Below are 72,089 nucleotides of genomic sequence, written 5' to 3'. Positions count from 1 at the left end.
ACTAGTCTAGCCAGTCAGTGAGCTCTAGGTTCAATTAGAGATCTTGTTTCAACAAATAGGGTGTAAAATAATAGAAGAAAATACTGATGTGCACCTCTGGCCTCCATATGCATGATCACATACACATGTGCACCTGCACACACTTGTTTACACACACACACACACACACACACACACACACACACAAATATAACACAGGGCCACATTGTAGAGATTTGGATGGGGTTCCCCCATCGACTGTTATTTGAACACACAATTCTCAGTTTGTGGCACTGTTTGGAGAGATTTAGAAAGTATGGCCTTATTGGAGGAAGTGTGTCACTGGGGTGGGCGCTGAGTGCTTAAGGCCTCTCCCTCATTGAAGTTTGTTCTCTCTGCTTTGTACTTGAAGTTCAGGATGTGAGCTCCGCATCCTGCTCCAGCCACTATGCCCACCTGCTGCCTTTGCTCTACCATTACAGACTCTAACCTGAAAGCCAGAACTGGGAGCCAAAATGAACTCTGTCCTCTATAAGCTGCCTTGATCGTGGTGTTTTATCCGGGAAACAGAGGCAGGAGGATCTCTGAGTTCAAGGCCAGCCTGATCTACAAAGCGAGTTCCAGGACAGCCAAGTTACACAGAGAAACTCTGTCTCAGGAAAACCCAGCCAATCAACAACAACAGCAAGTGAGAAGCATAAAGCTTTTTGACCCTGACTGATGATGTGTAGGACCTGATTTCCAACAGCCAGTAAAACCCGACCATTAAGTCTTCAGGAGCTTGTAAAGCCAGTTGTTACACTATTGGTTGTTTAAAATTACTCACTAGAGGAAGATTTGCAAACTGGATCTGTAAACATGGTAAACCAGGACTTTTGTCTTCAGACTTGATTTTCTAGCATGGTCTACATACCCTACCTACACACCCACACTCTTCAAATCTAGAAAATATGCCAACGTGATGACATAATAACATGGGTGATTTTCATTTCCAACCATGTCCTTTGTCCTTATATTTGTTCAGAATTTCTTAAAGATTGTTTTTTAATTTTATAATTAAAAAAATCCACTCGAAAGTGGTGGTTTTTTCCTTCATGGCGACACTATGTCAATCCTTATAGCCAGCCTTCTCTCTCTCTTTAAAGTGTCAATAGAGCACAAAGGACCAGGGATCTCAAAGTGCTGTCTAAGGAAATGTTTCAACATCCTGACCAGTTCTAATTTCACAGCCCTGAGCTCGCACAGGCAATCCAGGGTTGGATGTGATTATTTCAGAGAGAACGGTGCAGGCTGCAGCTGGGGCATCCCAGGGAAAGGGCAGTTGGCCCTATAAGCCTATGGGTCAGCACTCAAGGATGCTTTCAAACATCACACAGATCTTCAGAGCTGAGGCAACAGGAGCAACTCACAAAAGGACAAAATAGAACTTTCTAGATAAGGTCCATCTCTTGTCTCCAAGTCTCTCTAGTTGGGAAAGCCTGAGAGCTGTACATATAAGGTGAAACCAGAACCCTTCTGGAAGGCAGGGTGTTAACCAAAGGCTCCAAAGTCAGTCTTTGGGTGCTGCCTTTACCTGTTTTCCATGGCTGTAACAAGATAGCCAAGATCAGGGAACTTAAGAAGAGAGGTTTGGTGCATAGTTATAGAGGCTGGGAAACATAAGCATGGGTGCAGCATCTGCTCAGCACCTAGTGAGGGCACCATGCTGAATGACGGGTGACCTCACATAGTGAGACAGCGAGCTGGAGAAACTCGGTGTTACAACAACCCCTCCTGCAACAACCCACAAACCCTCTATCCACCAATGGCAACTCTGCCTGTGAAGACAGAGTCCTGTGAGAGACTCAAATCAGCACTGATGCTCTGGGCACCGGTTCCCCAGTACTTAAAATTTGGGGAAGACATTTAAACCAAAGCAGTTTCTGCTGCCAACTGTCCTCGGGAGCGAGGAGGGAAAGTTGTGACTTGGGTGATCGGAGTGTCCCACATGCATGTCCTCCAGCATTTATAATAGCCCACATGTGTTCTAGTGAATAAAGATGGCCAAAGTCCCAAATGCCTCTGAGAAAGGAGACAAATGGTCTTATTTCTTTTTTTATTTATTTATTTTTTTTCCGGAGCTGGGGACCGAACCCAGGGTCTTGTGCTTGCTAGGCAAGCGCTCTACCACTGAGCTAAATCCCCAACCCCGGTCTTATTTCTTACACACATCAGTTTAAATGCTGAGCTCTGGCATGCACAAGACTTGGAAGCATCAAGAGCCATCAGGAAGAACACTAAAGGCTTTAGAACTCATGGAATGGTGGCCACCAGTTAGCACGATCATGATGGGTGTGCCTCTGAGAGTTTTTCACCAGACTTTCAAGGCCCCCAAAGGAATTCTTCATCGGTCCCCTAGGGAGCATTCTTGACAGCCCTAGACAATCACTGACGCTATGCCCTGCCTCAGTTTACCCTGGATGTCAAAGCTGGTCATTGACATGGAAGTCAGCAGGGAGGATTGCTTATTTTAGGGGCCAAGGGTGGAAGCCAGGGCCTCATGCATGCTCCAAAAGCACTTGACCAGCCTTGTTGTTTGCATGATCAAGACAAACATGACTCAGAGCCCAAAGGAGTGAGGTGAGTTGCCAGGGCCCAGTATCACTGAGTTTGGTCTGTCAGGCCCTGGTTTTGAGGACCAGGGAGGTAAATAAACTGTCAAGAGAGGGGGGCATCAAAGGATTCAAAAGAGGTAACCTGCAGAGCCCCTTATAGAACCTTTGCAGGAGGAGGGGAGCTGGGAGAGGTAGGGCCTCCTTGGGAAGAGATCACATGCAGGTGATGCTCAATCAATTCCTCCCTATGCAACTCTGAGCCCCCAGCCTAAGAAGCCAGAGGTGAGCTCAGGGATTGCTGTGTGGCCACACCGTGGAGTCTCTAATGCACTGTCTGTTTGCTCTTCTAAGATTTCAAATCAATTTGACTTTCTATTCTGACTACCTCATCTTTCATCCAAATGCTGGAGAATATGAAATGATGGGCCCCCGGAGAGACCTTGTTTCCCATGCCAAACCACAAAGGCTGTTATAGGGCTAGATGCAAGTAGCAGTTTTAATCTGGAGACAGCCATCAGAGATACATGCGGTCAAGTACCTATTAAACCCCACAGTGCCAGGACATCATTTCAAGCCTCAGTCAGATTTGATGCATCTCCCTGCAGGGAGTTCCCAAGGCTCCTGCTGAGCTGTGGGCCTCATTAACACCAACAAGAACAGTTCGTAGTCTCCCGACCTTTGCCGTGCACCACTTGCTGTTCCTTATACATCGTACATTTATGATTATGATTCAGTCCTTATTATAACTCCATAAAGTTGTTAATATCACCATTACGCGTGAAGAAAGTGATGCGCGGAAGGGCTGGCGACGTACGCAGCATTTGTGGAAGTAGAGCTGACATGCAGGCTCAAGCATTCTGTCACCCAGCTGGTGTATTCTGATACACAATTTATAGTTATTACAATTAAGGCACCTTTAAACATATATTAGGAAGTAACAGTATTGCTGATGATCTAAGGTAATAATTTTAATAGTTAACTGTGGGAATTTCTGTTCTTTGAGTCTTTTTTAAAATTAATAATTGGTTTTTAGCTTTGTGTTTGTTGCCTGTATGACACTTTTGCCTCGATGAAGGGCAAAACGAAGTAGAATGAGTCAGAACAAAGAATCTTGGTTTGGCTTCTGAGGGGAACCCATTTGAGGAAAGGGGAATAGTTTGGAGGCACGCAGACTGAGGGAGCTGGATCGGACTAAGGAGCAGTGGTTACAGGTAGGAGATAGGAAGAGGCCAGTGTTTCCAAAAGTGCAGCCTGCTTTTGTTCCCATGTCTGGCCAGGATTGATGTGACAAAAACCCAGCAGGTTCACTAACACTACAAGGAGAACAGCGAGATGGCACAACAGGTCAAGATGCTTGCCGCCAAGCCTGATAACCTGAGGTCAGTTTCCAGGACCCATATGACAGAACAAAAGAACCGGCTCCCGCTAGCTGTTCTCTGACCTCAGCACACGGGCCGTAACATCTGTGCTGCTTGCACACGCACACAGCGCACAAAACAGATAAACAGACAAAAGTGGAATCTACGACCTGAGAAGGACGAGTCCAAACTGGAACAATCGAGTGAACTAGTCAAGCGTGTGTCACCTTCAGGAGTCAAAAGGCAGGAAAGAACCTGGTGGGCAGAGGTAGCTCTAAGGCCAGGGACAAGAATCCAAGCCAAGAAAGGTCCCTTTATACAAGGACCCACCCCAGTCCTGCGGCAGAACCACAGAAGAAGCTGGAAGAGCACAGGCCTGACTGGGAGAGCTGCCACACAGCACGGGCTAGGACTCAGGGCAGAAAAGTCACAGAAAACAACGTCGCTCTCTTCTTTTCTCCCTTTACACCCTACGATTTGTGTCCTGTGCCCACTTGGCGCAGCCTGATTTTGAAAATATGAAATATATTGCTCCCAGGCCAGGGAAGAGGTGACTATGCCATCGTGGGCAGAGCCTGTGATCCCAGCAAAGGTGGGGGCAGAAGGATCAGGAATTTGAGAACATCTTCAGCTTTATACAAAATCTGAGGTGAGCCTGGGCTACACGAGAGCCTGTCTTTAAAAAGGAAGAATGCTAACCGATGTCTGTAAATTCCCAGAAACTTGGCTAAAACTAATTGCCCTTTAGAGTCTGTCCTCAGTGTGCTCTTGTTTCTTCCCCCACAACAGACCATCTCCTAACCAGGGTTCACCTTGTGGAGTCCCCTCTGCCACTATTCCCGTGTCTTAATTAATGCTTCTGTCGCTGTGATGAAATACCGTGACCAAACCAAGTTTGGGAGGGAGGGGTTTATTTGTCTTACACTTCCACATTATTGTTCATCATCAAAGGAAGTCAGGACAGGAGCTCAAACCGGTCAGGATCCTGGAGGCAGGAGCTGATGCAGAGGAGTGCTGCTTACTGGCTTGCTCTGCATGACTTGCTTGGCCTGCTTTCTTATAGAACTCAGGACCACTGGACCAGGATGATACCACCTACAGTGGGCTGGGCCCGTGCCCATCCATCACTAAGAAAATGCCCTACATGTTTGCCTACAGTGGATCTTATGGAGGCATTTTCTCAATTGAGGCTCCTTCCTCTCCTTCCTCTCTAGCTGTGTCAAGTTGATATAAGACTAGCCAGCACTTGGCTTCAGAGGTCCGCATCCATCATGCATCTTTGAAGGTCCAGGGCTTAAACTATTTCCGGGAGCCCAATGGAGCTGGTACTTCTATACCGACCCCAACCCCATTCCTTCCACAAGGCCTTCCTCAACCATGATTCCATGGAAAGTAGCTACAGGGTTGTTTCTAGGGCCTTTACCCTACCAAGAAGCCTCTGTATTGATCCTCCAACTTGCAAGGCAGTTGCAAGGCAGGGGCCCAGTTCTCCCATCTAGAGGGAGTCAGTACAGAAATGATGAGGAAACAGATCTGTGTTAAACACACGCCATAAAGTTCAAGGCTTCCAACTGCAAACACGGGATGTGAAATTTAAAAAGTCAGTTTAAAAAGACAACTATGTATCCTCTCTCAAGCCCTCTCTCATCTTCTTGTATTCTAGCAATTATCTTGTAATTTTGTGTAAGGCTTTTGTGTCCATCAAAAGAAGACAGACTGTGAGAACTGGAAGTTGGTTACAAGGGAGCTGTAGGCTGGGACCTGGATGCCTCCTGAACTGAGAGCATCAGGGAAAAGCCTAGAGGAGTCAGGAGCCAGCTGCTAAAGCTTTAATGCCTTGAAAGTCAATCCACTGACCTATATTACTGCCCAAGTCCAGGAAAGATCTGAAGGAGAGAACTTCACCAAAGAGAAGTCTGTAATAAAAGCCAAGCCAATGTGTGGGAATTTGGTTGGTTAGTTGGTTGGTTGGTTGGTTTGATTCCGTTTGGTGTTTGAGACAGGCTAGCTTAGAATATATAGCCCAGGCTGGCCTTGGACTCACAACAATCCTCCTATCTGTTATGCACACACACGTGCAGGCACACACACACACAGGCATGCACACATGCATACATGCACACATACATGCACATGCACACAAAGAACTACACCTTCATAAATCTGTCTCTTTTGAAGGCCTGAGTCCAGATTAGTTTTCTTTTGATAAAAGAACTATAACTCATCTTCTTACTCTTCCTAGAACCTAACAGACACCTTTGGATCCTTCTTTGTTTTCTCTTTTTTTGTTTCTATCTATCTATCTATCTATCTATCTATCTATCTATCTATCTATCTATATATCTATCTATCTATCTATCTATATCTTATCTATGTATGTATTTATCCATCACCTATCAATTTATGTATCTATCATCTATGTATCTATCATCTATGTTTATCTATCTTTCCATCTATCTATCATCTGTCTTTCTATCCTTTGATCAATCATCTATTTATCCTTCCATCTTTCTTTCTTCCTACCTACCTACCTACCTACCTTCCTACCTACCTTCCTACCCACCTACCTACTTACCTACCTTCCTACCTACAGTGCTGGAGATTGAACCTGAGGACTTGGACTTGCTAGCAAGCAGCACTCTATCACTAACTTGTATCCTCATCACACCTTTTACTTTTTTTTTCTAAGCCCAAGCTCTTATTAACTCTCCCAGCCTAGATTTGAACTTTCTATCATTCTACTTTAGTATCCTTGACTTGCTAGGATTACAGGCATGTGCTCTGACTACATGTTTGAAAATTCTCATGGAATCATGGGAAGCACCGTTGGCCATTACAGAGGGGTTGATGCTTTGGCACGTGCTTCGGGAAGCAGATTTGGAGTAAGGTAACGACTCTGCTAGAAGGGCCATCCACAGGAGAGGGGAGACCTGCTGCTACTGGAGGCCGGGGATGAAGGGCAGTAGCAATGGGGTAAAAGCATTGAGTCAGCATCAGATGGGCACAAAGGAAGTGTAAATGGAACCAGCCTGTGTTCAGTGAGTGTCTAGGTTGATCAACAAATTCCCTTCTTGATCATGGAATCAGCGTACTTGAGGACTGGAGGTAAGAAGGTTGCATTGTGTGTGTGCTATTGGGCATACAGGAGAAGGGGAGAAAGGTTAGGGACAGAGAGTAAACAGTGTTCATCATCTGTGTTCTACGTCTTCTGTGTTCTACATCATGATACCCTGTATAACAAGATTCCCTCAAATTCAATCACTTGCATCCTGAGTTCTTTGCTTCCTTTCACATGCTTGTAGGTCCACTGGAGATTGGCTGATCCTGACCCATTTCTTCCACATAATTTTTGTCGCATCTTCAGATAAACAGGCTCTGAGGATGAATCCTTCCTGTAAAAATGAGAGAGTATAAGAGGGCAGGTTCAGACCCACAAGCATACGTCGAGCCTTGGCTAACCTCCATTGTCCAAAGAAAAATCACACAAGTGAGGCCAGTGTGGTCAGGCAAGAGGAGAGGAGGAAGTGTTGTAATTGCCAAACAACAATCAAGTCAGGGGTAAGCAAGCCACAGTCTAAACCAAATCCAGGATGTTAACTCTATTTTAAATGACGTCCCATTGGATTCCAGACATGGCCACTGTTTATGCTGCCTATGGCTGCTCTCCTGTTAAAGCAGCAGAACTGAATATTCAGGATAGGCATCAGGACTTCTGAAAATGAAAGTGTTTACAGTCTGACCCTTCGCTGAAAAGGTTCCCTGACTCCAGTTCTGGTATAACATGCCCAAGAACAGCCCTGAATCTCTTCAGGGTCTCTGAGAGCATTTGGTGACACAGCTCTCCCACTTTTCCTCTTATGAGATTTTTTTCTTAAGTGTCAGTGAAGAACATAGTGAGGTCTGAACAGAAAGAAAAGGGACCATGCAGTCAGATGGCCTGAAGACCCTGACTCTGTTCCACAGGTGGCCTTGCTTCACCCAAGGCTGGCGCAGGTGGGGAACCCACGAGAGGATTGAACCTATGGCTTTGGGTATGGTAGATGAGCATTCCGACTGAGCTACTCCTGATGGTGCATTTCTTATTAATACCATCTATCACTGCTCAGGGATTGAACGATAACCTTGAGTAGCATTGGCTAAACAACTGTGGTCTCCCACCAGCATCAGTGCCCAGATTTGAGGATGGGAAGGACATATTCTCAGATGTCAGAGGGCCTTTGAGAGAATGCACTGTGACAAGGAGTACAAGATGATTCTAAGGCTCCTCTAACCCAATGCCAACCAGGAAGCAAACAGTTCTTAAAATCAGCCAGGAGCTCAAGGTGGAAATTTACTCTGGGTGTTGAACATCAACCACTGGGAAAGAGGCCTCCGACTGTATCTTCTCCTAGGACCTGGCCCTGAGGTTGCTGAGGTCATGCACTATGCAGATCCCACTGTCTCCACAAGCTGCTGCTGAACAAGCCAGCCTGGCCCTGTGCTGTACCTGTGAACATATATTTATTGAGGACCTACTATGGGCTAAATTCTAAACTAGGCATTAGTCACAAAGCAGTGGACAAAACGAACAAAGACATTTGTCCTCCTGGTCTCTGACGCAGTGTGTGCAGGTAGAGGAGCCCAGGGGAGACGAACAAAGAAGAGGGAACGGGCCAGGTGTGATTATAGGCAATGGAGAGAAACACAGGAAGAGAGAGGGAATGCCTGTGTGGTGAATGGACTGCAGGCGTAACACACAGAGAGTGCGTAACACACAGAGAGTGCGCTGAGAACGTCCCGGAAGAACAGGGGTGTCTAGGGTGAGGGAGTGAAGCGCGCATTTGCTCAGTGAGAAAATGATCTCAGAAGAGGAGCCAGCAGGTGCAGGTTCTGAAGTGGTGTTAAGAGACAGATTCATATCCCCAGAATCTAGCCCTAGCCAGACCAGTTTTTAAACCAGACTGAGTACACAGAGCTGTTTTTGCTTTATTTTTAATTGTTCTCTTCTAGTGATTTGCTTTCCTTATAGATTCCAAAACAATTTGTTTTTAATCGACATCTGTATTATTTCCTTATTTGTTCTGTTTCAAGTATCTAATAACATGAATAAGTTCGACTGACATACGTCCATGTGGGAATCGAACGCAGTTGATTCTCACTCACGGCCAACAACAACAAAATCACATGAAAGCCGGATGATGAGATACTTCTATAATCCTAGCACTCAGGAAGCTGAGGCAGGGGGATTTAAAATTCAAGGTCAGCCTAGGTTACAGAGCATGACCTGACCTCAGAAGCCAAGGGCTGGAGATGTATCATGGGGTACAGTACTTGCCTAGTATGTGTAAAGCCCTGAGTTACATCTACAGTGGGATGGGGAGAGAGAAGAGACAGATAGGGGGTGGGGATCTAGGAGAATCGAGGGAAGGAGGGAGGGAGAGGGGGAGGGAGGGAGGGAGGGAGAGAGGGAGGGAGGGAGGGAGGGAGAGAGGGAGGGAGGAGAGAGAGAGAATGATGCAGTGCATAGACCTATTAAAGAGTAATGCTGAGAGTTTCAGATCCAGGTCATTGGAGCCTCAGTATATGTTTTAGAAGGAGTGAGACAATCGTAAATGTCACTGGTGTGCTGTAAGGGTTTCCTTATGACTGGCCCAACAGCAGCCCACCTCCAGTGCCCTGTCTTGGCTTCTTTACTCATTGCTGTGACAATATACCAGACAAAAGCCGCCTGCGACAAGTTCATATGAAGTCACACTTTGAGGGCACAGCACAGTGTGGCAAGGAAGTCACAACATCAGAAATGTCAGGTGGCTGGTCACACCGAGTCCACACTCGGGAAGCACTGGTGCCTCAGCTCCCGTTTCTCCTTTGTATTCAGCCCAGGACCTCAGCACACAGGATGGTATCACTTACATTTCCCACTTCGATTGACCCAACCTGGAGCCTGCCTCCTTCACACACATACTCAGCGGTTGGTCTGCTGGGTGGTTTTAGGTCCTGTAAACCTGAAGGCAAGAGTAGCCGTCACTTACCGATGCTGCATCTATCAGTGCGTCCCTATTCCTGGTTCCTGCTGTCCCTGGGGTTCCAGCTCCTTGATCACTGAGTGCATCACTCTCAGGACCTTCAATATAACCTATTCGTCATATGAGGTGCATTGTTTGAATGCTTTCTAAGAATTGGCAGCATGGTGACACTGGACATCCCAACTCTCCCTGTTTAAAAAGCCAGGTTTCCAAGCCTTCTTCCTTGGCCTTATTGTCCTTCGATTGGGCTTCTAAAGGCAAACTACGGTCTAAGTTCTGAAGCCTAGCAGTAAAGCCAAGAAGTTGTTTGTAATGAGCAGTTCCCTTCTTCAGACTGATGGCCTTCCCATGGCTGGCTGGCTGTATGTCATGGAGCAGCTTCCTTCTTATCCTAAGTCCACGCCATCCATGCTGGCCAGAGTCCCCTGCCCGTACTTCCACTAGTGGAAGCCACTGCTCTGGGAGGATCCTCGCTTCGGCCTGAGTTGAACCCAATGACATTGTTTTGGGTAATGCTCACACCAGAACCCAGGCCCCAACCCAGATGCCAGTAAGCACCACAAAAGATAGGATTCCAGTTCCAATAGTCATCTGGCCACCCGACACCATATACCCTCTATTTATCGCCAGCCTTTGAAGCCTCAGCCCGAACCAGTTAGGGTGACTTTGGGAAGGGATCTAGCCTGTGAAGATAGGTCTTGCTTCCTGCCATGGTTAATACTGACTGTCAAATTTACAGGCTCTGGAATCACCTAGAAACACTCTTTGGAGGATCGCTGTGGAGGACGTTCTAGAGCAAACCAACTGAAGTAGAAAGATCTAAATTGCCTGTGGGTAGTTACCATCTCAAGGGCTTTGGACTAGACCAAAAGGAAAAGCAAGCTGAGTATCGCATCCATGTCTCTGTGCTCCTTGCTGGGGTATATGATATGACCAGCTGCCTCTAGGTCCTGCCACCAAGCCTTCCTCACCATAATAGACTGTAGCCTCAAAATGGAAGCCAGAATAAATCCTTTCTTCCTTCCTTAACTCATTTCTGTTGGGTATTCTGTCCTAGCAACAGGATGAGTAACTAATGCACTAACATACTTCCAATCTCCCCTGCTCACCCCTCATCCTTCCCAAGCCTGCCTCACACCCATCCTCCGCGAAGCCTCTTCCCAGTCACAGGGACTGCTCGCTCACTGTTTGAATGGATATAACAGCTCCTCTCACTCCTAAAAGTAGGTGCTATGCCTATCAGACTTCTGTCACCTGAGTCTGTTTCTCCGCTAAACAAGAGGCTGCTAGAGACACGACTTGGACTTGCCTCAGCCTCCCCACTGTGCCCAGAACAGGTTGCTGCATGGCAGTGCAGCTCAACAAAGGTTTATGTATTGCGCTGAGGATGCTCAGGGTGAGAAGTGGCCTAAGCATGTCTACCTGAGCCCTGAGGCGTTGGTATCTAATCTCTTCTCACAGATGAAAGGCTGTAGGGTGACAAGGGGTGCAGTGGTCCCACTTGACAACCTACTGAAGATTTGTAGCCAGCAAGCCCAGAGCACTGTGGGTGAGAAAGTGAGGCACTATTTTAAACAAGGAAGAGGCTGTCATAAGGCGAAGATTAAACATTTGTGTTTTTTCTCAAAACATGAGAATTTGGCCATCTTCTACACTGAGACTGATCTGAGCTGTTCTCTGGCATTGGACAGGCTCAACTCGGGAGGGACAGCGTGTTTTACAACTGTTTATGGAGAGAGGGGGAAGCCCAAAAGAGCCAAAGAAAGATCTATTGTTGGGACCCAATAGACTGAGGTGTCCACCTGGAGAAGGGTCAGTGTCTCTGGTGTACGCACACCAAGGTCACAGAAGACAGCTTGTTCTTGGGGTAAACAGTATTTGGCATGTGGCAGTTAAGAGACTCTTTTGCAATCAACACAATTCAGACACTATAAACAGGAGGTGGCAAGGACAGAGGACAGAGCACAGAAGGGCCAGTTGGCTCTGCTCTCACAAGCATAACTCACCTCACGTGAGTCGTGTGTGTGCGTGTGTGTGTGTGTGTGTGTGTGTGTGTGTGCCTGCCTCTGTGCCTCTGTGTCTGTGTGTCTCTGTGTGTGTGTGTTTGTGTTCTATGTGTCGGTGTGTCTTTGTGTATTTCTGTGTGTTTCTGTGTGTCTGTGTGTGTGTGTGTCTGTCTGTCTTTCTCTCTCTGAGTGTGTGTCTGTGTTTCTCTGTGTGTATCTGTTGTATCTCTCTCTCTCTCTCCATATATAGATATAGATATAGATATAGATATAGATATAGATATAGATATAGATACAGGTAGATATAAATATAGAAATATGTTATCCTCCTCCTCACTTCTACACAGCAAAGACATCTGGGAAATGGTAAGCCAACTGGTTCCCCAATAGTGATTATTAATCTCATTTTCACGAGAAGGGGCCCAAGATACTCAGAAAAAAAGGCTAGTCACAAACCCATATCAGGATTGGTATAAGATGAGCCTGGAGTATCTTATTAAATTCAGAAGTTGTGTAGATAGAAAATGTAGACCATAGATGGTAGGTACACCAGGTAACTAGGAGGATATGAGCACCAAAGTAATTAACTACAACAATGAGTTACAAAACATTAAGAAAACACAGAAGCAAATGCGGTATGGTGACCATTATAAACAAGGGATGGGTAGGACCCTTGGGTTCAGGAGTTACTGAGGATTGGTGCTGAATGCTGCCTTCTCTCAACAACCACAGTAAAAACTAGATCAGACAAGACAACAGCGAGTGCCGGCTACGGGGGGAATTGTAGTGACAATCAAGATATTTGCACTGTGATAAAGTTTGTGCCCAGAGGGCTGGGAGATAGTTCAGTGGTTAAGTATTTGCTTCACAAGTATGAGGACATGAGTTCAGATCCCCAGAACCCATATAAGGCCAGATGTGGCAGCACACATCTGAAATCTGTGTTCCTAAGGTAAGATGAGAGGCAGAGATGAGGGAATTCCCAGAAGCTCTGGGTCAGCTCACTTGGTACATGTAACAGAAAGCAAGCAAGACACTGTTTCAGAGTGGAAAGGAACACCAACACCTAAGGTTATCCTCTGACCTCCACATGCACACCATAGCATGGGTGTGTCCACACTTACACACAGAACGTGCGTACACACACACACACACACACACAGAGAGAGAGAGAGAACATACAAGAATTTATAATTATAAAAATATGTCCTCAGAGATTGTTATTACATACAATAATGTTCATACAATGAAAAAAATCTCACAACACCTAGATCTAGATGAAAGGATGACAATTAACATCAGCAGTGAGAAACAGGTGACACCCATACACCCAGGTGTGAGATCCTACAGGCGACATCCACACCCCAGATGTGAGACCCTGAGAAGAGGAAATTATCACCCAAAATATCTCAAAGAACACAGACCCTGACACCATCCTGCCAACCAACACAACAGCAGAGGATTCTGTTCAGAGAGGGGATGGAAGGATCTCAGGTGAGATTCCTTCAAAAGGCCCAATGTCAAGTAAGACCGAAAACAAAGCTATGTTATGTTCCAGATTAAAGAAAGCTGGAGAGGCTTTAAGCCTTAGCCCTAGGCTACTTCACCATGTGTGGGAGAAGGTAAAATCTGTAATGTCGGGTCAACTGAAAGAATTAGAACATAGATGGCAGATGTGGTAAAAAGAAATGTATCAGTGTCAAGTTTGCTGAAATTGATTACCATAGAATGGTTACGTAGAAGAGAATACTCATCATAGGAGATGCACAGTGAAACTCTTTGAGGGAGAGAGCTGTGGAATGTGCAGCTTTTCTCTAATGTTTCAGGGGGGGACTTGGCAGACAGATAAAAATAGAAATGAATGAATGAAAATGGATAGATAGATAGATAGATAGATAGATAGATAGATAGATAGATAGATGAAAGGTAAAGATAGATAGATGAAAGGTAAAGATAGATGATAGATAGATAGATAGATAGATAGATAGATAGATAGATAGATAGATAGATAGATAGATAGATAGATAGATAGATAGATAGATGTAGGTGTGGCCTTGTTAGAGGAAGTGAGTCATTGTGGATGAGGGTTTTAAAAACCCCATCCTAGCTCCTTGGAAGACAGTCCTTTCCTGTTTACCTTTGAAACAAGATGTAGAATTCTCAGCTCTTCCTACATCATGCCTGTCTGGACACTGCCATGCTCCCACCTTGATGATAATGGACTGAATCTATGAACCTATAAGCCAGCCCCAATTAAATGTTGTCCTTATAAGAGTTGTCTTGGTCATAGTGTCTGTTCACAGCAGTAAAACCCTAACTAAGATAGATAGATAGATAGATAGATAGATAGATAGATAGATAGATAGATAGATAGATAGAGAGACTAACAGACAGATAGGCAGATAGATGGATGATAGATACATAGATTACAGATACATAGATACATAGATGATGCAGATAAATGACAGATAGATGATAAAGATACATAGACAGACAGACAGATAATAAGACAGAGAAGATAGAGGATAGACAGAAGATACTGTGATAGTTGGTTTTAATGTCAACTTGCCACAAATTAGTATTATCTAAGGAATTAGACTGATTGCCTTAACTGGTATGGGAAGATCCATCCCAAATGTTGAGGGACCTCCTGGTAAAGTTCTGATATAAAGGGCTATGGCACAAGGAAGAGTATTTGCCTTTGCTCGCTTGGCCTTCTCTCTTGCAACTGAGCTGATTTACTCATTGCTGTTGTTGTTGCTGCTGCCGCCCCCTTTGCCAGTAGCAGAATTAGCATTTCCAGGCTTCCGTGGGTGACTGAAGATCAGCAGCTCTTCAGGAAGCCTCCAGACTTTCAGTGCCAGGTTGGGACTGTGGATGCTCCCAGCCTCTCAGACTGCAGCTACCAGGCTCTCAGCCTCTTAGAGATTGAGCAACTATTACTATTTTAACATTAGCTGATTTAATAAGTGCTTTAATATATATTAAATATATTATATATTGGTACTATATGATGTGTTATATATTAATATAACACTGTGAACATTATAGCATAAAATATAAATATTTAAATATTTATTCTACCAGTTCTGTTCCCTTAGAAAGCCCTGACAAATCCAAAATGTGCTTCTGGAGAATGAATTACAGAGATAAATCTCTCGAATTGGCTGATGGTGTCTGGAGGTGGTTTTCCACCCAGATGAAACCTACAGTTATTAAAGACTCTTCTGGTAGTGTTGAGAACATTGAAAGTCCATGGTATAAATTATTTACAGAACTTATCAGGATAAACATAGTTGAGACACCTGATTCACTTCTTGTGAGGTGGAAGAAATTTATTGATTCAATACATAAAACCTATAAAATAGGAGGTTCCTCAGAAAATTGGACATTCCACTACCTGAGGACCCAGCTATACCTCTCCTGGGCATATACCCAAAAGATGCTCCAACATACAACAAAGACACATGCTCCACCATGTTCATAGCAGCCTTATTTATAATAGCCAGATGCTGGAAAGAACCCAGATGCCCTTCAACAGAGAGGAATGGATTAAAAAACTGTGGTACATCTACACAATGGAGTACTACTCAGCTATCAAAAAACAATGATTCATGAAATTCATAGGCAAATGGAATGAACTAGAAAATATTATCCTGAGTGAGGTAACTCAATCACAGAAAAACACACTTGGTATGCACTCATTGATAAGTGGATATTAGCCAAAAAGCTCGAATTACCCAAGATGCAATCCACAAACCACAGGAAGCTCAAGAAGAAGAATGACCAAAATGTGAATGCTCCCACTCCTTCTTAAAAGGGGGAAAATATCCATAGGGGAGGATATAGAAGCAAAGTTTAGAGCACTGACTCAAGGAATGGCCATTCAGAGCCTGATCCACATGTGACCCATAAATATATACAGCCACCAAAAACTAGATAAGATTGATGAAGCTAAAAAGTGCATGCTGAAAGGGACTAAATATAGATCTCTCCTGAGAGACACATCCAGAGCATATCCAATACAGAGGTCAACGCTAGCAGCAAACCACTGAACTGAGAACAGGACCCCCTTGTGGGGAACTAGAGAAAGTATTGAAGGAAGAAGGAGCTTGCAACCCCATAAGAACAACAATGCCAACCAACCAGACCTTCCAGGGACTAAACCACTACCGAAAGGCTATACATGAACTGACCCAGGGCTCCAACTGCATATGTAGAAGAGAATAGCCTTGTTGGGACACCAGTGGAAGAGGAAGCCCTTGTTCCTGCCAAGGTTGGACCCCCAGTGCAGGGGAATATGGGGGGGCAGTAAGGGGATATGTATAGGGTGAACACCCATATAGGGGAGGGAGAAGGGAGGGGATGGGGTTTATGGACAAGAAACCAGGAAGGGGAATAACATTTGAAATGTATGTAAAGGAATATATCTAATAAAAATTAAAAAAAAAACATGTCAAGCAAAGAAAAAAAACCTATAAAATATTGTGGGAAAATAATGATGCTGACTAGTTTCTTTCAACATTTTGGGGGCAAAGTTAAACAAAAAAAACACCCTCCAAACCATATAATGAGTGATAAAGCTGACCAGCTTAAGAATAAATAAACAATCCAAGAGTTTCTATGTGTGCCTTGGGAGAGAATCTTCTCTCCAGTAGCCACAGAGCTCAAGTTGTAGAAAACCAAACCCAAGTTGTCATTATATGACAAGCTGACTTACAACACAACTTACCCCAGCCTTTTATAGTGGCAGCAGTTAAAATGAGGGATCTGACTAGACAAGAACAGCATCTGTAACTTGGAATGGAGATGTATGGGAGGACCATAAGGAGGTAGAGAATGTTAGTTATCAGATTAGTATGGACTCATTTTATCCACGGACATAGGATCCCCAACCTATAGCTAGACTCAAGGCCATGCAAGAGACCAAACAGCATTCCTCTGTGGTTTCTGCTCCAAGCTTCTGCTCGAGTTCCTGCCTTGGCTTCCCTCAGAGATGGGCTATAACTGTGAGTCGCCACAATCCCTGTGCTCCCAAATTGCTTTTGATCAGGACATTTATCACTACAACACTAAACTTGAACAGTTATTTAGATGACGGAGAGAAGACAGATGATAGATGGATGGAACATAGAGATAGAAGAGTTAAGATATAAATGTAGATAGATAGATGATAAATAGATAGATAGATAGATAGATAGATAGATAGATAGATAGATAGATAGATAGATAGATAGATAGATGATAGATGAAGGAAAGAGGGAAGGAAATGATACAGGAAACATTAATAGCAGGAAAACTTTGCTAGATGGTGATATATGTGTATGTGTGTTTGTGTGTGTGTGTGTGTGTGTGTGTGTGTGTGTAATTTTATGGATATATACTTAAAGATACATTTATAGTTTTACTTTTTAGTATTTTCCGTCAGTTTGAAATTCTTTCCAAAGAAAAACTTGGAATCGTGCTAAAATTTCTATAACCATGCTTTGAAAGTTGTTCATTTTTACCATAGCAGAGTTCTCCAAACACGGAAGAGGCCATGTTATATCTCTGCTGCTCATTCCATTTCAGAAGGATTTTCTGCTGCATATTCTTTTCATATAAGTGTGAGGGTGGAGACCCTCTGAGGAAGCCTCTTCAGGTATCAGAGAATCTCCTGCTCCACCCAGATTTGGTACATTGCACATATCTACAATTAAGGCCATCAACAGAGGCTGCTAACCTAGATCGTCATGTGTCACCAGGCACCTCTTTCCTATGTTGTCCTCTTCTCCCTGTCCTTTTCCCTGTGAGCTCTCCACTTCTTTTGCTCACCACTTGCAAGCATCTGTTGCCATGGTTTTGTCACTGTCCCAAGCCCCTGTGTGAACTCTGACGTTTGTATCTACACATCTCCTTGCTAGGTAGGATCCAGGCCCTGTCTCCTACACATCTGACTTAGCCATCACTCCTTTCCTATATGTCAGCACTCAAGCATCATCCTAGCTGTCCACACTCACCCTGGAACCCATCCTTTTCCAGGTACATCTCTACAACCCTTGTCTGGGGGCTACTCCTGCTCCCCTCCCTCATCTCCCCCTCCATGGTCATCTTGCTTCTCTTCATGGGCCACCATGGGCCATGTTTTATTCCCTTGAGCGGGCCTTCCTTCTTGCCACCCCAGTATCTCTCCCCGTTTGAAATCTTCTCTTCGCCTGACTTGCCCACTTAGCTAAACCACATTCACCCTTGAGCTCATGGCTGACTGGTCTTCCTGTGTGCTTGGCTGTCCCTCCTTGCTAATGAATTGACATAAATTCTGTTGGCCACTGGGGCTGTTTCTAGGTTGGTGATTCAAAAAAGGAAGAAAGCTTTGTGGGAAAGGACGTGGACCTAGAAATGGGGAAATGACACAAGAAAGAACTATAGAGCGAGAGGATCCATTTTTATCCACCTGGGACACTCATCTTTCCTCACACCAGCTGCTTCTCAAACTCTCTAGTTGTGTCTCTACCACTCCCTACCGATTCCCCATACTGAGAACAGACGCCACAGGTAGAGAGCTTGGCCCCTCAAGTCTTAACTCTCCTCCAGACACCAATTACAAGTGCCTCTTGTGCCTCTGTTGACCAGGCAAAAATTAAGGGTTCTCATGGTCTCCCTAAGCATGATAATTGGATAAAATGGTTCATAATTGAGGGAAACACCATTCTTTGCTACACCAATTGTGGGTGGCAGAGTGGCGAGGTGATTAAAAATTATCACTACCAAGCCTGGAGACCTGAGTCCAGTGGTTGGAAACCCATACAATAGGAGAGAGCAGATTCCACACTCATGCCACAGCATGCACTGAGGTAGGTGTGTGTTATGCACACAACAAATAAATACATTTTTAATGAATACACATTGGCTGCCATGTAAGAAAAGTTCTGTAGGATTCTGAGCACGGAAACTTCTAACCGTGGGTTCAAAGTGGATCCTTCTCTGTAAACATGGCTGTGTTAAATCCCGAAGCTCTCACACCTCGTTCTATGGAGCTGTGTTTTCTTTTGAGGCTCAGTGAGTAATGGTTTGTTTGGGGTTTGCTGTTGCTGGCGCTGGAACCCAGAGCCTTGGGGATACTACCGTGTATGTTTCTAGTGGGCTTCTACTATGGCCCAAAGATACGAGTTGAGGCTTTATTACAGACACAATTGATCAATATAGGCCTTTCTATGAAAGAATACCATCTCCAGTCTGCCTCCCGTTTCTAGAAATGGAAGAAGAGGGGCTGACATTCTCAACTAACCACATCCTGGACTTTCTAGCAACCAGCCCCAATTCTGAAACCGTTTTTTGATCTCTTTCATCAGGCATCTCATTGGGATACCAAAGGTTCTCACTGTGTGGAGAGTTACCTGGGCATAGCTCTGTGCCATATCATGACCCTACTGGTTACTTTCCTGTTGCTGTGATGAACCACCACGACTAATGTGACTTACAGAAGAAAGAGTTTATTTGAGCTCACAGTTCTGGAGAGACAAGAATCCACCACCCTCATGGTAGGACAGCACGGCAAGTACCAGGAATAGCACATGAGGCTTTTTAACGTCAAAGTCCATTCCCAGTGACAGTGACATACTTCCTTCAGCAAGGACACGCATGTCTAGACCCCCCAAACAGTGCCACAAATGGCAAACCAAGCATTCAAATACAGGAGCCTGCAGGGAGCATTCTCATCCAAGCCACCATAGTGAACAAATGTGTATTTCTTTTTTTTTTTTTCTATTTCTTTTTTTTTTTTTTTTTATTAACTTGAGTATTTCTTATATACATTTAGTGTTATTCCCTTTCCCGGTTTCCGGGCAAACATCCCCTCCCCCTCCCTTCCTTATGGGTGTTCCCCTCCCAACCCCCCCTTGCTTCCCTCTCCCCAACAGTCTAGTTCACTGGGGGTTCAGTCTTAGCAGGACCCAGGGCTTCCCCTTCCACTGGTGCTCTTACTAGGATATTCATTGCTACCTATGAGGTCAGAGTCCAGGGTCAGTCCATGTATAGTCTTTGGGTAGTGGCTTAGTCCCTGGAAGCTCTGTTTGGTTGGCATTGCTGTACATATGGGGTCTCGAGCTCCTTCAAGCTCTTCCAGTTCTTTCTCTGATTCCTTCAACGGGGGTCCTGTTCTCAGTTCAGTGGTTTCCTGCTGGCATACGCCTCTGTATTTGCTGTATTCTGGCTGTGTCTCTCAGGAGCAATATGCATTCACATTTTGATCACCCGTCTTGAGTTTCATTTGTTCTAGGCATCTAGGGTAATTCGAGCATTTGGGCTAATAGCCACTTATCAATGAGTACATACCATGTATGTCTTTCTGTGATTGGGTTAGCTCACTCAGGAAAATGTGTATTTCTTATCATAGCAGGTTAAGGAGAAATTGCCTCCTCCAACCAGGGGTGAGATGACCCTTTCAGTACGAAGTGGTCCAATCCTTTCCAAAACTTTCCAATCAAATATCTCTCAACGGCTGAGAGGATAGCCAACTCCAGAGAACTTTAAAACTGAGGTAACGTGCAAACGGTGGGTCCCAGACCAGTGGAACCCATGTCCTGGTTGGCTTGCCGTGACCATTCAGGTACCACATGGCAGGGGAGGAACCAGATGAGGGGCAGTACATGTTCCCCAAACACATTTTGTTTCATGAGCTGACATTCTACAAAAGATTGCCTAAGTCCTATGGAGTCATTTGAGGTCCAAGAAGATCCAGAAACCTTTAGATACACCGTGAGTCAAAACGAGAACTCGGGTGACTTGGGTTCAAATGATGGTTGTTCCGCTAGCCACCTCATATGGGTTGTGCAGATGCCAGCAAAAGTGTCCAGTGGCTCCCCTGTTTTTCTTCCCCTTCTTTCAGCTTCTTCTGTGACTAGGGCCTCAGTTTGGATCTCTTGTCTCCTTCATCCATGCCTTGCCTCTTTTCTCCATGGGGAAGATGGCCACAGGGGAAAGGGCAGGGAGGAGAAGGAGTGGCTAACAGCAGCGCCACTTCGTGTCCTTCCCTAACACAGATACTACATACACCACCACGTGTCATTCCACAAATAACACACACACACACACACATATGTAAGTGCGCACAACACACTTGAACACGCATGTGCATATCCTCAGGCGTCCCTCCACACACACAGACACACATGTGCACACGCTCAGGTATGTGAGCACGCATGCGCATGCACATGCACACACACCACGTACGTTCATCACATGCACACGTATGTGCATACACGTACCACATGCACCCTCCCCTCCTCCACAATCCACACTGGGTCTGCCTCCGGGAAGACTGCTCCCCACCTTGAACGCTGCCCGTTGTCCAGTCCTTCCAGCTCCTCACTCCTCCTCCTTCTCACAACCTAGCTGGAAAAGGAACACAACCCTCCCTTGTCCCCTCCTGATATTTCCAGTAAAAGTACCTTGAACACAATCTCGCTGCCACAGCCCTAATTATGTGTGAAATCAGTTTTTTTTTTAAAGCTTTAAACCAAAGCAAACAAACACACACAGAGAAGCCCATTCTCCGAGCCCGGGAGCAGCAGGGCCTGGCTGCTGCCAGGTTACCTCAGGCTACACAGAGGCCCAGCTGTTTCACAAGCTGCCTCCCTGCCCACTGAGGTGCCTCCCCTGCCTGACCCGTGAGGCCGCCCACCCCTCAGAGGAAAGAGGTGGTCTCAGTGTGTGTCTTCCACACAAGCTTACCTGAGACTCTCAAAGCCCTGTACGTAATGAGGCCACAGGAAAGAGCCACCTCAGAAACAGTAGGAGCTTCTGAGGAACAATTGGGATGGAGAACTTTCCTCCAGAGACAAACAACATTCTCAAACAAGTCAGACCCCTCTTCATCTGGCTTTATCATCACTTCTTTAAAACCAAAAAAAAAAAAAAGAAAAAGAAAACCAAGAAATAAAACAGAAAAATCTACTATTTTCTTTTTCTTTAACAGAAATTATGGTGCTGCTTTGTGAAGTCAGAAAAGAGTTAGGAGTCAGCTCTCTCCTTTTGTGTGGATCCGAAGAACTGAACTCAGGTCATCAAGCTTGGCAGCGAGGAGCATCTTCACCCACTGAGCCACCCGACTGGCCCCGATAACCTATGACTTGCTCTTTAATTTGGAGGTTTTGTGTAACATCCACATTACAGCTCATATATGACTCCCTCTTATATCCATTTCTCCTTCTTCCCACATCATAATGCCCTATCCAGCGACAGGGGCACTCAAATGTCTCTTGGGCATTCTTTATATATTCTTTGACAAGATGATGTGGTGGAGGGACTACAAGGAGTGAAGGGAAGGGAACTGTGGTACGGTTGTAATACATGAGAGGATTCTTTTTTTTTTTTTTTTTTAAGATAATGTTCTGGAGAGCAGGTAGAATTTTAAGCTACATAAGTAGCATTGCCAGGCAGCTTTTCTCTCTGTTTCTAACTCTTTAATCTAGGGGTATTGTGCTCCGGAAATGTTTCTGTGCTGTTACAGTCTTTCTTTAATGCACAGTAGCAGCATACACACTGGTACTGAGGACCAGTGTCCAATCCCTGTCTATCACAAATAACATAGTAACAAGCATCTGTGTGAGGGTCTCCGGTTTATTTGCGCAGGGCTTGGCTTGCTGACTTGTGAGGTAGATACTCACACTCAAGTGGTCTTGCTGATGGATTGGTTTCTAGGATGCCTATAACCTTCATCCACAGGACACAAGGATCTGTCTTGTTCACCATTAACTGCACTAGAATTCTCCAACTTCCGGATTAGTTTTAAAAACGATGTGGCTTTTTGTTGGTTGGCTTAATTATATTGGTTTATTTCTCATAAGAACTAAGATATAATATCTCTTCCAAAAGTTCTTAACTACTGGGCGTGGTGCTGTGTGTTTGTACTTAGGAATCTGAGGTAGGTGGACCCTGAGTTCTAGGCCAGTTTGGTCTACATAGCGAGATCCTGTAACTTTAATTGTTTTCAAACCTTATTTTTTTTCTTTTTTCTTTTTTTTCGGAGCTGGGGACCGAACCCAGGGCCTTGCGCTCTACCACTGAGCTAAATCCCCAACCCTCAAACCTTATTTTTAACGATGGTTCTTAAATGCTTTAACCTTCTTTATAACCCACCACCCACCAGAGGAAGTGGGAAAGAAAGGATGTAGGGGAAGTGGGCCTTTGGAGAAACTCCTGTCTGCGTTTCCTGGAAATCGGCAGTTCAGGTCACAGGTTAGCAGGCAGCAGCAGCTCGATCTACTAGGAGACATTTCACGGATACACCAGCGGTCCTGTTCAGTAGTGTTGGGTTAGCAACAGTGGTGACATAACCTGGCAGAGACAGCCAGGCCTCAGACTCAGCACAAGTTAGCAAGAGGGACTGGGAGGGACACCAGGAGAAGCTCTCAGCTGTGCCCCTCTCAGTGAAGCAAAGAGACCACAAGCATTGCAGAGCAAGCTCTATAAGCAAGCCAAGCTCAGCCTCCATCCCTGTCTGTTGAGTCCTATTTATACCCTCCGAACATCACGCGTCCTCCACTGCCTTGCCTCAGTACAGGTCTTGCCTCAGCATGGCTCCTGCCTCCTCTTGCCTCAGCCCATGCGTCCAATCAGCCCCAGTCCTTGGAAACGACAACAAAAAACCTTTGGTAAAATTTCTCTCTATATGGCGTTCTGACAAATGCAGCTCAACTATGCAATGTAAAGTGGACCGATGCATGCGTGTCGTTAGCAAAGAATCTTTCAACACATGCCCTTTCACGTGCTTGCTTTAGCAGAACATCCTCTCTCCCATGTCTGCTTCACGTTCCTTCATGAGCCTGCCTTAGCCTTAGCCTTTCACACCTGTGTCCACTTTAACAAAACAGCACCCAGCCAACCCTTAAGAACCACTTCAAGATCCGTACCAAAGAACACTCAACTTTCCACTTCAAGATCCTGGGTCAAGGAATCGAGGCTGTAAATACAGCTCGGTGGTAAATCACCTGCCTACTATCCCAAGGGCCTAGGTTTATGTCTTAGCATCATGGCAAGTAAAATAATTCTTAGCCTACCAGACATGAAAAAACGTGTCTAGAATCCTTTTTCTTGTTGTTTGGTTTTAGCAAAAAATAGGTTGTTATACTCGTGTCTTGGAAAAAGGAAAAAGTCTACCACACAAGCTCTCTAGCCGTGATCTGAAGTGAGCCAGCACCTGACTGTGGCCAGGGAAAGTTTTGCAAATGCTGTCCCCCTGACAAGATAGGGAGACCTAGACTTGAATTTGTTAGTTTGTCTCTGAAGGTTCCACATTGAATTCTTTGTGGCCTTAAGAATTGAAAGAATCAATCTGCATCCAAAAGCTATCAAAACAACATGAGATACAGAAACTTAAGTTGATGTAATTACATTATATCGTTTAAATTGTTCTGGCTTCATGCACTCACTCCAAGTATCACATGTCTGTACTCTTAACAAGGACTAAAACAATAATGACAATTTTTCTCTTCCTTTTCTTATTATTCTGCTTACTTATTTTTCTTGTCTTATTAAGTTGGCTGTGCTCCAAATGCTATATCAAATAAACATTTTCTTATTTCTAACTCTGCATGTGTGTGTATGTTCATATGTGAGCTCAGGGCCTGTGTGTGTGTGTGTATGTGTGTGTGTGTGTGTGTGTGTGTGTGTGTGTGTGTGTGTGTGTGTGTGTGGGTCAAGGTCAACATTACCTGTATTCTATCACCTCACCACCCTATTTTTTTGAGTCAGTGGCTGTCATTTATCGTCTAGGCTGACTGGCCAGCTAGCTCAGGGGACCTTCCCATCTCTACCTCCCAATGCTGAGTTCTGGATGAGTACCACGGGGCTCAATTTTTACATGGGTGTTTGGGATCCAAATTCAAGTCCTCATACATGTGCAGCAGGACTGTATCTACAGAACAATCTTCCCATGTCCTTCTTGGTAACCTTAAAAAGAATGCCTCTAAACCGTCTCCTTGACTATAATGGAGCTTTTTTAGCATAATTTTTTACTGACTCTTTGGGTATTTCACATCATGTACCCAGATCCCATTCATCTCCCAGTCCTTTCATATGTCATAGTATATATTTTATTATTTTAATAAATCCCAGAGGAGGTATGTTCCTCACTACCCGCCCCAGTGTTCTGGGTTCCTGAATGAAAGACTCACACACAGCCAACATATTTTTATATCCCTAAAACGGCTCAATGGATGAGCTATTTCCTAACCTCCACATGACCAATCACCTTCCTCTGATAGTCCCAAGTTATTACTTACTAAATTCTATATTCTATCTTTGCTGCCCTGGACCCAGTCAGGCAGCCCTCTTGGGATGTGATCCCCTGCTCCTCCTGCTCCTACCTGGTAGCTATGCTCTCTGTCCCACACCTTCTCAGTCTTTCCTTTCCTTCTCCCAGCAGATTTCCTTTTCCTTCTCCTTCAGTCCCTTGCCCCAGAGTCCTGAAAGTTCCACCTCCATCTACCCTGTCCAGCCATTAGCTACCGGCAACTTTATTTACCATTCAGAACTGACTGGGTCCCTCAGTGTCTTATGTGCAGACGTGGGGAACTCTCTCTGGGGACCCAAATTAACACAATACGAGTAGCATTAGGCCAAACCACTACATCCATATCTACCCGCCATCCCTGTAGCCCCCCACACACACAAAGTAAATACAAAATGAAAATTAGAAAAGAAAGAGAAAACAATAAAAAAACCATCTTGTCAACCCCTCTGGCAACAAGCTGCTCCTCTATCAACCACAGCCTCTTTGCCTGCACCGTTCTTCTCCGTCTTTCCTGCCTCTCTATCATGTACTTGTTCATGGTAGTAGCATTGAAAGCTGTGGCGTGTCAAGAAGTTCGCTCATGCCTGAACAGCTTTACTTGCAAGCGTTCATTGCAATGAGTCATTAGACTAGTTGGAGGCCTCTGGCTTCTACTACATCAATACTGGACCCCCGTAGAGACTCTCAGGTATCCTGCTGTTGCCCTGAATGGCAGAGATCCTATAGCTATGGATCCGGAGGACCAGCCCATTCACAGGCTCCAGTGGCTCATAGATGGGGTAGATGTTGGGTGGGCCAACTCAAAGCCCTGGTTGGTAGTTGAGTAGGTCATCCCGCCAGATTTCCTGCTCCAACGCCCCCAGAACAGGCTCTCCTTCTGGCCAATCAAGAGGCAGGATCAACTATCCCAGGCTCATATCACAGAGCTGAGCCAGCTCAGTGCACCCCGCAGACATCAACATGGGTTCAAGCTCCAGTATAAACCATGGAAATCCTCATAGCCTTTGGTAGTAGTACAGGCCATAGACACCAACACAGACCCCAGATGCAGCAGGATCATGGACCCAGACATGGCCCTCTGCTGCTGCATGGCTAGACATCGCCATGGCCTCTGCTGGCTGCACAGGCCTGTTACATCAGGCTGTCCTCACCACCCTTCTATCTCCAGTTCTGCCTCTTTTCATAGCCCACAAGCTATGGGTTCTCTATCCACTCTGCTTCTCTTCCTCTCCCATCATTCCACCACATACTTGCTTGCTTATGAGCACGCTCCCCGGCGAGTGTCCTCAGCGATTCCAGCAGCACCCGAACTATGAGGTTCTGGGAAGATAATTTTCATCAAGACAATTCCCATCTATTCTTAATATTATAAGAATTAAAAGGAAGATGAACAGCTGTATACTTTATCCAACCCATCCTAGGGCTATTGCTAGGATAGAATTGTCTCTGTGCTCTTTCTTTCATCTCTTACGAGAATGAATGACATTTGTTTTTCTTTTTTAGGTTGCACTTTTCTTGCCTTTGTCAGATAAATTCAACTTCATCAGTGTTTAATTTTAAAAAATATTACATAACTAGATTAGTTCAATTGACATCTTACTTAAAACTTTTACACATAGGTTCATAAACGAAAAGGCTCTGCAATTTTTTTTTCTTGTGGTATCTTTATTAGCTTCAGAATCACAATTAGGCTGACCTTATCAAGGCAGCACATGCCTATAATCTTAACCTTTAGGTGGTGGAGGCAGGAGGATGATGAATTTAAAGCCAGCCTGGGCTATATTGTGAGACTGTCTCAGAAACAAAGAAGCCAAAAATATGTGATATAATCATTCAAAGGTCTTATGATGAAGGAATTAAAAAAAATCTTTGATGACTATTTTAACTCTGCTTTCTTCTTTCCTTTCTCTCTTTCTTTCTTTCTTTCTTTCTTTCTTTCTTTCTTTCTTTCTTTCTTTCTTTCTTTCTCACACCAGTGTGCTCCAGCGGGAATGCACTGTGTCGCCCTCTTGTAATGGAGATTAAGACACTAACAGTGCAATGCTTCAGCATATAGAGAGAAAGCAGAAAGAGAGGGCTGGGAATAGTCCTGGCATCTCCCATAGTCTAGACCACAGCACGTTGCTTGTGCTTGGTTTTAATTTCACTTGGTTTGGGAGCCAACCAATGAACTTGACTCATTTGCATTTAATATGATTCTTTATTGAATCTTTGGGAGTTTTACATCATGCACCCCAATCCCACTCTTCTTCCAGTTCTTCCACCCTCCATCCTTGAAGCCTTCCTTTTCCCAAAAAGGTAAATTTGAAAAGTGAAAGCTAGAAAAGAAAGAAAAAGAAAACAATGTCAACAAAAACCATCTTGTCAACCCCTCTGGGCAATGAATGACCTGCTCCTCTTCTCTGTTTTCCTTTGTGTGCATCCATGGCTTTCCTCTGCCACCCTAAAAGTTGTGGGTTCTATGTTTATGCTTCTAGTTGTTTTTCCTAACTTTTTATGAATGACACTTAGCGATTTCATTGCTAATTGCTTCCCTTAGTACTTCTAGTATCTCTCCATCCCCCCCCTTATTCCTCCTGACCCCCTAGCATCATACCCTCCCCACTTCAGAGGTATGATGTAGAATTGACTCAGGGTAGTTACATACAAACCATTTTTCTTCGTTTATTCAGAATTTTTTTATTAAAGAATAGCAAATCTTACTAAATGATTTACCAGTCTTCACTTCCTATGCCTCATTGCTTCCTGTTGCTATGATCTGATGTTAATGCAGCCCTTGTGCGTACATGACCTGCTTTTCCTTTTTGTAAATTCAGAATTTACTCCACTGTTTAGCGTTCTGAGGCTTCTCTGTTATGTCTGACTCGAGTGTTTGTTTTGAGTCATTTTGTCCCCTGAACTTGTACCCCATAAACTTTTAAAATACAAGATTCGCTCCCCCTTCGATGCTATGCATGAAATTCTGAGTAATGATTTCCTCTTTCCCATATGCTTTTTTTCTACCTGGAGTTCTTATTTAATGAGCTCTCCTAAATGGTAACGGGGATTACCTCACCAGGCAAAGCCACCGTGGAGCTTGTATGGGTGCAAGAAGATCAGCAATACACGGGTAATCATATGTCAAGGAGAGAAGTGCCATGGAGGGAAAACAGAGCAGGTGAGGGGGACAGGCTCCCAGGTGGGGCTGAAAGCTTACCAGAAGACGTACCTGAGCAATGGTGCCAAAGAGTCCAGGGGTGAGCTATGGACATCTGCAGAAGGAGAGAGAAGCCAGGTCAAAGGTGGAGGCCCCAGAGCATGCCTGGCCCAAGACCAGGGAGGGTAGGGTTTGGGTGCAGGGGACCAGCAGAGACATAGTTTCAAAGAGGCCAGGTGAGTCCTCATGGTTACTATAAAAGTATGGAAAAAGGAAAACCAGAAAAAGGTTGTGACCAGGGACCCAGCAGATGGCTCATTGGTAAAGTCACCTGCCTTCTAGCCTGCAGACCTGGGTTTGATCACCAAGTTCCATACAATGAAAGGAGATTCTCGAGGGTTGTCCTTTGACCTCCACCACCATGCACCACAGCACGTGTGCACACACTGCCTACACACAAGCAACCATATAATATATAACACACAGAGAGATGCATACGTAATGACTTGTGAGGTTCTGAACAGAAGAATGACAGAGAGAGCTTTCTTTTCTTTTTAAGAAATCAATTAGTCAGGCTGGAGAGATGGCTCAGCGGTTAAGAGCACTGACTGCTCTTCCAGAGGTCCTGAGTTCAATTCCCAGCAACCACATGGTGGCTCACAACCATCTGTAATGGGATCCAATGCCCTCTTCTGGTGTGTCTGACGTGTACTCATATAAACAAATCTTTTTTTTTTTAAAGAAATCAATTAATCAAATTCTTATTTATTTATTTATTTATGGTGGGGGGCTGGGGGAGGCAGTTGGAAGATTGGGCTCTAGGGACTGAACTCAGGTCATTGGGCTGGACAGCAATCATCCTTACCTTCAGAACTATCTTTCCAGCCCTGGTTTTCTTTTTAATTTGAAAGCATTAATCTTAGCTATCCCGTGGGTCCTTCAGGGATCAAGAGTAACAACAAAATTAGGAAAACTTTTCAGTAAACAACAGGAAATGGTAGCGGCTAGGCCTGGATGGGGGTGTGGAGGAGGCGGGAGACAGCTAGGACTGAGTCAGGGCTAACTGTGTCCCATGCAACAGAACATTTTGCACTCACGTTTTTCTGTGTTTTGCTTGTGGTGTTGGAGGAAGAAACGGAGGCTTTGTGCATGTTTGACAACGCTCTACTACAAACTGCATCACCAGCACTTAAAAGGGAATCTCTGAGGACCTTCATGGTGGTCAGCAGCAGTCCTCAGGGAGATAAGTTGTCATTTTTGACAGGATCTAGAATCACCCAGGAGACACACCTCCATCCATGCCTGTAAGGGATTATCTAGATTAGATTACTTAAAGTAAGAAGACACACACCCTCAACCTTGGGCAGCATCATTCGCTGGAATGGGGTCTGGGCTGACATAAGAAGGAGAAAACCATAAAAAGGAGTACCTGTCGTTCTCTGCTTTGAGACTGCAGACTCAAGGTGTCTCCTGCTCCTGCTGCCAGGACTTCACCGACGACACAATGGACTGTACCCTCAGACCGAGAGCCAAAATCAATCATCCTCCCTTAAGTTGCTTTTGTCAGGATATTTTATCACAGCAGCAGGAACAGAGACTAAGACACAGAGCAAGGCTCATACAATGTGAAATTGAAGGCAGTGTCAGGCTCCGCTGGAGCAAAGACGTGAACGTTATCATCTTTCGATAAATCTTACTCCCCAGGTGCCTCCTTGTTGCAGCCTTGCCTCAGCCCTTAATGCGGCCATTTAAGTTGAGGTATCATTTTAGAGAGCTTAAAGGGAATGGAACTAAGTATTTAAGTGTAGATGCTATAAGCTCTTAAATTAAAAAAAAAAAGTTCCTTATAGCCTTTAATGCTAGCAATAAAAACCCATGGAAGCATTTTACAGAGCACATAATCAACCTTCCTTAGCCTGAGAGTAATAAAGCCTCATGCTGTGACACTGCTGAATGCCTGCTGAGTCAAAGCTCAATGAAAGAAACACTATGCCTGCCACTTCCCGGTTTCAAAGCACCTCATCCTCCCACAGAGCGGGCTGTAAACAAGATTGAGCTCATCTCTCCCTGGCAGAACCGCATGCTCACCTTGGTGATGGGTGGAGGTGCAGTTGAAGCTACATTTGTTGTTTTGCTTTGCTTTGTTCTTCCATTAGTCAGCTTTCCATGACTATAACAAATGCCCCAGGAAATCGACTTATAAGGAAACGTGTGTTTAGGCTCCCTGCTTTAGAGTTTCCAATCTAATGCCGGGCTTTAGTCCCATTGCCTTTAGGTCTCTAGTAGACTAGAAGTGCATCATGGGAGGCACAGGTCAGGGAGCAAAGCTGAGCATCCCAGTTTGGGATGTGAGAGAGGAAAAGGAAGTGCAAAGAGCTAGGACCTCAACATCCTCTGCAGTTACACCAGCAATGACCCAGAGACTTCTCGCTCAAGCCCCACCTCTTAAAGGCTAAGCCATCTCTCAGAGTGCCATCAGATGGGGACTGAGCCTTTGAGATATAGGCCTTTGGAGACGCTTAGATCCAAATGATCCAGTCCTGCTCAGCACTAACAAAACATTGAACACACTCTTAATGTGTGTGAATTTGGCAATAAGTAAAATTACGCTGAAGTCTGCAGTACTGGAGATCACTGTGAATCTTACAGCTCATCTTCGATCAGTGGTGTTGATGTGCACACATAAGAGAAGGGTGCTGCGGCCTCAGCATCTAGGCAATGTCAGACTGTGCTCACAGCCACCATCTGAGGGGTGGGAACCTCTATTGAGAAAATAAGCAAGCCTGTTGGCCATTTTCTTAGTGTTTGATGAGGAAATGGTTTGTCCACTTTAGGTAGAGACACCACTGAGCTGGTGGTCCTGGGTTCTATAAGAAAGTAAGCTAAGCAAGCCATGAGGAGCAAGCTAGTAAGCAGCACCCCTCCATGGCCTCTGTTTCAGCTCTGCCTCCAAGTTCCTATCCTGTTTGAGATCCTACCCCAACAGTCTTTGATGATGAATAGTGATGCGGAAGTGTAAGCAAAATCAACCTTTTTCTCCCCAACTTGCTTTTGCTCATATGTTTCATCACAACCATAGCAACCTTATTAAGACATGGCTCAGTGGTAGTATCCTTAACCTGTATTGAATTGCTGGGTTCCATCCATAGAAACACACACACACACAGTCAATGGTTAACCAAAGAAAAAGCATTTGAATTTCTGTCAGGGTTTCCAGCTAAACTATCCACTCTTTTCCGAGAACATCACTTTTTATATGAAAAAACAATGAACTATAGGAAGGAACCAAACAGAAGCCATTTTGAGTAAAGCTTCCATTTTGAATAGGGGTCAAATGAGTTCCTAAGACCTCCCTGGGTAACTGGCATTGTCAAGTTGAGATATCAATGCTAAGCACGACACCCAGTCACAGCTGAATAAACCAACCAATGAGAACAGGCTATGTGTTCCACATAGGAAAATGTTCCTAGGAAAGTCCCCTATCCCTGAACCTGACTGGTGAGAAAATGCAACTTGGCACAGACGCTTGTGGTTTCAAGCTCAAAGGCTCTGGAACATTCTAGCTCGGGGTTGCAGTTCAGCATCTCAGTCTGTTCTGTGTCCCTGACTGATCAGTACAGGCTTGATTACAATAAAATTTTGCTTTCAGTTTTGACCTGGTGTCTGAGTTGTGTTGGATATAAATGGACCCCATAATAGAACCAAAAACTGTTATTACAACTTAGGTATTTAGTAGAAATTTTCTTGAAAATAAAGTGAGCCAGCCAGTTTGGGGCTGATCACACCATTAAATCTTTCAAACAAAACCTTGACTTTTAAAACTTATTTCTGGCATTGTGAGCTGTCCTGTTATCTTCCCCATGAAGATTTTTGGTGGTGACATTAACAGATGCTTTCTTTAATGGTTTGTAAAAGATGAGTCAAAACCCAGAAGATGTATATGCTTACTGAGTGGTTTTCCAGTGGTTTAATGCGTAGAAGACCCATCCAAAGAAAAATGTATATAGACAAATTTAACTGTAGCTCTGAATTACCCGGGGTTTAGGAAATTGGGTAGCTATAAATGAAGTACATAAATTACACACATGTTAGAAAATATCATAATGAAACCTGTTGCTTGCGACTCCAACCAAGACCCTTGGGCTCAGGGGTAAGAAGATGCAGAGTTAATGACCCAGACTCCAAGAGTCAGGCAAGTGGCAGACTTGTTTATTGTAGGAACTGGGCAAACCTTTATACCCCCCTCCCAGCATCTCCTTGGCTCTCAAGCAGCCAGATGTGGCGCTTTCTCACTGGCTTGCTCCATCACCTGATCCTGCATCAGGGGTCTCCAGCCACACCAGCAGATTAATCTCTAGGTTAGCTTTGGAAGGAAGCATCAGTGGTACATATGCCAGCACTGTGGCTGGGCCTGCTTGGCTAAGCTCCTTCGACAGAAACCAACTATTTTGTATGTTAACTAAAAATATCAATAAGAAGAAAAATTCATTGCTCTTATGTTAGGTATCAAATTACAGTTAACCTTTGAAAAACTACTTCTTGGGGCCAGAGAGATGGTTCCACAGGTTGGGGGCATTGACTCCTCTTCTAGAGGACCCAGGTGCAATTCCCAGTGCCCACATGGCAACTCACAACTGTGCGTGACTCCAAGATCTGACACCCTCACACAGACATGCACAGACATACATGTAGGCAAAACACCAATGCGCATAAAAATAAAGATAAATTATTAAAAACTTAACTACTTCTTGATTTTTTAATGTTATCAAAGAAAAATATCTGCAGTTATCTAAAATAGCCATTAAAAGGGTTGTCCTCTCCTTTATAATTACATAGCATTACAAATATTTTTGTTAGAAAGCATAGTGATTACTTTGATCTGTGAGATGGTTCATCAGATAAAGGTGCTTGCCAACTTAAGTTGGATCCTCAGAACCCATGTGGTGGAAGGGGAGAATTGATCCCAGCAAGTTGTCTCCTAACCTCCATTGCCTTACAAAAATAAATACATACATGTCATTTTTTTAAAAAAAAAAGTATTCATTGATAAAAATATATTATTTACATTAAAAGGTAAAGTGTCTAATGAATAAAAATGTATTCTCAGGTTTAGTTTCAGATGTGGTAATTTCAGCCGTAAATTGTTAGCCACTCTGAGCTCCAGGCAGACACTTGCCTTTGCACCCACGCAGGAGCTCTGTGTTCACGAATGAAAGACATGCACACGCAACCTTTATACTTAATATGCCTTACTAGCTCAACGGTTGGGCCACTCCCAAACCTCTCCATGGCTAGCACACACTTCCCTCTGGTATTCTTGAGTTAACACTTTCTAAATCTATATTTTTTTTCTTTTTTTTTTTTCAGAGCTGGGAACTGAACCCAGGGCCTTGTGCTTGCTAGGCAAGCGCTCTACCACTGAGCTAAATCCCCAACCCCTCTAAATCTATATTTTATCTCTGCTACCCAAGACCCAATTGGGGGAGTGGCCCCTGGGGCCATTTTCTCTGATTCTTATACATCGGTGAGCTCTTAAAGTCTGATCGCTTTGCTTCCCCCTATGGCCCTCTCATAGCAGAGAGGCCTTCTTCTCTCCTCTGTGTTCCTTGCCTGGGAATCCTAAAAGACCTGCCCAGCCATTGGCCACTGGCCCTTTACTGATAAATCAAAAACCAATTGGGGACAGAGACCCTCATCGTCTGGACACTTACATTCCTGTGTGACTTTTGGGACCAAATTAAGACAAAGCATTAGAACCAATCCCCAACAGATAATATCAGTTGATACAGCACATAAAGACAACAGCTTTCAGGGAGACTTCAACTTCATTCCAGATAGTCATATTCTTACATCCTAACCAAGTCTGAAGGAGATACATCTCACACAGTGGCATGAAACCGAAATCGTCATGTTTACGCAGCGCATAAAGGTCCAAGGCCTTTCATTGCATCCATTTATTTTTCCATGATGGGGACCGAGCTGAAGGTGTTGTTTATGCTGAGTAAGTGCTGTACCACTGAGCTGCCTGCTCAGCCTGGGATATCAAATTTAAGAGCGGCATAAGAGGGGAAGGGCTGAGCACCACTTACCTAAATCCAGCCAGAACACATCTTCTGCGATCAAATATGGCTTCAGCCTCCCCTGAAGCACACGGCTGTCTGCAAGCAAAGGACACCTGAAAAAATCCCCAATGTTCTCTGAGGAAGGAGAGATGAGCCTTCTCTGAGGAAGGAGAATTACAGAGTGAATTCTGACCTGAACTGAGGATTCCTGGAACAATTTTGGCCAGCAACTGTTGCAGGAAGTTCAGTACACATTGTGGTAGGAGGGGATAGGGGATGGGGGCCCTGTCTGTTGAAGAACAAGGAGATCTTGTGAGATGTGAGGCGTTCACTCTGCAGGACTTCACAGCTTCTTCTGCCCATGGGCAGCCACCAGCTGTGTAAACCATTCTCTGTGAAGGGACATTTCAATCTCCTTACAGTACATCCTCCTAGCCCACCAGCTCTGCAAGCCCTTCTCTGTGAAGCGAGCATTTCAATCTCCTTACAATGCAGCCTCATTTCATTTCTCACATATTTTTAAATTGAAAAATCACTGCCACCAATTTAGTTCTCCTACCTACACATATAGTCATACCACTTCCCTATCAGAAACTGAACACTCCAGTCAGTGTACAGACTGTGTAATGGCATTCCTGTCATGCACTTAGAGATTTCCACACAGTAGCCCCCAGATTGTCTGCCTGTACTTCCAGTCTAAGTTTGTCTAGAAGTTCAGGGTATGTGCTCTCGAGCCAGGCCATCTGGTGTTCCGAACTTCTTCTACAGTGACCAGAACACTGGTATTCTGGTGAATATTCAGCTGCTGGTTCTCAAGGTGGGCTTAAAGTCTTTATAAATTTGCAAATTGCCAATTTCCATATATTTTCACTTTGATCAGTTTCTCTTGTTCATTATATTTGTTATAATTTCTGACTGTTTTGAGAAGTGTAGAAGTGTAGAAGTGTTCTTTGAAATCACAAAGAACTTCCCTCTGCCACCCACATGCTGGGAGGTGTATGTCACCATACTTGGTGGCCAATTTCCATTTTGAGATGTTCTTCCTATATAGCTTAGGCTCTCCTTACACTCACTGTGTAGCCCAAAAAGCCTCAAATTCACTACAGGCTCAGCATCTGAGCATAGGATGACAGGTGCACACCATGACAGCTGGCTACCACATACAGCTCATCAAAGTGAGAAACTTGAGCATACAGACATGACAGGCTGGAGAGTAGCCTTTCAGTTTATCTGAGAGTGTCCTTCTTCGGTGCTTACTGCTATATGGGAAGAAAGACATTACTGACTGGTCAGTTTCAGGGACTTCCTGAAGCCTTTGAAAGTTTACTTCCTGAACTTAGGAGTTTCCCTGCTGGTGAGAATGTTTCACCTCCCCTTAGAACATCTTGTTGTTCCTCCTTTCTAACACACCATGTCTTTAGGAGCTTTCCTCCAAGATGGGAGGTTTTAATCTCGTAGGAAATGATTATACAATATCCCCAAAGAACCTCTATGCTGGGTTAATTTTCATTGTCTACTTGACTAGATTTAGAATCCGGTGGAAGATGTTTCTGTAAGGGTGTTTTCAAAGGGATTTACCTGAGGAGGGGAAAGACAGCCTCAGTGTGGATGGCAATCTCATGGGCTAGGGTCCTGAGGCAAATAAAATAAATGTGGAGAAGAGAAGAGCTAAGCAGCAGCCAGACTGTCTTTCTGCTTCCAGCTGCAGACACAATGTGTTTTCTGATCTATTCTGTGAGCTGTCTTTTCACTGGATAAAAGTTTTCAATATCGTGCAACTATTTGCCAGTCCTTGGGATTATTTCTTGTACTATTGGAGTCCTTTCAGAAAGCTCTGATGCCTGAATTTTGAAGCATTTTTCTGTTGTTTTTTTTTCTCTAGTAGTTTTAACATTTCAGAACATATACTAAGATCTGTGCAGGGTGAGAGATATGGATCTATTATCATCCTTTTGAGTATGGCTGTCCAGATATCCCAGCACCATTTTGGAAAGGTTTTCCTCCAATGTTTGCTTTTGACGCTATTGTCAAAATAATATGGTTATAATTGTGAGTTTATTTCTTGGCCCTCTACTCTATTCCCCCCCCACCTCCGTGTGTGTGTGTGTGTGTGTGTGTGTGTGTGTGTGTGTGTGTGTGTGTGTGTGTGTGTGTGTGTGTGTGTGTGTGTGTGTGTGTGTGTGTGTGTGTGTGTGTGTGTGTGTGTGTACATGCATGTGTGTGCATGGATGGGGCAGTACTCTACTGTCTTTGTTACTATGGCTCTGTGGTATTGTTTGAAGTCAAAAATTATGATACCTCCAGCATTGTTCTTGGTTCTTAGAATTGTTTTTGACTAATGTATTTTTGTTTGTTTCCATACAGATTTTAAGATAGCTTTTTCTAATTCTGTGAAGAATCATTGGAAAATTAAAAGGAATTGTGTCAAATCCATAGTCTACTTTCAGTACCATAACCATTTCACAATACTAATTCTGCCCATCCATATACATGTAAGATTTTCCTACCTTTTAGTGTTTTCTTCATTTTCCTTATTCATTGTTTTAATTATATTAAAAAGTTCTCAAAAGAAGAAACACGTGGCCAGTAAATATTTGAAAGAAAAAATAAACGTCTGACTTCTTTGGCAATCAGGAAAATACTAATTAAAACTGCTTTAAGATTTCATCTCAACCCCAGGTAGACAAACAACAAATAAACATGTCCAGGATAACTGAGAGGAAGAGGAACAATTATTTGCTGTTCCTAGGACTATAAACTGGTCTCAGGAAAACAGTATAAAGATTGCTAGAAAATCTAAAAGCAGAACTGCCAGATTATCCCACTGCACCGCTTCTGGGTCTGTACCAAAGGACACTGAATGAACAACAGTGGGTCCACATTCGTATTATCTGTTACCTCATTCACAATAACAAAGGTACGGACAATTCGAGATGTATGCCAACGGAGAAATAGCTCGAGAAAATGTGCCACGCGTGCGCGATGGAATTTTATTCAGCTATACGGGAGACTTGAAGTCATGGCATTGGCCGGGAAATAGATGAAATGTGTGGAACAGGAAATCACTGTTAGGTGAGACAGGCCACACTGAGACAGGCGCCACCCTGTTTCCCCAGGGGGATCCTACATGTAAAATAAAGACCCCAGAACTGAGCCTTCAAAGATGCTCACGTGCTTTTAAATGTTAATATCTAGCCAGGTGTGGTAGTGCCCACCTTTAATCCCATCACTCGAGAGACAGAGGCAGGTGGATCTCTGTAAGCCCAAGACCAGCCTTGTCTACAAAGTGAGTCCAGGACAGCCAAGGCTATGAAACAGAGAAACCCTGGCTCGAAAAACAAAAAATTATTATCGGCACACAAAAGGATGGTACACACCAAAATTAGCTCAAAAATTAGCTCAAAATAGATGTGAGACATGAAAGTATAAAACTACAGAGGAAACTTTATGGCCCTGAAATGGCAAGGTCCCCTAGATGTGACACCAAAGTGCTGACACCTGTTGCACGTGTGTTCCTGGGGGAGACTACTTACCCCGGTTAGAATCGATTCTCTCCAGGTCTGTCTTGATGAACTAGTGAGTTCACTGTGTGCTTATTTTATTTTGTTTTGCTTTGTTTTACAAAAACAGAGACAATTCAAAGGCAGTCGCCACTGGGAAGTCTGGCGCACAATTTATAGGCACATATACTACAAAGGGTCTCTCCCCAACAACTCTGCCACTTATATGACCTCAGGGTATAGAGGGGGCTTCATGAGCCCTGCAAGTCTCTAGCATCCCCCTTCATGAGGTCATGTTAACAGGCAGGTGTCACAGTTGCCCTGATCCAAGACGGCCACGGTCATGTCCAGCCTGGAGAAACAGCTGCAGAGCAACCTCAGAAACGAAACAGACGAATTAGACACTGAACATTTCCGTACACCAAAGGTCACAGCCAACCAAGGGAAAGCGCCGTCTCCAGGATGAGAGAAAGCGTTTAGCAAGCCACGTATCTGATAGATAAGGGATTAGTATTTAGGGAATATAAAAAGCTCCTGCAACTCAAAGGTAGCCATGAAAAGAGAAGACCTGAGACACCTTAAAAAAAAAAATGCAAAACCACCCACTAATCCACCAATCACAAGGGAAATGCAAATTCAAACTTTGATGATATTGCCTCACACCCAATTAGGAGAGTCAGTACAGAAATAGCTAGTTTTGGTTGGCCGTGAAGAATCTGGCATCCTTGGGCACTGTTGGTGGGAATGCAGAATGCTGTGGCTGCTATGAAAAGTGGGGTGACAGCATCTACAGGGCCTTTCTTCTGCTTCCAGACAGACACATGAAACAACTGCAAACAATACCACAGGATCAGAGAGATGCTTGCAGGCCCACACCCGCCATGACACTGCTCAGAGCAGCCCAACAGTGGAAGCAACTCGTGTCTATTGGTGGATTGATAGAGAAATGAAATATGAAGTATCATACAGTAAAATACAGTTTAGCTTTAATGAGGAAGGGAGTTCTGACAAATGCTACCACATGGATGGAATCTGATTACAGTCTCCATGACAAAAAGAGTCACGAAAGACAAATGCTATATGATTCTTCTTTCATGAGGTACCTAGAGGAGTTAAATTCCTATTGAGAGACAGTACAGGATGATTTCCAGGGGTTGGAGAAAGAGTAAATAAAGAGCTGCCATTGGGGGGAGGGGTTGTTTGTTGGTTTTGGTTTAAAAGACAAAATGTCATATATCCCAGGCTAGCCCTGCTGTGTAGTGGAGCATGACCTTGAACTTCTGATCCCTCTGTTCATACCTTCTGCTTGCCATCTGGAAGCCTCCAGGGTTATGCTGGAGAAAGATTGGCAGAGCCTCAGAACCCTTTCAGAACTTCCAGGAAGTAAAGTAAACAACTTCCCCCAGACTCATTCACACCTCCCTTGGGCCCAGGTCCTGGTTTGTAAACTGGGTTGCAGTTTCTGGGGAATCAGGAAGACAATGTTTCCAGAAGCACTGGTCAGGTAGAGGAGCACAGAGAAGAAGGAGCAAACGTTTCTGGTGTGGTGCGAAGGGAGGAGGGACAGGCAATACTTCTAGAAGAAACCCAGACGATAAACAAACAAGGCAAGGTAGACCAAGTAATGTCATCGGTTCGGCGGCCATAAAACATGCTCAAGGAACAGGGCCCTTTCTCTCTATGTCTAGAGACCAAAACTTTCCACTAGGGACAGAGAATTTGGAGACAGTGTGACAGAGCCCCTACCAAGACAACGCCAGAAAATGCAGGACTATGGGGACCCTAATCCTCAGGAAGGAATCTCATACTTGGAGAGTTGTAACCGGACCTTGTGGGGAAGCTGCCCAGACACCCAAACCATAACAACCACAGGGTCACCCAGGACCACAAAAATCTACCCACCCTGCCCACAAGGCTCTGTCAGCCCCCATGTATATCCCACACAAGAATGCAGTGTCTTCTTGATTCTCTAGCACCATTTCCGGTCTTTGTTCACTCGTGGAACCTCAGACTTGAGTGCAATGATGCTGGAGCACATGAATGAACAGAAGGAGTATCCTCTGTTCGAAAGCAAAGACTCCACTGTTTTTAATCTGGGGCCGTCTTCCCCACAAAGTGTGCCAGTCTGGGAACTTTATTCAGACCCCAAAGTGGGACCTTGGTATTGGAGACATTCCTCACATTCCTCAGTGAGAATCATGGACCCTGGGGCTGGAAAGCTAGCTCCCCCATTAAAAGTAATTGCCACTCTTGCAAAAGATTCGGATGTGATTCCCAGCACCCACATTGCAGCTCATGACCCAGCCTCTGTAACAGTTTCAGAGGATCTGATGCCTTCTTCCCATCTCCCAGGCATGCACATGGTATACATAGATACATGCAGGCAAAACACTCATACACATACAATAAACATATCTTTAAAAAAATTGCTGTCCTGCAAATCAAAGATTTTCATATAATAGAGTAAGAGTTAACAGAGGTGTTGAGTTTTTAAAGGGTAGAGCTGAGCAAATAAAACATTTGGGAAAAGAAATATGGAAAGTGTCCTGTCCCTTACAGGCCCACAGCCAGTGGTGCAGGCAGTGATGTGAGCACAAGAGGGGCCCTGCCCCTCTCTGGCCTAGCCAAGGCTCTCAGCTGATGGCTTCCGGCTTCTGATATGGATGTAGGTGGAGAACAATTCATCCTCCCTTGGGGGATTGGCCACTAGGAATTTGACCATGCTCTAGTGAATATATGGATAACACAAAATGAACTTCTTTTTTTCCTTTTTTTCTTTCCTTTATTCTATTTTGGGGGTTGAGGGGATTCCTGGGGTAGAAGGACAGACATGGGAAAACTAAGAAATGAGCACAGTCAGGGTGCATGATGTAAGAGATTCCCAAATAATCCATTAAAAAGAGAAAAAAATATAATGACCGATGCCTTAGATTGAGGACATAGTATGTATTTTGCCTAGTATAACCAAGTGTCTGGGTTCAATTCTGTCACACACACACACACACACACACACACACACTCCAGTCCAAAGGGATCTAAAATGATTCATTAGCAGATGAGTCAATAAACAAACTATGGTAAATGTATACAATGAAATATTATTTCATCTGTGACAGTTTGAATAAAAAATGGCCCCCATAGGTTCATAGGGAGTGGCACTACTAGAAGGTGTGGCCTTGTTGGAGTGCATGTGTCTTTGTTGGAGGAGATGTGTGTCTACAGAGAAGGCTTTGAGGCCTCAGATGCTGAAGCCAGGCCAGTGGCTCCATTTCTTCCAGCTGCCTGCAGATCCAGATGTAGAACTCCCAGCTCCTTCAGCACCAGCTCTGCCTGCGTGCAGCCGTGCTTCCCGCCATGATGACAACGGACTGAACCTCTGTAACTGTAAGCCAGCCCCAATGAAATGCTTTCCTTTATAAGAGCTGCAAGGGTCATGGTGTCTCTTCACAGCAATAAAACCCTAACTGAGACAGCATCTTAAGAATGAAGGAAAGTGGTATGAGCTACAACATGGGTGACTCTTAATGATAAAAAGTGTGAAAAACACCAATCACAAGAAAAATAGTGCCCGTTTTCACTACCCGAGCCACACGGATCCGTCAGATTCACAGAGACCGGAAACAGAGCATCAGTTCCCGAAGGCTATAGGAAGGAGAGTTACAGTCTAATTAACATAGGGTTTCACTTTTACAAGTTGAAAAAAATTCTAGGGATGGATGAAAGGGTCATGTGCACAACAAGTTCAAGTGCAAACAAGGTACAGTCTTACAAAGGGTTAAAATGCTATGACGCGTATGATGTTTATCTTACCTCGAGTTTTAAAATATTTATTTATTTATTTATTTTTTTAGAAATATACTTAAGGAAAGCTGAACAAGGCCTATGTGCTGATCACTTCCTGTTTACTCTGTTGGTGAAGGAAGGATCACCCACCCTTCGTGTCCCCCAAAGAACATGAAACAGTTACCATGACACCCAACCCTGGAGAGATGTGATGGAGTAGTTCCTGGGTCTCACAGCTTGGGGGTAGGGGGATACCATGCTACTCAGGGCCAGCCAGGCCCTGACATAACCAGCCAAGTTATGGACGAAAGCCACTACATCGTAGTAACAAGAGAGTGAGGGGGCCTATTGAGGGGATGTCAGTTTGCTTGAATTATGCTGTAGTCTGGCTGCAAATTGGTATTTGATAGAGTGAGGACCTAGTAGATTGAAGGTAACATGAAACCAGACGAGTGGAGTTTCTCTTTTTGTTTTTATTTGATGAGAGAAAGGGAGCTTGTGCTTAGGACGGCAGGGCCTCACGAAGCTCAAAAATGTCAGGGTGAAATCTGGAGTTGGAATTTAAGGTTCTACAGTACAACTGAAACTCTAGAAACCACAGAACACTAACACTACGAAGACGACATTACAGAAACCTAAACAGATGAGGAGCTGTTCCTGATCCACAGGCAGAGATGGTTGTATATTACTCAAATGCCAATCTATCAAATGTTTTCAGCTCAATCGTCATACAAGCAAAGACATTTTTTAAACTGTTGATTCATTTTTCAGATTTATGTGGGGAAATGGACTTGAGTAATACTTTTTAAATGCACTTGGGGTTGAAAAGTTAGCACAGTGGTAAAGCCAAGCCTTTGGGTCACTCCCTGGAGGGAGTAGGAGGGGAGAGAGGGGGCAGGGAAGAAGCCTTTAATTTCAAATCAAACTGCAAAACTAAGACTTAGGAGCAGACGTTAGTACAGCAGAGCAGAGAGGACAGAAACAGACCCTGCGCTGACATCTGTCAAAAGTGCTGATTCAGCACAAGGGTAGCAATCCTGTGGTAGCCAGGGACATAACTCATACTACACACCAGAAGTAGCCCAAAAGGACCCATTATACACATAAAACTGTTTCTTTTAAAACTACAAAACATCTCAAAAACAAACAAGCAAGCAAAACAGAAGGTGGACTGTTAAGATGTGTTTGTGGCAATGGTGACGGGAATGAAACAGAGTGATGTAAAATCAACTTTAGCAAGAGAAATCAGCTTAAAACAACAGTAATTTATTCTTTTGCAGTTTTGGAGGCCCAGAAACCCAAAACCCAGGTGTCACCAAGGCCACACTGCCCTGACACTGGAGAAACTTTTCCCATCTTTTGCCCAAGGCCATGTGAGATTTGGCCTTCAGTAAGTCACGGTGAGGAGGATGGTTCAGTAGATAAAGCGCTGGCTGTGTAAGCCTGGCAACCCGAGTTCGATTCCTGGGGCTCACTTAAAGTGGAGGTGGAAAGAAAGAACCAACTCCACAAACCAATAAATAAAGTTTTAAAAAGAGAGGGTTGTTGTTGCTGTTGTTGTTGATGGTGGTGGTGGTGGTGGTGGTCGTGGTGGTCGTGGTGGTTTTGTTTTGTCTTGTTTTAGACACACTAGGACAGCTCTGCTGTAGAGTCCAGCATGAGAGGGGATTCCTTTCTTCTGACCACTAGCCTCAGGCTCCATGTACAGCTCTAGTCAGACCTTCGTGATCCCAGGTCTTAACATCTTTAACATGACTCCATAGTCCTCTGCTGGTTTTCTTCTGATTCAGGCTTGTTATGAACTTATACTTTCCATGTAGGCCCTGCCTGCCTTATACTGGTGTCTGAGGTGGGAGGATTTTCTTCTATACCTGGACCCTAACCTCATCTCTATTTGTCACCTCTGGCTCTAGACTCAGTTCTTGAATTTACAGGAATGGACCCAGGTCAAGACCTCAGGAACTTTCTGGGGCGAGAATGAAGCCATTTCAAGCTTCTCAGACTCTGGTTCCACCTGCACCAAGACCATATATATGTCTTACAGAAGAGAGAACTCTTGGACTCTTTAGCCTTGATTTTCTCTATCGTCCAGTTAGCTGTCTAGTTTCTCTTCATCACTCCTCATTTGTCAACTGAGAAAGAGTAGACTTACTGGCCCCAGCACAAGGCACGACCAGAACCTGTGAGCTCTGACTCTACTCACTACCTACACTTCTGTGACTGTCTCCATCCCGGGGCAAAGCAGAGCATTCCATTGGCCAACGTTGCTTCAAAGGTCCTTAACATGCTGTCCTAGTTTCTTCTCTCACTGTCCTGACATCTTAAATAAAAACCAACAGTTTGAGGAGATACCACTATATCTGCTCCTCGTGGCCTGGGAGGCGTGGCAGTAGGAGCGTGAGGTAGCTGGTCATGTGTTGTGCAACCAGGAAGCAGAGGCGGGTGGATACTGATGCTCTATTCACTTCTTTTTATTTAGTCTGGGACTCCAGCTCATGGAATGGTATCACACATATTCAGGATAGGTCTTCTCTCTTCAGTTAAATATCAAGCTGAGAAGACTAACCATGGCACATGGAAGGGACATGCTAGGTCACACCAACCAGCCTTCAGTGATATCTCCAACCTTTGGAGATCCCCCTCTGTGGAGTCCAATTTTGTCTCGGGATCTAATAAAGGAATAAATGCATGGACCAAAGCCAGCTTCCCAGTGCTAAGAGGTGATGTGGAAAGCATGCTGATTCTACCTTATTATCCCAAAGACTTAAACCCAGAACGTAATTTGAATGTAACCATCAGGTTCTGAAGGCCTTTCAACCAGGGAGAGGTTGTGCTCTCCTCTCTTCCCTGAAGAATAGGTCCGGATTACAAGACACTAAATGGGAATCAACCAGGTATCCAGGACACCACCAAGACATGTCAGGCTCTTTTGGCAGCAAGAACCTAGCAGCGTCAGTATGATATCCCTCATCCACTCTGAGTGACTCCGGTTCGGGTGAGGGGTGGGCCGCTACAGCCAGGAAAGCCCAGGATGGAAACCGAATAGTGGTGAAGAGCTGTGAGGTGTGACGTCAGGCTTGGGGGCGCTAGCTCTTCTGCAAAGATTAACTGAAGACTGACTTCACCTTTTATGGTTTCTCATTGGCCAGGGAGAATTTCTGTCTCTGAGGCTTCACAGCTCAGTGAATTCTAGGAGAATTCAGTTCTCTGTCAACATTCTACTTCGTTCCCATGGAGAACATCTTCATGGTGTTGTCCTTGCTTAACTCCAACCCCACTTCCTCTACCTTCAGGTTCCAGATTCTCCCCGTCCAGCCATCTTCTTGGCCACCATTTAAGCCACATCTCTGTCTGCCATCCCCAAATGGTGACAGATGCTAGCCAAGGGTACCAACCGTTCCTCATCTACCCTGGGAGTCTCTACAAGTTCCCACTCCTGACCTCACACTTTACAGCATTTTACAATGCCCAAACCTGTCATTCCCATCAAATGGGCAGGAGGGCAAGGGGGAACAAGCACACATTCGTAAACACCTGTGAGCAACTCCGTGCTCTCCTCACTCTGCAGGGTGGGGAGGGGTCAAATACACAGAGAGCCATATTGTCTGCTCCCAAATCTCAGCTCAGCCACTCACTCATTAACTGTGTGATCTTGGGCAAAGTATTTGACCTCTCGATTTCTAAAAGCAAAAAAAACCAAAACAAAACAACAAAACAGAAAACTGGGAATAATTCGTGATATTTACAAGTCATGAAGTTACCATGGTTACTGGATGGGTTTCTAAACATACAGTGTTCAGCACAACCCCTAACACACAGTACTCAATACGTGTGGGCAATTATGATTCACCGTGAGCACTGCCCTTTACCAGACACAAGGGACACAAAACAGACACATCCATCCATTCGCTATTTACTGGAAGATTGCATTTGTCTTACACTCGGACGGGATCCGGACTATGTATTCCTGTTGCCATGAAGCCCACAGTCTAGTAAGATGGGAGGCAGACGTCAGTGGTAAACTGTGTTCCAAGCAAGGGAAGGAACGAAGAAGACAGAACAGGGTAGAAGCAGAGGAGAGGAGATCATGGAAGGCTGCTATTATTTACTGTACAATGACATAGCATGCTTGGCCACATTAAAGCAAGCATTACAGGAGGCCCCTGAGAGGCTGAGTGAGCATGGGAAGAGATGAGGAGAAGGAGAGCTTTGAGTGCGTGTAAACAGAACAGCAACAAGATCACATAAAATAATTTCCAATGGGAGATACTGCTGCTCCCCTTTAATGAGGAGGAAAGTGAGGGTGGAGAGCCAGTCATTGATAAATGATTTTACTGGCTCCCCAGAACAGCTCTTATCAGCCCTCACTCAAATACTTACAGCTCACTGTTTCTCCTTGCCCTCCCCCCACAATGAGATACAACAGCCTGAGCTGCACCTGGCAACCCCCTTGAAGCCCTTCAACTGCCCACAGGGGCACAGAGCCCACGTGACATCACCCTCATCCCTGGCTATCACCATATGCAACCTTGTGCCCGTCGACAGTTTCTTTTCACTGACTGTACAAAGGAGCCCCCGTGCTCCCTGCCCCCACTCATTCCGTCCTCCACAACCACTGGGGTGACACCCAAACCAACAGCCACAGGTAAACGGTGTCTCTCCCTGGCATGCAGAGTTAATTACACAATCCCAGAGAAGTGACCCGGGTCCAGAATGGAAGGGACCAAGGTGCCAGGGATGACCAAGCCCTCAAGAATCCCCCTAGAAGCTCCTCCCTGGAGACACCCTTCCCCAGAATAGGCAGAGAGGGCTAGAAACACCCGTATAAACAGCGCATCCACAAAACCCCACTGTCCCGAGGCTTTCGTCCCTCAGCCTTTGCTATTTTTATCTGGAGATCGAGAAGGGGGTTGCCAGGCAGGGCCACGCCGCTGTTTATGTCTGAAATTTGAAAAGATGCACAGTGTACTTGGGAGAAGGCGTTGCAGGGAAAGGAATTTCAGAGAATTTCAAACCTGGCAGGGTGAATAGGTGCCTTGTGTTCAGGCTTACGACTCTGGAAAAGCTCCTCAACCCATGGCACGAAGAGGGGCCACGGACGGGTGCAAACGCCCACGTGGGAGATTTGGGATGGATGGAGACTCAGTTCACCTGGCTGAGGGGAATCAACTGATCTCAGACTGGGGGTGCTTTACGAGGAAGTCCTTCTGCCCCCCCAATAACACTTCTCTGTATGGCTCCCACATTGACACGAGTATTTTTCCTTTGTTTCTTACCTCACCAGCCCCAGTCAGTTCTTAGCGGTTTCCGGTCTGCTCTGTCACCCGTCTCGCTCCAGTCAGTGGGATGCTTACTTTGTAACTGGCTTCCTCGTAGACACACCTTCGGGGGTCTCTCAGTCACTCTATCCATTTTCTGCTTCTTAATTGCACTGTAAGGGTCCCTTACATAATCGTAAAACCTTATAACACACACAAAACTTAGGTGCAGGCTGGGGGCTTCATTCCATAAGTGCTATGCCGAGACCATCTGTAGCCTGGGCTGGCCTCAAACTTGTCATGTAAAGGCTGGCCTTGAACTCTTGATCACTGTCTTTAATATCGCAGTGCTGGGGCAATAAGTGTGGGCCTGGTTAATGCTCTTCATTCAATCATGGGAAATAGGAAGTGGGGATGGTTGTCAGTAATGGGATCAAACACAGCCCCGCCGAATGAATACCATGTCTGTTTTCTTCTTTCACTCTTCAGAGGTTAAAGGGGTTTTGGCATGGCTCTGGAGGTCCTAGGTCAGACTGCATGTGTCTTTTGTTAGGTAGAGAGGTTCTCAGGAGTGTAGAGATGAGTGCTGAGGGAGGCTTTTACCTTGCTGTGACATTTAAAGCACATCGGGTCACAGTCGTATCTTGTTTCCTTGGGTCGGGGCATGGGTAAATGTCGGGAATCTTTAGCTCTATCAGCATCTGTGGCTGCAAACTTCAGCAGCTCAGAAAACACCTCAGCAACAAAAGAAGTCGTCATGGACAGAACACCAGGTCTAACCCAGGTTTGCCCCTTTGCGGGACCTGTATTTCCTTTTGTCCTGGCTAGTTTTACGTCAACTTGAAACAAGCCAGAGTCATCAGAGAGGAAGGATCCTCAACTGAGAACATGTTTCCATAAGGTGCTGTAGGCACGCTTGTAGAGCATTTTCCTAGTCAGTGATTGGTGGGGGAGGGTCTGGCCCATGGTGGGTGGTGCCATCTGTGGGCTGGTGGTCCTGGGTTGTATAAGAAAGCAGGCTGAGTAGGCCATGAGAAGCAAGCCAGTGAGCAGCAACCATCCATGGCCTCTGCATCAGCTCCTGCCTCCAGGTTCTGTTTGTGTCCCTATTCCAACAGTGAAGAGTGATGTGGAAGAGGAAGCCAAATAAACCCCTCCCTCTCCACGTTGCCTTTAGTTATGGTGTTTCATCACGACAGCAGATCTAAGATATAGATCAATTTCCCTGAATATCAGAGGGCTGGTGAAGTTTGTTCTTCACATTTTCAAGATTCATATTCTCTCTGTCCCTTCCTCTCTCCCTCTCTCCATCCTTACATTCTGGTCAGCCATTTCTCTTTATCTGTCTTTTCTGCCTCTTCCATAGTCTCCCTTCATTACTGTGTTCTATCAGAATGCCTCTCCATATTTGCTGAGTAGAAGAGAAAATAATGTCCTCTGGTCATGTTTCAGGCTGACTGTCTTTCAGGTTCCAAACTCCCACATCTCTGTCCGCTCAGGGTCTTCTACTCACCCTCTGCTTCTGAAACCCACCTCGTCTGCAGTGGAACTCCCTGCCTCTAAATCACGGTCAGTCACCCCTCCTGGCCACCCTTGTTGCTATTCTGATCTCCCAGCTACCCGGGTTCAGAAGCTCGAAGCTACCCTCCACTCCTGTCTGTTCTGGTCTATTGTCTCTGCCATCACCCCAGTGGTACCTAGATACATGCTGTTCATCCTTCAGTGTGCTGACAACACAGTTAACCTTTTGTCTAGTCATCATCTGAGCTTATCTAAAAGGTCCAACCTTTGCCTTCTCACAGAAAGAGAGCCCAGGTAGCTTCTGTTCCTGCAGAAACTGTGTGGTGTGGTGACAGTGAGCCTGAGGTCCTGAATGGTGGTGGCTTTAGTGAGAGCTGCTTCGTGGTGTCCCCTTTGGGTGGCAGGTTTCACTCTTCTGTTTGCCTCCAGTCTGAGTTAAAGGACTATGGTGATCTCTATACACAGAGCACACAATACTCATCTCAGTATTGGAAAAGAAAAGGAAAGGGGCTGGTACAGTGCCTAGCTTGTTACTGGGCATATAGTAAGTGCTCAGTAAATAGCTACTACTAAAAATGGTACAGCACGAGCTGGGGTTTATTCTTAGGATACTGACTTGTTAGTGTCAGTTTGCCTGCGCCTTGCCTTCTCACCCCCCCCCCTCTCTCTCTCACACACACACACAGGGTTTTGCTATGTAGCCCAGGCTGGCTTTGAACTCACGATCTTCCTGGTTTAGCTTTAAATGAATAAAGGATATTCCTGTTTAACACTGCCATTTTTCCTGTTTTCTCCCTTTATAGGAATACACAGGGAAAAATCCAAACCCAGTTGCAACAATGACTAAAATGTGGAGAAACTGTAAGAAAGATAAATGCCAAGTTCTGTGAGGACAAGAAGTAGTCACAGGTCTGCATGTTAGTGGGTCGTTGTATTTGTTGTTGCTTTTGCTATTAAGACATGGTCTCATGTAGCCTACCCTGGCCTTGAACTCCTGCTCCTCCTGCTCCGGCCTCAAGTGCTGAGATTACAGAGGTGTGCCAGCATGCACAATCAGCAGTTTTTAAACTACTGAGCTCCCCTACACTTCCCATAGGTGGAGGTGCAGATTTATACCACTTCGTGTTTTTCAGTGTGAATTCATCATTGTAGGTAAAAATCTGTAACAAGCTTTCAGAATAATTCGATGCTCATTGCTGAAAGAAAATAAAAGTGCCCTGCCCGATATGATAAGGACTGGGTGATCAGACCCAAGAATACATTCAGGAAATACTAGTGCAGAGCCAGCTTAGGCCTCAGCTGTGGGAGGTAGCCCCTTAGGTTCCAGGGCACAGGGAGCAGGCCCCCAGGAGCCATGGGGGCTGCCTATGAAGTAACAACTCAAGATTACTGAACCCCAGTCAGCCTCCCATAGACCTGTTTGGGAAATGATGATGATGGTGGTGGTGGTGGTGGTGGTGGTGGTGGTGGTGGTGATGGTGGTGGTGATGGTGGTGGTGGGTGGTGGTGGTGGTGGTGGTGAGGGAGGGTGGTGGTGGTGGTGGTGGTGGTGGTGGTGATGGTGGTGGTGATGGTGGTGGTGGTGGTGGTGATGGTGGTGGTGATGGTGGTGGTGGTGGTGGTGGTGGTGGTGGTGGTGGTGGTGGTGGTGGTGATGGTGGTAATGGTGGTGGTGGTGGTGGTGGTGGTAGTGGTGGTGGTGGTGGTGAGGAGGGGAAGGTTGATGGTGATGCTACATAAATCAAATCAGCTGCACGCCACTCAGCCCCTCCCTCTGTGTGGCTTCTCAATGGAAAATCGAGGGCTACAGAACTTCAGTCCTCCTGGGAAGTGTTGTTGCTGATGATGTTGGGGGTGGTGGTGGTGATCATAAACCAAGACAGCAGCATCCCACTCAGTCCCTCCCTGTGTGCAGAGTCTCAGTAGTAAATACACGGAGGAGGCATGAGTAAAACGCTGGCTGTGGTTTCCATTTATAAACGCAGGCAGGGTTTTGCTGAGGTACCAACCTCATATAAGTTCGGGGAGAAATGCAAACTAGAGCTTCCAAAAACATCAGTCCCCTAACCGTGTCCTTGCAGGTCTGTGTCTTAAGTGACACAACGCTTTCCTGTCCCCATGTGTCATCATGCCACACAGACATATGGGGACGTGTTTCACTAAGTTATCCTGCTTCTTTATTGTTAGACCATTTCCCTCTTCAGCCGTCCCTTGTACAGTGTTAAAACAATAAAGTGGCACTTTCCAAACATGCCACCGGGGACCAGGAGGCTCCGTTTTCTGGCACTATTCTGGGTTTTCTTTATCGTCTTTCTATGACCCTTCCCCTCCAGAAAGATGGCAAACTCATCCCCCATTTCTTACCCTACTTCTCATTGCCCAAGGTTTATCATTACTGTTCTCTTATATTTAGCTTCTTTTGCAAATGCACACACACACACACACACACACACACACACACACACACACACACACACGCCAAAGGCAAAGCACTACGAGAGAGGTTCATAAGGGGCTAGGAGAGAGAAGGAAATGGACCACTGTGGACCCAGCCCCTTCTCCAGGCCCAGGTGCCCACATTACTTTAATTCTCACAATTCTCTGGGGTGCCTTCTCTTCCAGGATGAAGACAAAGAGCCAGCATGTTAAGCTTGCTTAACTGAAGTTGAAATTTGCATCCCAGACTGTCAGACACGGAGGGAATTACCCTGTCCTTAACTATTTTATAGCTGGAGATGCACAGGCACCCTTTCTTGTGGCCTATAGGAAAATTATTTGATTTCATTTCATTTATTTTATTTGTATGTGGGTATGGTATGTATAGGTGATTGTGTATGGGGCTATGTATGTGTGTGTTGTGTGTATTGTGAGTAATGTGTGTGTGTGTGGTGTGTGTGTGTGTTGTGTGTATTGTGTGTGGTATGTGTGTGTGTGTGTGTGTGTGTGTGTGTGTGTGTGTGTGTGTGTGTGTGTGTGTGGGTGGTATGTGTGTGTGTGTGTGTGGTGTGTGTGTGTGTGTGTGTGTGTGTGTGTGTTGTGTGTGTGGTGTGGTTGGTGTATGTGTGGTGGGGGGTAGGTGTGTTGTGTGTATGTTGTGTGTGTGGTGTGTGTGTGTGTGGTGGTGTGTGTGTGTGTGTGTGTGTTGTGTATGTGTGTGTGTGTGTGTGTGTGTGTGTGTGTGTGTGTGTGTTGTGTGTGTGTGAGTGGTGTGTGTGTGTGTGTGTGTGTGTGTGTGTAGGCTAGATGTCAGTCATCCCTCAAATGTCATAGACCTCGGTCTTTTGAGACAGGGTCTTTCACTGGCCTGGAGCTCCCCAAGTAGGAAAGGTTATCTGGCTGGTAAGCTCCAGGGATCCCCCTGTCTCTACCCACCCTAACCCTGGAATCACAAGCATGTGCCACAGGCTTAGGTTGTACAGACGAATTCTTGAGATTAGATTCAGGTCCTGATGCTTGCCTCCACTCAACACTTAACCAGCTGAGCTGTCTCCCCAGCCCCAGCAGTCTGATTTTAACATCTCCAAGTTTCAACATCGACCAAAAGGTGTGACATTGCTCCAAGATGTGAGTATCTTTGGGCACACCAGGAGGGGTAAGAAGAAAGAGCCACCATGGCTCCTGCCTGGCCAGTCCACATCTACCATCAGCAGCCAGCCCTGGAGACTTAATTTTAGAGAGGCAGCCACAAGTAAGCATTGCCCAAGACCAAAGACCCAGAAGCAAATCTCCCTGATAAAACGGTTAAGGACCTAGAAGCCTTAAGCTGTGAAGAGGGGCACAGACAGTTCTAACAATAGCCCAGTACCCCTCACTGAGGACACCTGTCCTGTAGACACTGGGACAGGACGGTGTTGCTACAAAGAGCTCAACTGGACTACTTACTCACACTGAGAACCTGGATGGGTACAGTGGCTCAGACCCACACTTAACAAGACAGAAGCAAGTATTCCATGGCGACACAGTTCAGTGCCCTGGGAGATCGGCGATGGTGGACACAGCAGAGCCACCAACGTGCCTCCAGCAATCTTTATTTCCCCCACCCTCCTGTGACATTATTACCCACACTAGTTCAGGGGTGGTCTTTGGGACAAATCCAATATAGTGGAGGTGACATGTGTCACCTAAAAAAGATACAGAAAGGCGTATTCCATTCCTGTCTGGCCTCATTCACCATGGTGGGAGCCAGCCGCCATGTCATGAGGACACTCAGCAAGTACAAAAAGGAGACCCCGATGGAGAAGAACAGTGACTGCTCACCAACAGCCAGCCCCAACCTGCCATTCGTGTGAGCCAGCCACCTCAGCTGTGGGACCCCAAGCCTCTGGAAAGCTGTCTGCTCACTGCACTTGTACTGACATCCAAGTGTGACCTCATGAGACAAGCCATCCAAGCCAGAAGGACCCAGCTGAGCTTCTCCCAAATTCCTGCCTGTAGAAACCACAAGTGAAGGGGGATGATTACTGCCGTTTTAAGCCACTAAATATGGGGCAGGTTTGATACACCACCATAACAACTAGACTATGGAGCTGTGCCGTCCTGGGAGGGCTGCCTCCGGGGTCCCGCTCTAGGTTTTGGCCCTCAGTGCTATCCTGGGTAGAGATGAACCTTGCTGTGGTCTGCTACTGAGAGCAATAGCATCAAGGTTCTCTGGAGAGGTGAGCTGGATGTATGAGGGTAACAAGAGCAAAAACTGAAGTCTCACCCGTTCATCATACCGAGACAAGCTAGAGGAGGCACAGGCTCACAGAGGGACAGGTGAAAAGGTGGTACTCAGCCTCGATGAGACTATCAGAAAGATCTAAAGATGTAGCTTACATGAACTAAAGACACAGATTCAGACAAAGGGGATGAGCGCCCCCCCCCCCTCTGTAGGTGGCTTAAACCAGACTGAGTTCAACAGGACTGAATTCCACTTTAAATCACTCTTTCATAGTCAGGGCAGACTTGCTTAGTGAAGATTTCTATGGACCAGTCAAGAGCTGTTGGTTGGAGAAAGAATGGAAAAAAAGCAAGGTTGACCAGATCAAAAGAAGGAACTGGTGAGGGAGAAAACAATAGACTGATTTAAATATGGGGGGTGGAAATGGGCTGATAGAGAGACACGCCATGTACAAGAGGTTCAAGGAATACTGACAGAGGGTGGAAATGGATCCGCTTTGCTCCTGATTTCACTCTGAGACAGGAGCACAGGCTGCCACACAGCCCGAGGTCTTCCTAACTACTGGAAACCGTGAGAAAAGGGGGCCTGACCTTTGAAGGTCAAACCCATGGGTAAGTCTGAGTGAAGTGTACTGCCAGCCTGTGGGGGGTGTCACGGAAACAGTTATTGTGCTATCAAAGGGGATGTCTTCTCAGCACTCTGTCAGAGCCCTTCACCACACAGAGCACCTCTTTCTATGGTTCTGTGATTGCATGGAGGTTGAGTGACATCATCACAACACCGCTGCTCCAGCTAGTGCGCAAAATGCCCCGGGGAGCCTTACAAAAGTGAAGATTCTGAGTCAACAGCTCTGGGATGGGCCAGGGAAAGTCTGTGGACCACACATTGCAGAGGGAGGTCAGAACTTATCAGTGACAGCAGGTGGAATCAAGTGACTTGTCAAAGACACCAGGTGACTACAAAGTAGCTTAGAGAACTAGGAAGTATTCCAGCAAAGAACAGATGAGCAGAATCAGAAAGACTGCCTCAGGAATGGCTCTCTGGAACAGTATGAGACAAGTGTCTATGTGTCGGTCACTCAGGGCTCTCTGAAGTTTTGACTTTAGTTCTCAGAATCCAGTCTTCAAAGTGTATGAACTGGGCTGTGTGCATCCTCCAGAATGCAGTGTGGTGTCATACCAGTCTGTCCCCACAGCCCTTCACTGCCTGGGTGACTTAGAATCTCAAAGTCTTAGCATGTACCTGGGAGTCCATAGTGTCCCAAAGCATCAGGCATACAAAACGGCTGCTGTCTGTTCGTTAAAGCTATTAGATGATCAGTAAACATCCTTCTTTACAAAGATGAATTTCCTAATGAATATGTCCTTGACCTGAAGTGCTCTTCCTCAAGTCGAGAGCCTCCAAAACATATGTCAAATACGATCCTATTTTGTGGAAAAAGACTGTCTGTTGTCACCCAGAGTGTGACCTGAGAAATGCTTTGGAATTTAAGAGACTATTGTTTCCTAAGAAAATGTCTTTAAATTTAAATTTTTAAGAAAGAGATTGATGTTTCTAGAAAGTAACTCATCAGATCCCACTCTATTCTAAAAGCAAACACACTAACCTCCGAGCAGTGTTGACTACCACTGAAACTTGCTGTGACCCAGAACAGCCAATGTACAGGTAGGAAAGAAGGCAGGCCACCCAACAGAACACCTGAACCACAGCTCAGCTCTCAGACACTGAGGGAGGGCTGAGTACCACAGCCCACCCTGGGCTTCACCCCCTGTACAAGAAAGAAACAGTCGGAGAATACCCTGGGCTAGGGCCGGTCCCAAATACCACTAGCCAGTGAGGACCGCACCTGGGGAAACTGAGACACAACGCTTCTGACCTTTTCATCAAGGAAAAACCTGGTCAGTTCTCTCTGTAGTCTGCCCAGTGAGAGAGTCCGGAGATTTCCACTACACTGCCTGAGGCCACTGTGTTTTAATGAGAAGAACACCCGTTTCCTCTCAAGGCCGTCAGCGGTCTGAATCCCCAGCCCCCAAACATACTGCAGCTTGACCAGCTGCTACTGTGGGCACAAAAGGGTGACCTTGACTTGAAGTTAGCCCCCAACTTGCTAGACAACTCCACCACTTTCTGGGCCCCACGGTATGAATGAGCATCGTTGGAGGTGAGAGGTAGTGTTGTAGTAATTAACTTATTGGACTCGTTAGAGAAATTAAAATCACTGTCGCGACTAACTTATAGAAGGTATCCAAAGACTCTTAGATTTTCTTTCTCTGGAAAACAAATTTATTAAAGAGTGCTGTAGAGGCTGTAGCGAATTCCTGCTTGAGATGCCCTTGGTCTATGTTGCGTTTTGAAGACCACCCCCTTCCCAGTCTTACGCCTTTGTGGCTGCCTCATCTCCTCTCTCCACCCTTGCGTCTCGGGGTACCCCACCCCCAAAACTTTCCAACACTGTTCTGTAAGGGTTCTTTCAAATAGCATTCCCAGGGTAGGGGGTCATCCTGCGCGATCGCATCTTTCTGGGTCTCAGCTGCAAATCGCCTCCAGGTATCGGGGGAACTACCCCTCCCCGCGCCCCGGGCCTGTCATTCTGACAGCAGGAGTCGGGTGCTTTCGGCACTCTGCGGGCACAGCCCTCCGGGGCCTCCTGGACTGCGGAGCTCACGACCGCAATGCAGACCCGGGTCCTCCAGCGCTACCAGCACAGCTTTCCTCCGCGGCCCCAGGAGCTGCGGGGTCCGCGCTCCTCTCGTGCCCTGCGCGCCCGGCGGCTTCCCCAGTGAGCGCGGGTCCCCAGCCCCGGTCCAGAGCGCTCCGGACGTCTCTGCCTTCCCCTCCCCCTGCGAACTGGCCCCGGGGGTGGGGTTTCCCTGTGCGCTCGCCCCCACCCCTCGTTTGTGCCCTCCCCTCCCCCGCCCGCCCCTATGTATGTGTCACCGCGCACCATTCCCGCCCACCTACCTCCCCGCGGTGCCAGAGGGGCTCACAGAGCTGAGGACGCGTGCAGTACCGCTCAAGGTCCCTCACTCTCCGCGGCTAGCATCTGACGCAGGTGCCGAGGGAGCTCGGGGCACCTTTCTGTGTCCCTTCCCTCCATCGACCCTGCTCCGAAACCCAGCCAGCCAGCTACCACTGCGGCCACCGCCCGAGGGGACTTGCGGAGAAGACGCCGGCGGGAGGAGGGCTTCGCAGCCCCCACCCCCACCCCCACCCCCGGCCCAGAGCATCCCTGCTGCAGCGCAGCAAGACCCGGGGCTGCCAGCCCCCAGGAATCCCTAGCTGCTTAGCAGGGATAACGGACTGAAGTTCTTGGAGGAGCGAGTTCAACTCTTCAAGGTAAAGAAAGGGCTCCTTCTCTCCAGAGGAGCTCTGTCCCAGGGCATCTGGGAATGCTGCTGAGGACGCGCGCCTAAGTGCTGGGGGTGGCGTGCCTTGGTGCCCACATTGGGTATGTGTGTTGGGGACTCAGGACCTTAGCTGCATGCCCATGGAAGTTGAGCAAACTCAACTGCTGCCCCGACTCAAAGTGAATGGGAACACGTGGAGGGGCTCCTGCTCAGAGCACACAGAATTAAGAAAGACCAGAGCTTTTTCAAGTTTAAAGTACGGGGGCGCTAAACTGAAGTGTAGAGCGAGAAACAGTTTTAAAGCCAAGGAAATGTGTGTTCAAACCCCACTCCCCGCCCCCCCCAACCCCTCGTTCCTCTGGGCGCTCCATGAGGCTTTCATATTCTCTTGGGAAGGCCAACTGATCAGAGAATCAACAAAATTATGTCGACAGCGGGTCAGATAGGCAGTGAACACCTGAGAAAGGATGAGAAAACTCGTGGGTCCCATTTGGCAGGGATCTCAGGGCACTCAAGGGGGTGGGAAAGAGGAGGGAAGAGATTCGCTGAACCTAGGACAGGGTTACTGCTCCCAGAAGAGATCAGGCGATTGTCAAGGTGGAAAGAGGCAAGGTGGCGGGTGCATGACTGTCCCTAAGTTTTTCCACTTCTGGGCTTCTCTGCAACCCTTCCAATACCAGGGCTGGGTGGGAGGATGACAGCGTGTCAGTAAGCTGTGGGCGTGGAGGGTTGTCTGCTTCAGGCAGAAGGATCCCGCCCAAATTTTTCGAACATGCTGCTGCCCGCAATCCGGAGCTGGGCTCTGGAGAGGGCATTCACTAGTTATGGGTTGGGGAAAGATGAGGAGAGGGTAGTATGAGAAAAAATATGGTCAACATGCAGAACGGAGCATGTCAGGTCTCGGAGGTCTGGTGGGTGTGTTAATTCCAGCTCTGTGGGGTGGAGAGTGGTAGCATGAGGCAACGAATCCTGAAGATCTTATGTGAGGTAGCTTACCTTGGTGCTTCTGCCTCTGGGTGTTGCAGTGGGCTGGTATCTGCAACTCTAGACCCTGAAAAGCACCTATGGCGTTCCCCCTAGGGAAGGGAACCTAAAACATGCAATGGGGTTTTACAGGTCATTGATTTGGGGACAGAGACAAGATTAGGGTCTAGATCTTTGAAGCTGAAGTCAGTGCCTCTGCCCATTTAAGGGAAGATAATTCTCCACTCTAGTCTTCTCTCTTCCTTACTTCTGGTTACCATGACAAGGAGTCATCTAGTTGACTGTTTATCCTGACCAGGCTAGTTGGGGGACTTTGAAGGTAGTTGGCCAGCCAGTCACCAAGCCCAAGGAGATTCTACTCACCTAAAGAAAACATTACAAAATGAGCGGCCCCTCCCTCCAGCCCCATTTAAAACATTTTAGATGAAGGAGTTACCGAAGAGGATGAAAAAAGATCTCTCTTGGAAATGCTGGGATTCCTGAAGTCCTGTTGAATTTAAATATAATTATGTGGTATTTCTAGAGCCAGGACTGGTTTCTTCATTTCTTGTGTATTTTCTCCAGAGTACCACTCAGAGGAGGCCAGACTCTGGGCTCTCTGTGGTGGCTCAAGAGGCACCCGGTAAATGGCTGAGAAGACCCCAGCAAAGGGCCAGTACCCACCCACCACCACCACAAGTACTTGGGGAATATTTTTAGTTCTTCGTTTTAGGATTAAGTAATTGTGCTTTTTCTTAAATTGTCCCATGAAGAGCATACTTAATCATGTTCACACTGAGACTCATGTCTGAAAGCTACCATTACCCCTGGATGCTCAGGGTACCCTGAATGCCACCCCTTGCATCCCAGCACTACTCTACCCTAGCACGTAAAGGTGACCCAGGTCCCAAGCAGCTAAAGGGGTTCCAAGAGGTAACTCCTCACATCCCAAGTTGGTGGGGCAGCAGAGTAGCATCTGAACCCAGACACTTAATGTCGCATGAGTTGTTGAGGTCCTGAGCTGCCCTGGGGCTCACTTCCATGTCTCTAAAAAGAATCAGAAGGGGAGACCTGCAGGAGAAGATTTCTTCAAAAAATAAAGGACACACTGTGGGTGCCTTTTCAAATCCTCTACAGACCTTACTTAGTTCTTCTCCTTTACTGGGACTCAAATCATAAATTCTTGGTAGTGCCAGCTTTGACCATTCTTAGAGACTGTGTGTCTCGGGTTTTGGTGTGGATTTTTAATGATACCTTTTAGAACTGGATCCTTCCCAGGCCCTGCTGGTTGGGTATCAGGGGCGCCTTGGCTGAGCCTAGAGAAGCCCACAGACTTTGGCTTGGAGTGTCACTGTGAGTCCATGACAGACTGCAAGATTTATCCATCCTCAGACTGACAGCAGGTCAGCGGAGGCTTGAATGGAATAGTAGATAATATCACAGAGCCTCCCATGGAGTAAGGACACGTATTGTTTTTGGAGACTTTTGTTTCTATTGGACACTTGGCAATGCTCTGTGTGTGGGGGGGTGTTTATTCATAATTATGCATATATGCAAATAGACATACATTTTATATTTGCATGATGTGTTTCTAATTGCAAGTTACAGTCCATAAAAACTTGGAAGCTATCAGTTGCAGTCCACTGTGATGGCACACACACATCATTTGGAGATCTAAAGCCAGCCTGGGATACATAGTATGTTCAAGGCAAGCCTGAGCTACATTATGAGAGCCTTTGTCAAAAATTAAGGGCTACAAATGTAACTCAAAAACAGAAAGAAAAGGGGAGAGCAAAAAGACCCAGGTGGCAGGCTCTGGAGTGTCCTTGCTGCAACTGCACCAACACCTGGCCAGACTAGGGGCAGCTGGAGGCAGAACCTGAGGGGTGGGAGGAGAGGCAAGAACAAGTTCAATAAAGAGAAGACTCTATTCCCTTTACTCCCTTGGTTCCTCTCCAACCAAGACTGGAAGACAGCCTTGTATATATGAATACAGGTAAGTGCTGTCTCCAGAAGTGGGATGCCCTGTAGATGCACATCTTAGATACAGGGCTGTTTCTTTCCTGCTGTCAGGGAGTCACAGAACTGGGGACCTGTGTCCCTGGAATAAAAAAGGACGATTGATGTAGAGGTTCCTTTAAGGATGGCGCTCTCCTTCCTGGAGAGCCTGTTAGAACAGTCTGGAGAAAGGTGGGGGAAGCCGGAGAGAGAGTGCAGGCCAGGCAAGAAGAGGACCGGACCAGAGAGGAAATTTGTAGGGAAACCGGTAAAACGGTTCCTTTTTTTCAAAAAGTTGAATCCAGGGCAAGAACGGAAATGGTTGAGTTTACTTTGAAAAACTCAGAGCCTCCTTGTATGCAGCTCTGTGTGTGTGTGTGTGTGTGTGTGTGTGTGTGTGTGTGTGTGTCTGTGTGTGTGTGTGTGTATGTTGGAGGGCTGGCCCTGTGGGCTGGCTGGAGTGTGTGAAGGCAGCTCTGCTCCCTCAATGGCCTTACAGTGTACCCTAAAGAAGCTTTTTGTTAAACTCCTGAATAGGTGGACTGGGGGATGTGAGGCTGGACATCTCGAATTGGCTATTTACTTACCTTTGAGGCTCCCTGTGTTTCCTTTTAAGACATCCACCCAGAAAAGGAGTCATGTCTCTTGGGGGGGTCCTCTATAGGGAGAGGGGGCTGATGCTTCTGTAATTGATTTGACTTGAGAAACAAGAAGAGGAAAGAGACAGAGCTGGGCAAGTTCTGCAGTGCCTGGGGAAAACCCATCTTTAGCCTTCTGGTCTCTCTGGCTATCCACAAACCATGAATGCCCAGGGTCTTCAAGGCCTGTAATGAGCCTCTTTTAAGAGATTGCCAAGACTTAGGGAGGGAAAGGACTGAACCTGGGTCACTCCAGCCCACACTTGTGAGGATCTGTATAGGAACCCAGAGCATCAGAATTTTATCTAGAACATTCCACAGCCACCACCACCATTCATTCATTCACCAGTACTTGCTACATATTGGGCTCTGTATGTAGCTGACCCTGCCCTCTCTTCCTCACATCTAATGGGAGCTGGAGCTGTTATCAACTTGACCCTGGCTCCTCATTTCTATAAAAGAATGACTCTCAACTGGCAGCTATGCTCACCCTGCCTGAGCATGCCTAAAGACATTTTTCTGTTGTCACTATTTGAAAGGCTACCCACATGCTGTGAAGAAAGGCCAGCGAATTTGCCAAACAGTTTTGAATGTACAGAATGCCCCCCAACACACACACACACACACACACACAGAGAGAGAGAGAGAGAGAGAGAGAGAGAGAGAGAGAGAGAGAATCCAAAATGTCATTAGTACCAAACCTGAAAGAGGAAAATGGCTCTGAACCTTTATTCAGTCCCAGCAAGAGATGGGGTCTGGGTAGCAGCCAATAGCAGGCTGCAAATAGGGAGTGAGGAGAAGGTGGGGTCTCAGTGGCCCAATGGAAAGAGCATGGCCCATGTGAGAGTTGAAATCTTGTTTGTGTACCTGCAGAAATGTGTTTACCCGTGTGACCCTGTTTTTGCATCTTTGAAATGGACCTGTGGGTCCAAGATAAAGCAAATAAAAATGCTGACACAAGGTAGACCTTCAGTAAAATCTTAGGCGTTTATTAACTTCGAGGCTTTTCAAGGTCCTGCTAGGGAAAGGTGCGACATCAGCAGGTGAGAACGAGTGATCTCCAAGCCAAAGGAGGTTTCTGTTTGGGACTGGTTGCCATAGCAATGTTTTCTGCTGGGGAAGGGGAGGGTGTGTGGGATCAGCACCTCCCTCACACACAGCTCAGTGAACTATGGCTTGAAGAAAAAGCCAGAGGTGTCTAGGGTCAGCAGTAGAAGCATGCCCAGACTTGGAGTCACCAGACACTAGCTCTGTGTGACAGAAGTAGCTTCACCTCTCTGAGCCTTGTCTTACTTATCTGTAAAATGGAGACCCCCCCAAAAGAAGCCACTGTCTATGAAATCCCTTATAGAGTTGCTGGGAAGCCAAGGCATGGATTTTTATATGTCTGTGTCTAACTCAATTCAAGGTATACATGATAGTCTAGGTGACTGAATGAATTGAGTGAATGAATGAATGAATGAATGAGCACATGAGCAAACAGACTACTACACTTTAAAATTCCTTTTTGATAAAGAGAAGACCCATAACACCTAGATGGACAACCTTCACTTGCATGGATTCTTCCTCTCTTGCTCCCCCACCCTCTTACCCCACCTCCCACCCTCCCACAAAAAGGCAGCTTTTGATATCCCTTAAGTTCTGTCTCTCTACTTCTCCGGAAGGCAGCGCCCTCTAGAGCTCAGAGAAGATACAGAAGTTGGATCCCTGTGGGGAGTGAGCTGGTCAGGGAGGGAGGCAACAGGACTGAGGCCAGCCCAGCTCTGGAGATGAAAACTGAACAGGAACCAGAAACTCCTTGCAAGCCTATCCAAGCCTCTACTTTGAGGAAAAAAACCTAACTGAAAGCTACTAGACAAAGGGATGGATTTTTCACAGCTCAGCCAGTGTTCCTGGACTTGCATTTTATAGGGTCATAAGACATTTAAGCAGAAAGGTTTTAGTATTGGCCATCTCCCCTTAAGTAAGCTGTCAGAGAGTGTAGGTGGAAGGGGGCACTTGAAGGAAGGAGAGTTTCTCTCAGCATCGCCTCAGCTTAAACAGCTTTCTGAGTCCTCTCAGGCCACTCCCTAAGCCACCAGAAAGGCAGTGTCATGGTGAGGGGAGAGGGGGGTTATCATTAAAGCACTGTGTCATCCTATCAGAACTCAGTCATAGCTGGGTGTGGTGTCACAGGTCTATAGTCCCAGCTCTCAAGAGTCTAAGCCCAAGAGGATCTTGAGTTTGAAGTCAGCCTGGACTAGATAGCAAGATCTTGTCTTTTTAAAAATGATAATAGCTCAATTGCTAGAGCACGTGCCTGGCATCGTGACATCCTGGGTTCCACTGAGTACCGCAGTATATACCCGTAATCCAAACACTCAGCGGGAGGAGGATCTGGTGTTAAAGATCTTCCTCAGCTACACAGCGAATCTGAGAGCAACTTGGGCTACGTGATTCCCTATCTCAGATAATCAAGGTGTATGGAAAAGAATCTAACAGACAGTCCCGGGCCACCTACCACCCATCATCCACCCTTGGCTCACCTTCTGGCTCTGTCCTCCATATCCTGCTTGGCTCCAGGGCCACACTTAGGAGTAAAGCCTTTTATGAGAGAAGTGTACAAACAGCATCCCAGGTTCTTACCTGTCCTAGAGAGCATGTCCCAGCCACCACCCTAGTCCTATGGAAGATGGTTTTCCCAGAGCCTGAACTGTCGGCCTGTCATTCTTCATCATGTCACCCCACCTCCATTCTGATCTTCCAAGCTAGGGTTGCCTCACTTCCCGACCTTCCTACCTCTGCCTCTATATATATAGATGGCCAAGGGGACCAGCTAGGCTTTGGAATGACTTTGAAACTTGCAGGATGTTGTCCAACTTGACCAGACACTGAAAAAGAACTGTTGTAGAGAGGAGGGTAGCCTTCAGATTGGAAATTAGAGCCATCTAAGAAGCTAGTGAACATTGTAGATGGCAAGTCAGCCTCCTCTGTGGGATGAGGGACGGAGACAGGAATCTGATTTTCTGGGGATTCCCCTAGCCTGAGCCTCTCCTTGAGAGGTTAGTGGCTCATGCTGCAGCTCTGCTCTGCAGGGGAAGGGGGGTCAAGAAGGCTCCACACGCCCCCACCCCCCTATGCCTGAAACAAGGCCTTGCTTCCAGAACACAGCTGTTCTTGACCTTGGATAAAGTGAGTACTTTTGTCCCTGGTGGAAAAACCAAGTTCCCTGCCCTCCCCCCAAATAACAGCTTCTAAAAAAAAACATACCTTCAAGGACAATAGACAGTGTTAAAATGGGGTGCCATCTCTTAGGGACACTGAGGAATTAAGCAAGTCCTTTCCAGTGGACTGGATTCTCCTTGAAGTCTCACAAGCAGAATGCATCCAGCTAGGAGCGCTTTCTCCCTACAGCAGACTGAGAGACTCGGCCTAGAGAGATGCTGATCAGGCAGGTCTGTGGAAGGAAAGGCTGCTGCACTGGAGCCCGGGGACAGACCAGAGAAGAGGCAGGCCCAGCAGGTTGCCTAAAAATCCCGTCTCCTGCAGCTGAGAGCATAGCTCCATTGGCACAGTGCTTGTCTAGCATGCACAGAGCCCTGGGTTTAATAGTGAGTGCATACTTATAATCCCACCCAATCAGAGGCGGAAGCCCGGAACTTCAAGGTGACCCTTGGTTACATAATGAGGTCCTTGGTCACATAATGAGGCTACATAAGACCCTTTCTCAAAAATGGAAACAAATAAAAATTCTCAGCCTTCTCCCATCACCAGCCAGAAGCCCTTTCCACCCTCCCGCGGACTGGGTTCAGTCCATCTTCCCATCAGCCACCTTCCGTTTAAGGGTCTGTGTGACTACACTCTCCCTTGGCTCTCTTGCCACTGTTGCTCACTGCACCAAAGGGAGGCTGTTTGTTGTTCGTGGGTGGAAGGTGGAGTGGGAGCCTCAGGCCAGTCCTGCTGCAGAACTGAACTCCTTCGAAGCCTCCTAACTAAGGCAGAACCCTGTGTGCTCCAGCTCCCTCTCAGGCCATATGTCTGTAGATGGCACCCAGGGTGTGCCTCCGGAGTCCAGTAAGGAGCTGTCCTGTCAGCACTTGCCTCTACCACCCCATGAATAACGTCACCTTCACCCAGGGCCCACAGAGTCCAGCCAGGAGCTGCCACCACATCTCAAGGCATCTTTATCCTCCCCAGTAGCCTCACCCTGGGATGCTCACTTGGTTCCTCCAAACCAACCCACATTGGCTTCTGGGCAAGTCTTAATATCTTAGCAGAGGGAGTCAGTCCTCCATTCCTCTAGGACCTGGCTACTACCAGAGCCAAACTAGGAAGATGCTCCTCTGACATCTACATAAGGTTCTAGCAATGTGTGGTGGCTAAAAAGAATAACCAATGCACTAAAAGCCCTCTGTGGAACGGTCTACCCTTAGATTTATGCAGCAACCAAATGTCACGACCCCTTCTCAGCACCACATTGCAGAAGCTCCCAAAAGACCCAAGAGTGGTCCTGTCATACTTTCTGACTTAGTTAGAGTTTTATTGCTGTGAAGAGACACCATGACCAAGGCAACTCTTATGAAGGAAAACATTTAAACTGAGGTTGGCTTACAGTTTTCACAGGTTCAGTCCATTATCATCGTGGCAGGAAGCATGGCAATGTGCAGGCAGACATAGTGCTGGAGGAGTTGAGAGATCTACATCTTGATCCGTAGATAGCCAGGAGTAGGTGTTCTTCCTCACTGAGCAGAGCTTGATCACTAGGAGACCTCAAGCCCACCCCCACAGTGACTCACTTCCTCCAAGGCCACACCTCTATTAGTGCCACTCCCTATGGGTCAAGCATATTCAAACTACCATGAATGGAGTCAGACCAAATCCTTGTCTGCAGCTCCTGGGCCCTGGGGAGCTGGTGTAAAGACAGGTCTACTAGGTCTATTTCCCCATGGCTCAGTGGCTCTGGGCTCCCACCTCTGTCCTCAGGGCTTTGCCCTTTCTGTTATGCAGCCTACAGGCTCTGCCCACCTGGTTATTCATGTTCACATGTTGCTTTGATTTTGTCCATCCCATTGAAAGAACACAAATATTCCTGTAGCTCTCATACCTGGCTACTTTTCTGTTGTGGCTTTTGTAGCTGGTCACTTTCTGCAAGTTTCTCTGATGACTCTGTCCCCTTCCCTACCCCTGTCATATGAAGAACAAAGACCCTCAACCTGGTACCCTTTAAACTGTGCTCCAGGGAGCCTGCTGTGGGGAGAGGCCTATGACTCCCCCACATGAATCACAGAGGTGCATGGAGAGGGATTCAGTTTTCTGTCTTTTGAAACCCACCAATAAGATCTGTTCTAATCTTGTAATAGATAAGAAAACTAGGACCCAGAAAAGATTGTTTCCCCAGACTAGCCACAGCTCAAGGACTCTACACAGTCAACCGGGCTCACTCTGCCATCAGTGGAGGATAACAATGATCCAAAGAAAGGAGGAATGGCCACCTCCTTACTCCAGCAGTCTTCTTCCCAGATCTCCTTAGCAGCTCCTACAGACTCAGCAACATGGGGACCAGCTGTTCTAAGGGATCATTTCTAGATTGTCACTGCCTCTGGGGCTCAGGCAAGCCACAAGTGCCATGGATCATCTTTCCTTTGGTAGTTTTTTTCAGTCTTGTGACTTCAGGGTTCCTGTGCCATGTAGACGTGGCAGATAGGAAGCAGGCTGGGTTCTGAGGCTAGGAAGGAGATAGAACATGGCTGCCCAGCCCCTCCAAGTTCAGCATTGATGATTCCATAGATGCCAAAGAGCCTTGCTTTTCACGTCTTTACTGAGGTATGCCCCATGTCCCCCTCCAGCTTCATCCATATCCATCTCCAAGCTCCACCCCGGGGTCTCCTGGAGCCACAGCATCATCTTGTCATCTTTCAGTTGAGATAGACTCTAGTTTTATTGGCAGCTCCCTTCTTGATGAGTTTACAAAAGATGCCTCGAGGTCACTGTCACCCAAACACGAATGGTTAGAGAGGTCCCAAGCCCAGCATAGCCTCTGCCAACGGACGTATTCCACCATACCCGAAGCTCCTTGTCTGTTTCCCTTAGGGCTTTGGTGCTGTGAAGAGATACCATAACTGTAGCAACTCCTAGAAGGAAAAACTAAAAATGGGGGCTGGCAGGAAGCAGGGCAGCATGCAGGCAGACATGGTGCTGGAGAGATAGTTGAGAGTTCTCTACTGGATCCACGGGCAGCAGGAAGTAACAGAGACATTGGGCCAGCCTTGAGCTCCTGAGACCTCAAAGCCTGTCCCCAGTGACACAGCTCCTCCAACAGAGCCACACCCACTTCAACAAGCCACACTACCTAATAGTGCCACCCTCCATGGGCCTATGAGGACCACTTTTATTCAAACCACCACATTTTCTATGAATCGGGTATAATCCGTTGCCCCCTGAGGTTGAGTAGTAGGGTAAAGTGAGGTGATACAGCTAAGCCATGTGCTCCACAAAGTAGATGCTCTCCAAGCACCAGCTGCTGTTAACCCTGAAGAGCCCAGCCGCGTGCCTGGCATCTCAGAGCACGGCTGTCTTCAATGGTCCAAGCTGAAACTGCTTTCCTGTCCACTCAGGCTCTTAGGTCTGATGTTTAGCCATCTTAGAATGAGAGCAGAAGGGCTATTTGCATTATACCAACCCAGAGCTAGCTGGGAACAATGGAGGTGGAAAAACAGTCTCGCTCTGTCACAGGCTAGTAACTACAGCAGGTCTTGTACCCAGGCTCCCTACATTTTGTAGCTCCAGAGGGTTCTGCTGCAGTAGCAGCTGGAATGGTCCAGTGAGCAACTTTTACAGCCTTCCCCCTCAGCCCTGACGATCCTTCACCCCTTCAGCCATTCTCTTAGGAGTGTGCTGCGGATGCTGTAAACGATGGGCTATGGAGAACTTCAGTGTAGGTGTTGTCGCTGCCGTGGTCAGCATGGCTGTGCCATCGGGAAGGGAAAAGGGAGTGACAAGGGATTAGTGTCATTCTGGGGTTGCCTCCAGCCCCCCAGATCATTCCTTGTTTTTCTCCATTCTCTTCTCCAGGGACTGGGTATAAGAGGATTCTGAATCTCCCAGGAGAACAGTTAGTGACTTTTCTTAAGTTGAGGCAGCTGAGCATAGCTTTTCCTCTAACCAACACCATGCCCTATGCAAACCCCAGGGACAGGGGAGACTCTGAACCCAGATAAGACGGAAACCAGAAGGAATCCAGGGCTTAGATTCTAGAGTTTTTCCTATAGAACCCAGGGTATCTTTCTCTCTGTTTCTACAGAGAGTGACAAAGAATTGGGAAGGCTCCACAAAAGCCTGAGGGTTAGGGAGCCCATCTAAGAAAGTCTCAAAGATTGTGTTCTAGCAGCAGAACTGACATAAAGTTTCAGAAAGAGCACCAAGAAAACTCCAAAGACCAGAAAGTTTTGTCTTCACTAAGAAAAGAAAGACAATAGAGTAGATAAAATATAAAAAAACAAAAAACAAAAAACACAGCACAACCCCCCAATCTAAGTGATCCTAAACTCAACCGCCAAATGAGAGGGGGCTATCGCCTCATGAAGCAAGGTTTAAATCAGTTCCAGGAGTGTGATCAAAAGTTGTCCCTCCTGTTCATTCCCTAGAGTTGCATAACAGCATGCCACAAAGTTTGACAATTTAAATGACAAAATGTTATCTCATAGTTATGAGACCTAGATGGCCTAGGTCAAAGTCAAGAATGGACATACTCCTTCTGAGGTAAGCCCTCCAGTGCTCTTCTGAGCTCAGGGTCCCATGGCAGGCCTTGTTTCCCTGCTCGAGGCTCTGGCTCCAGTGTCTTTCCTGGTGTCACTCAGTGACTGGAACTCCCCCTCTTATAAGAACATCAGCCATATTGCATTGTATCTCAGTAGCCTCGTCTGAACTTAATTGTATCTTCAAATTGTTTCCTAATTACCAAGGAAGAGGATTTCAATACGTCTGTTTGGAGGGAAGGCATCAGTCAATATGTAATACTCTTGATGGGAAACTCTTTGTAGGGGGTTGGATTCCATACTTTAATGCTAAAAGAAGATTGAGCAAGGACAGGGATTGAGCCATGTGCATATTACCACCCATGAAACAGAGGAACTAGAATTGTAAGTCTAACTGTCCCATTTACAGATGATGAGCCTGAGGCAGAGCTGATAGGCAAAGGGATCAGGATGTGAACTCTTGACCAACTGAGTCCCAAAGCTCATGGCTACTCAGCATTCCACTTAAGGGAGAAGAAGAATTTCTCAATCTCAAGCTGGTTCTCATGCAACAGAAAGAAGCAGGGGCTTAGCCCTGTCCTGGGTCACATCAGTCAGGGTCTTTGAGGAGCCCTTTTATGTGGCCAAAAACTTCATATCTGGATTCCAGAGGTCAATAGCAGGTGTCATTTTTTCAGCTACCAGACAATTTGTTATTTTAGCAGGGTCTCTCATTGACCTGGAACTCACAGGTTCAGGTATACTGACGAGCCAGTGAGCCCCAGGGGTGGACCTGTACCCCACCCCACACACACACACCAGCACTGGGATTGGAAGCACGCACCACCACACCTGCTTTTTAGGTAGGTTTGGGGTTTGAACTCAGATTATCATTCCTGTACCTCCCAGGGCAGATTCCCATGCGTTTTAAGCGACAGAGAGCATACTTATTTTTACCCATTAAGACACGCCTTCCCTCTGCCCACTGTCCCCACTGGCTGCCACCTTGGTCACTGAAAAGTCCATTGGTTTTGACATACAAACTCCAGTTCTCCTAATTGCCCCCAGGGCTAGAATCGATTTCCTCCTGTGATGACATTGGATGCAAATTTTTTCAAAGGATTTAAACCTTTATTTTATATTTAGAAACTCTTTTCCCTGTCAAAAGTAGTAAAGAACCATGTAGAAAGTTTGGGGAAGGTAAACACTAGAGTGAAAAAAAAAAGTCTGTTCTAAACTTTCCACCCCAAAGATAACAAATGTCACATTTCCGTCTGTTTCTTTCCTTCTCATGAATATGCATGAGAATAAAATTGGGTTATAGCCTACATATTATGGTGTGGCTTGCCTCTTGTGGTTAACATACAAGCATGAACATGTCTACATGCCAGTTTCTATACTTGATTATTTTCCTGTTCCAAACTTCTTTCTGGTCACAGTAGAGGACACACGGGAGAGGAGTAGGGAGTTTTCCTTGTCCTCAAGGAGCCTGGTGTGGGTGTGAGACTATCCGCAGGGAATTCTAGTCAGCACTGTGCAGGGAGTCCTAGCTCTTTGCCCAAGTCCTGCTGCTGATACTGCACGGCCACTGAATTTTTCCACTGAGAAAAAAAGATCACAACTGCTCCCATCTAGTTCAAATGAATCTGTGGCGCAGCTGAAGTAGTTCGGTCTCGTTGAGCTCTGCAGGGCTCAACCGCTTCCAATGGATCAGTGTCCCTGTAAGCCAGAGACCCGGTCTTGCCGCTTGAAATTGGCTCTGGTTCCCTGGTTCTCCTGTGAGCATCCAGTGTGGAATGATAGGTATCTTAAATACCACATGGCCCTTGATAAAGAATCAACAGTCAGACATGGAAATGGAAGAAAGATGAATTGTGATGGATCACTGGCAGACAGTATGGTGGTGCCCAACACGGCATATGCCTGGGAGATTTCTAAGGGAAAAAATTTTGATCAACCTTCTTTTTGCCTTCTGTGGTGCTTTAGAACCGATGTTGACAGAGAAACAGCCCCTCTGTGAAATGTGTGTGATGTCCCTTGCTGCTGGCAGTACAACACCTGAGAAGGTCCTGTTTGTGGGGGAGAGGATATATAAGGGACTCGGGAAAGACGTGATAGTTGTCCAATTGAGATGGAATGGGAGGGGATCTCCAAACTATTGGGGGAGCTATCCATGTCCCTCTGCAGGAGGAGAGGTAGGAGCCAAATTCACAGAGACAGAAAGTAAAGAGTGCCAGCCAAGAGCCGGGAGGAGGGAGAAATGTGGGCTGGTTGTTTAATCAATACAGACTTTCAGCTCTGTGAAGAGGAAACCGTCCAGGAGATGGATGGAACCAGTGGGAACTCAACAGGGCGGCTACTTGAGGCTGTTAACGTGGGTCCTTAAAGTGGACACAAAATAACTCATTTTATAATATGTGTATTTTAACACAATTCCGAGGGGGTCATTTTTAAAAAGGAGAGCTAGGGAGGGTAGGGATATAGTTCAGTTGGAGAAGTGCTTGCCCATCATTCGAAAAGCCCCGGGTTCAATCCCCAGCATCACATGGGCCAGATATGGAGCTTCACACTGGTGTGCCCAGCACTTGGGAGGCAGAAACAAAAGCCATTCTCAGGTACAGATTGAAGCCTAGGACAGCCTGAGTTACCTGAGTCCCTGTTGCAAAATAAAAAGGGAAGGGAAGGAAGGGGAAGGGAAGGGGGAAGGAAGGGAAGGGAAAGGAAGGAAGGAAGGGAAGGAAGGGAAGGAAGAAGGAAGGGAAGGAAGGGAAGGGAAGGGAAGGGAAAAGGAAGGGAAGGGAAGGGAAGGGAAGTCAGCATTGTCTCTGAGCCCAACCTCAGGGATGAAACAGGGTTTGAGAAGAGGCAGCAGCAGCACCGAGGAGAGGAGCAGCGGATCTGACATCCTGCTGACAGGTTCTTGGACACTGTGGTCCTGACAGCCTCTCTGAGGATGGTCATGCGCCTAAGCAGGCCAGCCAGAGGACGAGGCTGTGCTGGGGATAGCTGGGCAGGGGAGATGCAAGGAGGAGACAGCTTGTGAGGGCTCTTTGCTCTCTGCTCCTCTTCAAGCCCTGATTCTCTGAAGGACTCAGGGATAAGCTCCACCCCTTTAAGGGCACAGGCCTCTATTCTCCATCTGAAGGTGCCTTGGTCCTCCAACTTTAAAACAGACCAGTCTGAAAACACTGTAGCAGGAGCTCAATGTGTGTCTCTTACCCAGTGGTTCCCCCACCCCCAACTCCAAATGGACACAGCTGTTAGAGTAGTCTGCCCTTGGGCTGTAGACTCGGCTCTTCAATCCATTATTTTGCTTTTTAAATTCTTATTTTAATTCTATGTGTTTGAGTGTTTTGCCTACATGTAGGCCTGCCTACCATGTGTGTGCCTGATGCCTGTGGAGGCCAGAAGAGGGCATCAGATCCCCTAAAACTAAAAACTACAGATGGTTGGGAGGCAACGTATTTTTGCTGGGATTCAAACCTATGTCCTCTGGAGGAACAGTCATAGATAGATAGATAGATAGATAGATAGATAGATAGATAGATAGATAGATAGATAGATAGATAGATAGATAGACAGACAGACAGACAAAGCAATAGATAGATAGATAGCAAATAAACAAAGGGTGACACTTGGTCAAGGCCCTTTAATGACTCCTATTTCAGCAGTGTTTTCTTCAGTAACCTCCTTGCATATGTGGGAAGCAGGGAGCTGGTCAGTGCGTTTGATCTCTCTATGGAATCAGCCATCTGATTTATACTCCAACTCTGCTGCTCCTCGGCTGTGGGACGTCAGATTAATCACCTCTCCACACCTCTCTCTGTCCCCTCGATTCCAAAATAGAACTTATGACAGTGAGCCTCTCTCGAGACTAATTTCTATTCAAGCTCCTTTGTAAAGGGTACCAGCCAAGAGCCAGGAGGAGGGAGAAATGTGGGCTGGTTGCTTAATCAATACAGACTTTCAGCTCTGTGAGAAGAAAAAGGTCCAGGCGATGGATGGAGTCAATGGGAACTCAACAGGGTGGCTACTTGAGGCTGTTAACGTGGGTCCTTAAAGTGGCTGAAATAGCTCATTTTATAGTATGACTATCTTAATCGAACATGGGAGGTCCAGCCTCCATCTAAGGACACTCTGAGGGCAGCGCTGGGGCTGTGACTTGGAGGAGAAATGGCCAAGGGTGAGTGAGATCCAGTCCCTCCTCCATGAAGTCTCTTTGCCAGGGCAAACAGACCTCTGGGCAGCATATGCTCCTGCTGTGACTAAGAACAATGGTGAACCCGATCGTGATAG

General features: G+C 46.2%; 1 long non-coding RNA gene and 1 other non-coding gene across 3 annotated transcripts; both read right to left on the bottom strand.

The window, feature by feature from the left end:
• Positions 1-27,395: 27,395 nt before the first annotated feature.
• On the bottom strand, positions 27,396-56,303 carry LOC116891950. Of its 2 annotated transcripts, XR_004386874.1 has the most exons (4): positions 56,097-56,303; positions 29,781-29,948; positions 28,424-28,466; positions 27,396-27,533 (listed from the first exon to the last, which is right to left on the bottom strand). It is a non-coding gene; the product is annotated as an uncharacterized LOC116891950 (long non-coding RNA). The 2 variants fall into 2 exon arrangements; XR_004386875.1 differs by lacking the exons at positions 29,781-29,948; positions 56,097-56,303 and adding an exon at positions 29,449-29,486.
• Positions 34,180-34,282, bottom strand: LOC116895096. Its single transcript, XR_004387259.1, has one exon. It is a non-coding gene; the product is annotated as a small nucleolar RNA U13 (small nucleolar RNA).
• Positions 56,304-72,089: the final 15,786 nt, after the last annotated feature.

This window comes from Rattus rattus, chromosome 2 (assembly GCF_011064425.1).
Source record: "Rattus rattus isolate New Zealand chromosome 2, Rrattus_CSIRO_v1, whole genome shotgun sequence".
In the NCBI taxonomy this organism is placed as follows: Eukaryota; Metazoa; Chordata; class Mammalia; order Rodentia; family Muridae; genus Rattus; species Rattus rattus.
The sequence above is the reverse complement of the archived record's forward strand: the minus strand, read 5'-3'. Positions and strand labels throughout refer to the sequence as shown.